This window comes from Sorex fumeus, unplaced genomic scaffold, assembly GCF_029834395.1.
Source record: "Sorex fumeus unplaced genomic scaffold, SorFum_2.1 ptg000122l, whole genome shotgun sequence".
Lineage (NCBI taxonomy): Eukaryota > Metazoa > Chordata > Mammalia > Eulipotyphla > Soricidae > Sorex > Sorex fumeus.
In genome coordinates this window covers 21690156-21758373 of record NW_026606179.1, presented here as the reverse complement: position 1 = coordinate 21758373, position 68218 = coordinate 21690156, and the positions used below count along the sequence as shown (strand labels likewise).

At 53.1% G+C, this 68218-nt stretch overlaps 5 protein-coding genes across 8 annotated transcripts; 3 read left to right on the top strand and 2 right to left on the bottom strand.

Moving 5' to 3' along the window:
• Positions 1–11906: 11906 nt before the first annotated feature.
• On the bottom strand, positions 11907–14665 carry LOC130043665 (protein FAM187B-like). Its single transcript, XM_056136097.1, has 2 exons — positions 13956–14665; positions 11907–12288 (listed from the first exon to the last, which is right to left on the bottom strand). Exons 1-2 carry the CDS (start codon positions 14663–14665, stop codon positions 11907–11909), a joined length of 1092 nt encoding a protein of 363 aa, XP_055992072.1.
• Positions 14666–25836: 11171 nt separating this feature from the next.
• LOC130043664 (protein FAM187B-like) lies at positions 25837–26553 on the bottom strand. The gene has a single exon (XM_056136096.1). It carries the CDS (start codon positions 26551–26553, stop codon positions 25837–25839), a length of 717 nt encoding a protein of 238 aa, XP_055992071.1.
• An 8851-nt stretch (positions 26554–35404) lies between these two features.
• On the top strand, positions 35405–50621 carry LSR (lipolysis stimulated lipoprotein receptor). The gene is made up of 9 exons (XM_056136485.1): positions 35405–35782; positions 37146–37490; positions 44332–44451; positions 46750–46896; positions 48950–49102; positions 49205–49261; positions 49352–49483; positions 49731–50365; positions 50465–50621. The coding sequence occupies exons 1-9, from the start codon at positions 35674–35676 to the stop codon at positions 50498–50500; spliced, it is 1734 nt and encodes a 577-aa protein (XP_055992460.1). The 5' UTR covers positions 35405–35673; the 3' UTR covers positions 50501–50621.
• A 1170-nt stretch (positions 50622–51791) lies between these two features.
• Positions 51792–60316, top strand: USF2 (upstream transcription factor 2, c-fos interacting). Of its 4 annotated transcripts, none has more exons than XM_056136534.1 (10): positions 51792–51868; positions 52129–52175; positions 52280–52398; positions 52532–52651; positions 53110–53260; positions 53384–53471; positions 53671–53729; positions 59213–59307; positions 59419–59547; positions 59652–60316. In XM_056136534.1, exons 1-10 carry the CDS (start codon positions 51807–51809, stop codon positions 59739–59741), a joined length of 960 nt encoding a protein of 319 aa, XP_055992509.1. In that variant the 5' UTR covers positions 51792–51806; the 3' UTR covers positions 59742–60316. The 4 variants fall into 4 exon arrangements, with proteins under 4 accessions (XP_055992509.1, XP_055992508.1, XP_055992507.1 ...); XM_056136533.1 differs by having other exon boundaries at positions 53381–53471; XM_056136532.1 differs by having other exon boundaries at positions 52532–52732.
• A 2189-nt stretch (positions 60317–62505) lies between these two features.
• HAMP (hepcidin antimicrobial peptide) lies at positions 62506–63748 on the top strand. The gene is made up of 3 exons (XM_056136568.1): positions 62506–62639; positions 63402–63467; positions 63549–63748. The coding sequence occupies exons 1-3, from the start codon at positions 62553–62555 to the stop codon at positions 63648–63650; spliced, it is 255 nt and encodes an 84-aa protein (XP_055992543.1). The 5' UTR covers positions 62506–62552; the 3' UTR covers positions 63651–63748.
• Positions 63749–68218: the final 4470 nt, after the last annotated feature.

The following is a 68218-nucleotide window of genomic DNA, read 5'->3' as shown; positions in this document are numbered from 1 at the left end:
ATTCTTGCTCTGAGCATGGGCCTCAAGAGATCTTGCTGCAGCTTCTACTCACTTTCTTGGACCCTCACCACCACCTTGTGGACAAGCTGGAGTTGGCCTGATGCAGAATGAGTGACCATGTGGAGAGGGGTGAGTGGTCCAGCCTATTAGACAGCCAACTCCCAACATAAGAGAGACCTCAGCCAAGATCAGCAGAGCCATGACAAGCCCATTTCTGATGAGCAAAGCAGGACTGATTCCAGTTGAGAGTAGAACTGTGCAGCTGCCTTGTAAATTTGCAGGCAATAATAAATATTTGCTATCTTAACTCTCTGAGTTGGAGATATTTTGTTTTGCAGCTAGTGCTGATACAATAACTTGTTTGTTGGTTTGCTTTTGAACCCCACCTGGCTATACTCAGGGTTTACTCCTGGTTCTATACCTAGGGACCACTCCTCGCCAGCTTGGGTACCATATGGGGTATCGGGCATCTAACCCAGGTCAGCCATGAACAAGGCAAATGCCCTATCCACTGTACTATCGCTCTGACTCCTACATTAACCTTTTAAGAGGCAAATGAGTTCACCTCTCCAGATCTCAGTTTCCTTCTATGAACAACATGAATTATTTGGGCTGGTGATGAGACTTGTGATCCAAAACTCTGGCAGAGGGGGACTGAATTAATGAAAAAAAAATTTTTTTATTAGTGAAACACCATGAGGTACAGTTATAGACTTACAAAATTTTGTGCTTGGATTTCAGTTATACAATGATCAAGTACCCATCCCTCCACCAGCGCCCATCCTCCACCAACACGGGTCCCAGCATCCCTCCCACCCCCATCCCCCGATCCCACCCTGCCTCTGTGGCAGGGCATTCCCTTTTGTTCTCTCTCTCTCCTTTTGGGTCCTGTGGTTTGCAAGAGAGGCATTGAGTGGCAATCATGTTTGGTCTATAGTCTACTTTCAGCATGCTTCTCCACCCTGGGATGATCCTCCCAACACCCTTTATTTGGTGTTCTCTTCTCTATCTGAGCTTCCTTTTCCCCTAGCACGTGTGGCTGGCCTCCAAGTCATGGAGCAAAATTCCTGGTACTAATCTTGGCCACTTCTGGGTGTTAGTCTTTTTGTTGCTTTATGTTCCCCAGATGAATGCAATCTTTCTGTCTATCCCGCTCATTCTGACTCATTTCGCTTAACATGATACTTTCCATGTAGTACCACTTGTATGTGAATTTCATGACTTCATCTTTTCTAACAGCTACATAGTACTCCACTGTGTAAATGTACCAAAGTTTCTTTAACCAGTCATCTGTTCTCGAGCACTCAGGTTTTTTCCAGATTCTGGCTATTGTAAAGAGTGCTGCAATGAACAAACAAGTGTAGATGTCACTTCAACTATACTTTTTTGCCTCTCTGGGATATATTCCCAGGAGTGGTATTGCTGGGTCAAATGGGAGATCAAATTCTAATTTTTTGAGAATTGTCCATACTGTTTTCCAAAAGGGTTGGACCAGTCAGCATTCCCACCAGCAGTGAAGGAGGGTCCCTTTCTCGCCACATCCGGGCCAGCATCGGTTGCTTTTGTTCTTTTGAATGTGGGTCAGTCTCTGTGGTGTGAAATGATATCTCATTGTTGTTTTGATCTGCATCTCCCTGATGATTAGTGATGTAGAGCATTTTCTCGTGTGCCTTTTAGTCATTTGGATTTCTTTCTTTCTTTTTTTTTTTTTTAATTTTTTTTAGTGAGACATCATGAGGTACAGTTGTAGACTTACAAATTTTTGTGCTTGGGTTTCAATTATACAATGATCAAATACCCATCCCTCCACCAGTGCCCATTTCCCACCACCACGGATTCGAGTATCCCTCCCACCCCCCCATCCCCTCCATCCCACCCTGCCTCTGTGGCAGGGCATTCCCTTTTGTTCTCTCTCTTATTGGGTGTTGTGGTTTGCAAAAGAGGCAATACTTCCTTTTCGGATTTCTTCTTTGTGAAAGTTTCTGTTCATTTCCTCGCCCCATTTTTTGATGGGATTGGGTGTTTTCTTCTTGTGGAGTTCAATCAGTACCTTTTATATCCTTGATATCAACCCCTTGTCGGATGTGTATTTGGCGAATATCCTTTCCCATTCTGTAGACTGTCTTTGTATTTTTGTCACTGTTTCTTTTGAGATGCAGAAGCTTCTTAGTTTAAGATAGTCCCATTTGTATATCTCTGTTTTCACTTGCTTGGCCAGTGGCGTGACATCTTTGAAGATACCATTAACTTCAATATCATGGAGGGTTTTGCCAACTTTGTCTTCAATGAACTTTATGGATTCCGGTCTGATGTTGAGGTCATAAATCCATTTTGATCTTACTTTTGTGCATGGCATTAGGCAGAGATCTGAGCCCACTTTTTTGCATGTAGTCGTCCAGTTTTGCCAGCACAATTTATTAAAGAGGCTTTCCCTGCTCCATTTCCCCTTTCTTGCCCCCTTATTGAAGATTAGATGATCATATGCTTGGGCGGAGATGTCAGTATATTCAACTCTGTTCCATTGGTCTGCAGCTCTGCCTTTGTTCCAGTACCATGCTGTTTTAATTATTACTGCTTTGTAGTAGAGCTTGAAGTTGGGGAGATTGATTCCTCCCATTTTCTTTTTCCCAAGAATTGCTTTAGCTATTCGTGGGGGCTTATTGTTCCATATAAATTTCAGGAGTGTTTGCTCCATTTCTTTGAAGAATGTCATAGAGAACCCTAAAACCTCTACCAAGAAACTCCTAGAAACAATAGACTTGTATAGTAAAGTTGCAGGCTATAAAATCAATACCCAAAAGTCCATGGCTTTCCTATATGCAAATAGTGAAAGAGAAGAAAGTGACATGAAGGAAACAATCCCGTTCACAATTGTGGCCCAGAAAATCAAGTACCTAGGAATCAGCTTAACTAAGAAAGTAAAGGACCTGTACAAAGAAAACTACAAAACTCTACTTCAGGAAATAAAAGAGGACACAAGGAAATGAAAAAATATCCCCTGCTCATGGATGGGGAGAATTAACATTGTCAAAATGGCAATACTTCCCAAAGCACTGTACAAATTCAATGCGATCCCTATAAGGATACCCATGACATTCTTCAATGAAAGCTTTTTTGTGGAAACTTTGGGTCCACACCTGGTGGTGCTCAGGGACTATTCCTGGTTCTGTGCTCAGTAGTAACCCCTGGTGGAGCTCAGTTCAGTACCAGGATTGAACTGGGGTTGGCCACATGCAAGTTGAGTGCCTTAACCTCTGTACCCTCTCTCCAGGGAACTGTTTTTAAGGAGATAGCTGAAAGATGTCCCTCTCACTTGGAATCTCCTTGCTTTGCCATGCCGCCTGTGACTTTTTCCAGTGTGGGTCTCTGTGGCCCACAGATCCTCCACACCTTTGCTTTTAATGCCATCAACAGACATTCCTTAGTGGAATGTTGGGAAGAGGTAACCTGAGGATTGGAAAATGTATTTAAATTGCAATTATAACTAATTTTGGACTATCCTGGGTTCTGATGCAGTCTATCATTTTCTTGCCATGTGATGCTGAGTGACCGAAAAAACCATTATGAACTTTTAATTTTGTCCCTGAAAATTAGGGATAATGGCACCTACCTTTTAGAAGTGTTGTTCATTTTTGTTTTCCTTCTATCAGAGAACACACCATTTGTTGGACTCTCACTCTATTTCAGCTCTCTCAGAAACTAGGGGTATAATGGGGAAACAACCAAAAAATATCACTGAATGTTAGTTCACTGGTGAATAAAAATATTAATCTAACATGAGAAAAAATGCCACACTGACTGGTGCTTTATTTTTAGGGGAGTGGGACTTGGGGGCTATTCCCAGTGATGCTCAGGGCTAACTTCTGGCTCTGTACTCAGGGGATACTCCTGACAATGTTTGCAGTGCTGCAGCTCACATCAGGGCTGGCCACACGCAAGGTAAGTGCCTTAACTCCCAAACTATGTCTCCAGCCCATGACTAGTGTTTTGGAAGAAAAGTGTGTCAGTCAGGATGGACTAAGTAGAACTGTGGTAACAAACATCCCATGAGTCTGATGACGTACAATGTTTATTTCGTGTTTATGTGCTGTGTCCATTGTGGGTAAACTGGCGGTCTAGGCTGTCCACACAGCCTCTGTCTTGAGTATTGTGGGTTCTTTGATGAGAAAAGAGGAATATAGAGCCCATTATCTGGCAATTACGCGCTCTAGCCTAAGTGGCTTACATTGCTTCTGCCCACATTTCAATATCCAGAGCTTGCTCCATGGCCCCCATGGCCCTAACCTAAGGTGGTCAGTAAGTGCCATCCCACATTGGAAGCCGAAGAACAGCAATGGCAAGCACTCTGGAGATGTGTACAGGATGGGCAGTTTCCACTGAGGGACGGTGATGGCCTGAGCCCTGAAAGTAGTCACTGAGAATGGGGGTGTTTGGGAAGGAAGGGTTTTCTACGTGGTGGCCACAGTACAGTAAACAGAGCGTAGAGAGGGACTGTCTTTCAAACAGCTAGTTTGTCTGGCACTGGGGATGAGAGAGACACGTGGTGTAAGGAGAGAGAAGTTTGCAGAGCTCATCAGCAAAAGCTTCAGTCACAGAAGGAAGCTGTCTGCTTCTAGAAGCAATGAACAATGAAAGCCAGTGTTTTAGGCAGACTAGGATCTTCTGGGTTTGTTTGAAAACTCGGGGGGAAGTATGATCAGGAAACCCCCAAGAATGCCAACCACTGCCCTCAGATGTGTTTTTAGGAACAGGGAGTCTGGGGGTGCTGTGATAGATCAGTGGTAGAGTGCCTGCCTTGCAAGCGTGAGGTGGAAAGTTATTCCTGGGACCGTCCGCAAGCACAGGGCATGGTCCTAGGATCCCTCAGTGCTGCAACAAGGAATCAGACCCTCTGCAATAGCTCAAACCATGTGTGCTAGCACCACAACTGTCATTGCAAAAGCAACAAGAGGGAAGGGAAGGGGAAAAAATATAGGTAGATATATAAAGAATGGGGACCCTCTTCAACACATAGCCTAATAAGGCTTTGGCAGATTGAGTTTTATTTTAACCAAAATGCAGGGAAATGCGTGCTATGGATCGTATCCTGAGAAATGATGAGTATATATGAGTTTCAGAAATTCACAAATAACAATTAAAATATTATTCTAAAGTCAGGAAATTAGTACTAGGAATAAATATTGCAGAGTTGTTTTTTGGGAGGAGGGGTTCAAGTACCTTCAGAAGAAACCTTTTAGAAATTCACACCAAGGTAGGCCAGAGAGATAGTGTGGCGGGTAGGGCACTTGACAGCTGGATGATCTGGATCCTATTTCTAGCTCCCCATATGATCCCCTGAGCTCAGGGCTCGGAGTAAAACCTGAGCTCTTCCAGATGTAGCCCAGCTAAGCCCCCCATCCCATTAAAAACAATTTGCACTAAAGTGACTGGTGGCAGTCTAATTTAACTTTGAGAGTAAAATGGAATCTTTTTCTATATTTTTTTCTCTAGCAGATCAAAAGAACTAAAAGCAAAGCAAATTGCAATTATTAACAACTGGATATATTATATATAACATATAGAACATAAAGTTTTGGAGCCACACCTGGATGTGCTCAGGGTTTATTCTTGGCTCTGTAATCAGAGAACAAACCTGAAAGTTCTTGGGGGACCAACAATTATATTTTTTAAAGCAATCCTGAGAAATTTAAAAAAAAAACAGGATACCCTAACAAAAATACTGTTGCACTGTAACACTGTCCTCCCATTGTTCATCGATTTGCTCGAGTGTGCACCAGTAACGTCTCCATTGTGAGACTGTTGTTACTGTTTTTGGCATATCGAATATGTCACAGGTAGCTTGCCAGGCTTTGCCATGTGGGCAAAATACTCTCGGTAGCTTGCTAGGCTCTCCGAGAGGGGCGGGGGAATCAAACCCGGGTTGGCTGCGTACAAGGCAAACGCCCTACCTGCTATGCTATCGCTCCGGCCCAACAAAAATACACTGATGGAAAATGAAACAACAGGAAAAGAGGCTCTAATCACATCCTATGATGTCATCAAGAAAATACAAATGAGGGCAATATCACAACACTACCATCAAAATGGCCAAAATCAGAAAACCCCCAAATGTTGGTGAGGATGTGGAACCCCAGGAACTCTCAGTCGCTAGGGGGGGGGATGCAAAATAATAATCACTTCAGAAGACAGTCTGCTGTTTTTTGTAAAAGTGTATTCTTATCATTAATTCAACAGATACTCCTTAGTTAATTGCCTAAATGAATGGAAAACTTAAATTCATCCCAGACCTATCTATGTACAGCCATCTATAGAGGCTTCATTCATAATTGTTAAAACTTGGAAACAATTAACAAATCCTTTTATAGATAAACAGATAGACTGAGGTCCATCCGGACACTGGGTTGTTATTCAGCATAAAAGGGTTATTCAGCACTCAAAGCACTAACGAGCCATGAAACCTTACATGCATGTTGCTTGGTGAAAGAAATCAACCCAAAAAAGGTAGCATGCCCTAGGATGTCTATATTATGACGTCCTGGAGAAGGCAAAACTAGGGAAACAGAGAAACCGAGAGTTGCCAAGGATTAAGAGAGATGAGCCGCAGGACACAGAGGACCTTTGTTGCAGTGAACTGTTCTGTAGGACCCTACAATGATGATACATTTGTCACAACCCAGAGAAGGCCCAACACAAGCCTTATTGTAAGCTATGGACTCTGGGCGGTGATGCAGAGAATGTTGGTTTATGAGTGTAACAAATCTTCACCTCTCTGTGTTGGTGGTGGTGGAGAAGTTGTGTCTAGGGCGAAGGAGGAGGTGGGGGAGGGGAACAGAACTCTCTGCACTTTCAATTACAATGTGAACATTAAAGTGCTCTTTAGAAGATGGTCTTTTAAAAATTTACAATACAGAAAGGAAAAGGGCAGAACAGGGCAGTTAAAATGGAATGTGGGGCATGCTTTGTCTTACAGTGTGCCTGGAAGTGTGGGTGGCCGAACAGGGGTCACCTTACCAGCTCTGTCTCGTCATAGATGAGAATGACAGTTGCTCCAGAGGATACACACCCTCACGTGGAAGGAATATTACCTTGTCAGAATCACCTCTTCAAACGCACATTAGATCACATCCCTCTACTGCCCCAAAGCTTTACATGGCTCCCAATAAAACCCAAAACCCTTACCCAGGCCTACAGGACTCTCCATGATCTGGCTCCTGGTTCTCTCCTCAGAGTTCGCTCTGCCCCAATCAGCTCCTTCCACCAATCAGACACCACCCCAGAGCCCTTAAAGATGTAGCCTGAGTTTACTTTGGTAGGCTGCATTGTGATGTAACACCCCCAAAAGATGTCTGCTCCGAACCCAGGGATCTGAGAGTGGAAAGGGTTTTACAGGTGTGATTAAGATCAGAAGAGAAGAGATTATTTGGGATTATTGTCTGCCTCCAGTGTCCAGGTCTCTTATAAGAGGGGAGTCAAAAGGTGTGTGTGTGAGAGAGAGAGAGAGAGAGAGATCAGAGAGAGAGAAATTTGAAAGTGCTTGGTCTTTGGTGATAGATTTGGAGACAGCAAGCACAAATGGATTCTCCAGAAATCTAATGCTAACATCTTGATTTTAGCCAAATAAGACTCACTTTACACTTCTGATTTTTCAAAATTGTTGGGTCATATACCTGTGTTATTTTATATCATCAGGTTTGTGGCAACTGGTTAGAGCAGTCACAGGAAATCGAGATGTCCTTCTCTGCTGCTGCTTCTTTTTGTTATTCAGGTCTCATCTGAAATGTCATCTTTGAGAAGCCAAGTCTGGATACTCCAGCTAATACATGTTTGTTGGATGAATAATTGAAAATGGAAATGTGCACTTGACCCCAATAAAGGCTGAAACAAAAGCTCATAAATTAATATTTGTGGGCCAAATTGGACCTGTGGACATGTTTTGCCTGGCATTGAGTTGAAAAACTTTTTGAATTTTTTAAGCCAACATTCATAAATTAGATAGCTCCCCTCCTACGTCTCAATTTCCAGTAACCCCTGATACTTTCAGAAGAAACAGGCCCGTGCTTGATTATACTGCAACAAAGTGTGTTATTATCAACTAGACCTTTATAATGTAGTCTCAAAGAACCATTTGATCTTATTGAACTCCTACATTGCAATTGTGACCCCATGACATTTCTCCTTGCTTCAGTTTTCCATGTGTCTTGAAGAGAACTTTCTGTTAGCAATTCTGGGGGAGTTTGCCAACAAGCAGTTAAACAGAAAGTGTAGGGAACAAGAAAATAGATCAAGTGGCAGAGCATGACCCTAGCATGTGAAAGGCTCTGACTTCTATCCACAGCTGTGTGTTCCATGGATCATTGCAGGAGTAGCTCTTATGGTCTGTTGATTATTAAAGGGCCCAAGGACCACATGGTTGGGCCCTAGCACTTAACTGGCAGGTCTGTATCATCAAGCCAATAACCTCTAAGGGTGGCTCCCGGGCCCTCTGAAGACCACTGGGTCTGGCACCTATTTATTAAAAAACTAATAAGCGTTATCAGTAATGAGATAATGATATATAAGTTACAAAGAATCAGAAGGATTTTTTTTTTCTTTTTGGGTCACACCCGGCAATGCTCAAGAATTACTCGTGGTTATACACTCAGGAATTACTCCTGGTGGTGCTCGGGGGACCATATGGGACGCTGGGAATTGAACCCGGGTTGGCCGCGTGCAAGGCAAACACCCCACCTGCTGTGCTATCGCTCCAGCCCCTGAAGGAAATTTTATACCTAAGCAGCATAGTAGCTAAAAGTAAAAGGCTCCCAGAATAGACAATAGCAGGATGGAGATAAAAGAGGAAGGAGCCAGTGAACTTGAAGACAGGTCAGTGGGCCATCGCCAACCTTTAACAACAGCAAAAACTAGAGGAAAATGAACCAACTCCCTGGGGCGCACAAGACATCCAAAAGTTTAGTGTTCATGGAGTCTCAGAGATGAGATATAGGGCTGAGAAGTATTTGAAGACGATTATCTCAGGAGAATGAGGTGGAGAAGAAGGCAAAGCATGCCTTAATGAATTGGTGGCAGCTGTGTACCCAGAAGCTGCCCCTGGAACCCTCAGGAACATGCAGAATGGATCTTATCTGGAATGTGTGTCATCCAGGGTGGGAGGCTTGGATGTCTACACACCCACTCCAATCCGTGATGCATAGTAATTGCTCCTGGGAGCACCAACTACCCAATTCTCAGCTGCTACTTGCCCGCCACTCTCTGATAGACCCGAGAACTGGGATATTCTGTACATTCAGAAACCAGGAATAGGACTGCTGAGGTGGGGGTCGTCTTCCAGGTGGGCTGGTAACAGAACAGTCAGATATGGTCACCATTTAACAAATTGCCACAGCCAATAGCTTCAAACAGCATTTATATAGGAACCCCATTCCTACGGCTGAGCAGAGAGCCCTCTGCTCAGCATCTTACAAGCATGAAGATGAGATGTGGGTCAGGCTGTGCTCTCATCTGGAGGCCAACTGCAGTCCAGTCCCTTGTGGGTCATCAGGAGGTTGGCAGAGCTCATTTGCTGATGACTGAGGTCCTGGGACCTTGAATTTTTGTAGTCTCTTGGAACCTAAAGTTTTCTTTCTCCCTGCCTAGCATGCTTCCCATACAAGGATGCTCACTTTATCAAGCCAGCAGCCCTTCTGGCTCTCATCTGATAGGGCCATCATATGGGTTGTGACTCAAAGGAGCATCCCAATTGATGGCCATCCCAATGTTGATAGAAGGCACAATATTTCATCAGTCAGAAACCAGTCTCAGGCCTGGTCTCACGGAAAGGGAGGGAGTCATGCAGAGGTGTGGATACAGGTGCCAGAGAGATGGTCCAGGGAGTGGAAGGCACTTGCCTTGCATGTGGGCAACTGGAATTGTTCCTCAGCACTATATTCAATCCCCCAAGTGCTGCTGGGAGCAACTCTGCAGCAGAGCCAGGAATAACTTCTGAGCACAGCTGGGTGACCCACGGCAGCTGCCCACACATCATCCTTCCTGGCTTTGGCTGTTGAACAAGGATGTTGAATTGGACCCCAAATCCACCTCTACCCTCCAAGATATCCCCCAAATCCTCCCTCCAAGAAATCCCCCCAAATCCTCCCCAAAGTTATGAATACTGGAAGGTAGTGATCTCTGGGGTCAGGTTCTGCCTACCACAGTGAGGTGGGTCCACCTGGATTGTGATGGTGTGACCTTAGGGTTCAGCACTTGGCCATGCTTGGCTCTGGCTACACTCCTTCCAGTCACTCCACCAGAGGACACTGGGGTTTCCTGGGGCACTGGGGTGTCCCAAGGTCTTTTCTTCACTCTCCATCACTAGCCCCTTCCTAAGTCGACTGAGTGACTGCCAGCAGGTTGGTTCAACCAGTGTCCATGCCCTTATTGCCACAAGGTTCCCCAAGGCCTTCTATCTCCCGGGTCACATTGCTTGTGACAGGTGTGAGTTCTGTCCATACCACAAATGTTTGCCATCATCCCCAACACATTCTTCTCTGCGTCTGCTTCCCAGTGGGCCCCCTGGTTCTATTCTGCAGGAATCTGCATCTCGGGCACCCCCTGAAGCCTCCTGTGTTGGGCAACAGTGTTCTAGAGAGTGGACCTCTGCCCTCCCCATCAGGGACCGAAGTTCTGATCTGGAAGCTACAGAGTTGTTCTGCGGTTACCTTGCGATGGCTTAGCAGGGCAATGACAATTACCAGGCATTAATATTTTATCTCACGCTTGCGCTGTGCTCCAGAGCACATAATTTCTGGGAACCACCAGGGGCTGGTGACTCCTGAGGGTCAGCAGGGCCAGCTCTGGAGCCCCATCCTGGTGGAGGCGACTGTCTCCCTGTCTCAGGATCTAAGAGGCCAGAGTCAGGAAGGATGATGTGTGTGGTGGCTACCCCGGGTCACCGCTCCGGCTGTCCTTCCTCCTTGGGAACTGTGGCCAAGCCATTCCCCATTGGGGCCTGCTGAGGTCAGAGCCAGTGAGGACAGGTGCCTGCTGATCAGAGGGCCTGGGTTAACCTGCCCCAGCCCCTGAGTCTCTGTCCTGGACTTTAGAAACGCACCCACAACTCACCCAAAATGGCACCCCTTTCTTGCTGTGAGCATCACAGGGCTCTTGCCAGGGGGTGAGGGTTTATCCCAGCACCCCTGCAAGGATGGGAGAGCGTCTCTTGCTTCATTCCTCACACACTGGAACAGAGACTGTCTGAGCTCACTGAGCCGAGTCTGAAACACAGATGAGGTCAGTGGCTGTCTGGTGCGCTCACACGCAGACCCCGCTATTTGAGCCCTTGGCCTTTCAGAGTGCATGGTGGATGGGGCCTGGACCAGCTGCTTCTGGGACTGGAGAGACAGTACTGGGGTCGGAGAGAGAGAGAGAGGACAGGGTTGGGAGAGGTAGTACAGCAGGTAGATCCCTTTGATTTGCACGTCTGACCTGGATACGATCCTGGGCACCCCATAAGGTCCCCTGAGCATGGCCAGGAGTGATCCCGAGCACAGAGTCAATAATACAGCCTGAATACCGTCAGCTGTGACCCAACGAACAGACAGACAGAATAGGAAACAAATAAGAGACGGACAGAGGGGCTGGAGCGAAAACACAGCGGGTAGGGCATTGGCCTTGCATATGACCGACCCGGGTTCGATTCCCAGCATCCCATATGGTGCCCTGAGCATCACCAGGAGTAATTCCTGAGTGCAAAGCCAGCAGTAACCCCTGTGCACTGCTGGGCGTGACCCAGAGAGAGAGAGAGAGAGAGAGAGAGAGAGAGAGAGAGAAAACAAGAGACGGACAGACTGGGTGCCAACAGACTGGGTGCCGTGGGAAGGAGCCAAGGTGAGGAAGGGGCGGGTGGGGGGTCCCGGGCACCCAGGCTGGCTTTATTTCACCACCACTACCCGGTCTACTTTACTGTTCCGGATAGGGCGGGACAGGGTCAACAGCACCCCCGTCAGGCCCAGCATGGTGCCCACCAGCAGCATCAGCTGCAGCCCCTTGAGCACTGAGCTGGCCTTCTCGATCTGGGCATTCGTGGCCTCCTGCCAGTGCCCAGCCCCCCGAGGCTGGGCTGTGTGCCCGGAGTCAGGCTGGGGGTTGTACTGGGCGATGAGCTCCTGCTGCACGAAGCACTTGTACACGGCCGACTGGAAGACCTGCAGCCGCTGGCCCCCGCTCGACATGTCCATGACGCTGCCGATGTCCTTGCCCAGGAACTGGTCCTGCCAGGTCAGCGGGCGGTTATTGACTTCCCAGACGAGGGGCCTGCAAGGGAGGGCAAAATTAGCTGCACGCCCCCACCTCTCCTGCCACCCTCCAAGGATGGGAGGATGCGAGGTGTGAGAGCTGGAGGCAGCAGGGTGGCCTTGTTAAGGCGTATGCTGAAAGCAGAGAGTGATGCCGAGAGAGACAGCAGCAGGGCAGGGCAAAGGCCTCATGTTGGAGCTGGCAACGGGTGTGACCCAGCTCCAAACTGAGCAGACCACCAGAGGGGGCCACCAGGAGCCAGGAAGAGGCAAGGAAGGAGGATCCCTGCTTGCTCGGAGCCATAGGGGGCAGCTATCGACACTTCCATCTTGGATTCTAGCTCCCTGAAGTGGAAGAGGATGAGTTCCTGTCACTTAAGCCACCCAGAGAGTGACAGCTTGTTCAGGCAGTCCCAAAGACACCAGTGATACAGACAGGGAAGCTGAGACTCAGAGAAGCCACAAGCCAGGCACATAGCTGGGTGGTACAGGGCTGGCAGCGACTGGAACCCAGGCATCCCTGGGAAGAGAGACTCTGCTTGGGTCCTGGGGGAGATTCTCGAGCTTTGGGGGTGCTGTCACTTGGTTCTGATCTTCATTTCCCTGCGTCCAGACCCCAGAGACTCCTCATCTGGCAAACATTGGAGAGTGGCTATCCGAGTCTTGAGGGGTTCTCTGCCTTTGAGAGTTGGGGGTTTAGTGAACAATTGCTATTTGAAGGGGGGGGGAAGAAATTGGGGGAGCCCAGACGAACCTGAGTAAGACAGGAAAAGCAGCCCTGGGATCAGCAAGGACCAAGCTGGCCAGATGGGGGCAGTGAGGTCCAACCCCTTCACTGCCAGAGACCCCAAAAGTTTGCCAGGGTTCTTCTGCCATCTGTACCCCATAGAGAGGAGGCGCTGACACTGGCATGAAGGGAAGCAGGTCACGGAGACCCCATGGCCAAGTGTGTGGACATTAAGGTCTGGAATTCCCCCTCCCCACTTCTTCTGGGAAAGGGCCCTTCTAAGTTGCCCATCCCCACGAGAGACCAGAGACCTCTTAAGACCTTTTTGGCGTTCCCAGCTCCTGACCCAAGGAGGATGGATAGCAGAGGAGGGTTCAGGCGGAGAGTTGTGAAGAGGAAGCCAAGGGGAGCAGGCCCATTTTCTCCTGATGGTGCAGGATTGATCAGGAGCCTCTGGGACCCCGCCCAGTCTCAACCACATACTCTGTCCAACCCCTACCCCCACCCCTACCCTGGGCTGTGGGCAGTGGTGAGATGACCATTGTGTCCACGCCTCAACCAGAGCAGGCCTCACCCCAAGTTTCTGCCCCTGTTCTCCACAGTGTGTGGGCTCCAGGGGACACTTTATTTGGGGGGGGGGGAAATGTAAGGGGTTTGGGTCCCACCCACAGATGCTCAGGGATTACTCCTGGCTCTGCACTCAGGAATCACTGCTGGTGATGCTAGGTGGACTATAATGGAATGCTGAGGATTGAACCTGGGTCGGCGACGTGCAAGGCAAATGCCCTCCCCACTGGACTGTTGCTCCAGCCCCTCTAGGCAATTCTTGCCAAAGCAATAGCAGCAGTGCTGAGAACTGCGGAGAGAGCCTAGGGGGTGACCTGCATAGAATCCTCTTTCCCTGCATGGATCAGTCGCCAAAGGCTTCCAGATTGGAATACCCGGTTAGGAGCTATCACCTGTAGATGGACCCCAGAGGGCAGGAAAGCCAGGCCGAATCCGTCTTCTCATCTAACTTGTAGTTATCGAAGACAACATTTGCTATCCTCATGTTTTTGCAGGCAACACTGCATGTTTCGATCTGCATCTCGGGTCGCATGCGGCTGGACCATATCTTGCTCTTCCCCACGTACAGCCAGCAGGGCACGGGGTCAGCTGGGAGCTCCTGGATGTAGCAGAAACCCAGGCGCTTCCGCTCCCCGGCCTCTCCGCAGTGGTTACAGTCCTGCCAGGGCTCCCACATGGTGAAGATCAGGACCTTGTTCTGCAGCTGCAGGGTCTGATTCTGCAGGGGCTTCTGGTTCAGGGATCTGTGGATCACGTTGACGCTGCCGACATCCTGGAAGTCAATCTCGTACTTAAACACCGCCTTCCTCTTCCCGTCCCGACAGTGGTAAAAGCCGGTTTGGGAAGCAGATGGATTTTGGATGAGAAGTTTGCCATCACTCATGACTTGCATGTTGGGAACCGCAGTGAAGTTGTCAGACCAGCTGGCTGCCTCTGGCAGGAAGTAGTAGGACCACCGAGGCTCCGAAAAATTGCAGGACAGGAAGACGTCGTTGCCTGAGAGGAGGGTTTTCTGGCACGGCCTGCCTTCAGGACAGCTGATGCCATAGTAGCCCAGTGCTGGCAGAGCAAGGTTGAGCAGCAGCCAGAGGATGGTCAGCATGGTGGGCTGAAAGTCCAAACAGTGGGCCAGCCACCACCCTGAACATTGTGAGGTCACCCATGAGACTCAGGCCTCAGTACAGCTCACTGTGTCTGGGTGAAGTCATTATCCCCTCTGGTTCTGTGGCCTGTTTAATGTCTCCTCCAAGCCCTCCACCCTGCTGGGGTAGGAGGAAAAGGACATTGTCCATTCAGAGGCCTCCCCACCACATCCGACCTGGCACAACAGTGTCCCATGAGAACCCCCAACCCATTTTTCCTGGACACACATATGTTTGGGCACTGCTCCTCTCTGGTCACCATTCAGGCCTCCCAATCCCCACCATCCTGCCCCACTCTCCTCTTTGGGCATAACATGTTTTTGTCAGATGGGGTCAGTTTTGTCTCTTTGTTTTGCATTACTCAAGGCTTACTCCTAGTTCTGTGCTCCGGGATCACTCCTGGCAGGGCTTGGAGAACCACAAGTACTAAGGATTGAACCCAGGTTGGTCATATGTAAGGCCGACACCTGACCCACTGTACTATTTCTTTTGTTTTTGATTTTTTTTTTTAGTCACACCTGGTGATGCACAGGGGTTACTCCTGGCTCTACACTCAGGAGTTACTCCTGATGTTGCTCAGGGGACCATATGGGATGCTGGGAATTGAACCCTGAGTGGGTTGGTTGCGTGCAAGGCAAATGCCCTACCCGCTGTGCTATCTCTCCAGTCCCCCTCACTGTACTATTTCTTTGACCCCAAATAGGGTCAGTTTTATGTGCATTTTTATTTTTTAAATTAATTAATTTGATTTGCTTTCGGGACTACACCAGCAGTGCTCAGAGGCTACTCCTGGCTCTGTAGTCAGGAATTACTCAATTTTTTTAATTAAAAAAATTTTTAGAGCATTACAAAGCCGTTCATTATTGAATTTCAATCATACAGTATTCCAACACTCATCCCTCCACCAGTGTACATTTCCCAGCACCAGTGTCCCCAGGTTCCCTCCCATTACTCCCTACACCCCACACCTTGCCTGCCTCTTTGGCAGGTGCTTTTCTTCTCTCTCTCCTCTCTGTATCTGTCTCTCTGTCTCTGTTTCTCTCTCTCTCTCTCTCTCTCTCTCTCTCTCTCTCTCTCTCTCTCTCCTTTTGGGCATTGTGATTTGCAATATGAATACTGAAAGGCTATCCAGAACATACCTTCCCTACTTTTAACCCTCAGATCTTGTCCAATGTGATCATTCCTAGCAATTATTGTCATACTGGTCTCTTCTCTATCTTACCTACCCTCAGCCCCACACATGCTTGTGGTTAGTTCCAACCACTGACCAGTCCTCCTAACTCCTCTTTACCCTGGCCATGGATATTAGTCTTCTGCTATATATTTATGCTTGCATATCACAAATGAATGCAGACATTCTATATCTTTCCTGTGTATTTTCTAAAGGCCGCGGTACTCTATCTCTCCTGCCACTTGCGTTCGGTTGGTCTCCACTTCCCCCACCCTGGGGAGGCCGACGGCGATGGGTAGGCAAAGGAAGGAAAGAGGGCCAGACTGGTCGGTATCAATTGCAGTTTATTCCAATCTCTTCTCCATTCTCCTCTGATTCCCCTCCTGTTTCTCTCTCTCTCTTTTTTTTTTTTTTTTTTTTTTTTTGCTTTTTGGGTCACACCCAGCGATGCTCAGGGGTTACTCCTGGCTCATGCACTCAGGAATTGCCCCTGGCGGTGCTCAGGGGACCATATGGGGTGCTGGGAATTGAACCTGTGTCGGTCATGTTGGCTGCGTGCAAGGCAAACGCCCTACCCGCTGTGCTATTGCTCCAGCCCCTCTCTCTCTCTCTCTTGAGCACCCTTCATTCTCCCTCATTCTCCTTCCGACTTCCCCCCACCCCCGCAGCCCACTCTTATAGCCTAGTTTATATAGAAATCATGTAGGGTGGGGATACAAAGGTGGGGTTAAACATCAACAAAGAGAGGTAAAACCATTCCTCCAGGAGATTAACTCAAGGATAAAACATCATATAAGGAGATTACTCCAGATTACACTCAAGGATGGGATCCCAACGAGGGTGTGTCGATTTCTTCTTTCCTCAGCTAGTAATCCACACTTAAATAGTTGTAGTAAATCACTTCTAATATTTCTAGCAATGTCATTCTGTACGAGCACAGTAAGAGATATAAACTTAAGGTTTGTTTTTTCCTGGGACATCTCACTATATATTCCAGACCACAGTCCTCAGGCCAGGTTAGTCTTCCTAACCCCAGCAGGGTCCTAATCTCGTCGTTACTTTTGGATCACACAGCATTTGTCTATGATCATGCTCTCAACTTATAGTAGAGTATTGTAGCGCTTTGGCCTGGCCCATTTTGATGCCAGGGTAGCTCACAACTTATCCTGGGTCCATTCAGTCCCTTGTCGGGACCCTACTTTTTGGGTGCTAGGAACTAAGGGCAACTGAGTCAAGAAAGCAGATGCCCAGGAGTAAATGTTATTGAAGTCAATTAACTCCCAAGTTACAAAGTATAATATTAACTGTCTTCCTGTATCCAACCAGAGAGGAAATTGCTTTAAGGTAAACTAAGTTCCCTGAAGCAAGGCTGAAAGGACAAACCCAATGTTATCCTACACTGTCCCTCTCCTTCTGACTCATTTCACTCAGCATGATACTCTCCATGTCCATCCATTTATAGGCAAACTTTATGACTTCATTTTTCCTGACAGCTGCATAGTATTCCATGGAGTAGATGTGTCATAGTTTCTTTTTCCATTTTTCTGTTCTTGGGCACTCAGTTTGTTTCCAGATTATGGCCGTGGTGAATAGTGATGCAAAGAACATAGGGGTGCAGATGGTGCTTCTGCAGTGTTTTTAGGCCCCCAGGATATATTCCCAGAAGGGTATTGCTGGGTCAAATGAGAACTTAATTTATAGTTTTTTGAGAAATGTCCATATTGTTTTCCAAAAAAGGCCGGACAAGTTGGGAAGGAATTACTCTTGGTGGTACTAGAGGTACCATATGGGATGCCCAGAATAGAATCTGAGTTGACTGCTTGCAAGGCAAGTGCCCTACCCACTGTATTATCCTCCAGCCCTATTATGTGCATTTTTATTGAAAGAAGATTTATTTAATTCATATTTTTGATTAATTTATGTTGAACTTGGGGGCAACAGCACTAGAACTCAAGCCTAAATACAGCTTACATGATATGCAAATTTCCCCCAGCCTTCTCTGACTAAGGAAAACTGGAAGAGAAGTTTCCCATCACTCAAGACTTGCATGTTGTAGCACTGAGACTAGGGGCCATTCTAAATCTAAAAATCATGATCCACAAAATCATTTCAGAGAGATAGTACATTGGTAAGCTCTAGCTTTGGACTTGGCTGACCTAGAGTTTGATCTCCAGCACCACATATGGAACCCAGGTCAGCCACATGAAAGGCAAATGCCCTACCCACTGTACTATAGCTATACCCCAAAATATACTTTTTATACATATTTGATCTAGACCCACAGTCTCTGACTCACAGCTTTCCAAAGTCTTGTATCTCCTAAGTGTTGGGCATCAGAAATATGTGTTTGTCATATTGCTAGATGACTTCAGGGGAAGCACCCAGGAAAGAGGGGACAAGAGGAAGTGAGCCTATGACTTAAAGGCTGAAACTTTAGTCACTCCTCCCTGAACTCCATGGTCAATAGCTAGTGAATTAACCACGCCTAAGAAATGAAACTTCTATAAAAGCTCAAAAGGAATGTCTTTGGAGAACTTCAGAGTGAGTGAACATATTAGATTTGGGGGTGATGGCAAGTCTATGGGGGACACTGAAGCTCTTTTTCTTTCCCTTATACCTGGTCTTAGGCACCTCTTCTAATTGCATGATTATAAATTATAACCTTGGTGATTGAGTAAAGTCAGTCTAGCAAAGAAAGCCAACATCCTCTTAGAAACTTCGAATATCTAGCCACTTGTTGAGAAGCACAGGGAACCACCACCTGGGCTTGTATCTGAAGTAGAGGGTGGAGACAGAGCCCTTTGCTGGCATAACTGGATGCTCCGAATAGAGTGTTAGGATTGAGCTGAATTTAGTTGCCTTCTCCAACCCCTTGATGGTATCTGATAATGGCTTGTAGGCGTGGGGAAGCCTCCACACAATGCACCCTTGCTGGAATTGCACCACAAGAATCCTGCATGTCTGTGAACACACAGCGGGTGTCAGCTGGATAGTGATAAGGGTTTACAGAATTGTTGAATAGTGGGATTGACTGCATTGATTGTTTAAAACAAAATAGAACAAGGAAACAAGATGAAAAAAAAGGAAAAGGTTGGTGTGTGGCTGTGAGCCAGGGAAGGGAAGATGGCCTTGTCTGAACCTTCTCTGGGAAAGGAAAGTCTCATAAAATGCCTGTATGAAGCAAGATAATCATGTGGTATCTGAAGTAAGAGTGTCCCTGAGAGGTTATATCCTACATAGCAACCTGGTTTGTCTATTTAAAGAGGTCAGAACACCCAAGGAGGGTAGGATGGAAGGAGAGAGGTAAGGGGAAGAGGTCTTTTTCCTCTAGATTTCCTTCCTGCTATCTACCTGACTCTATACATGACCCTTTCTTATATTCTCATATTTCTCAGTTCTACAATTTTTTTCCTCTCCACTGGGTCTTATAAAGTTCCTCTACCTGAGACACTTTTAATACCCCAGTTCTTTCCTTCCTCCTCTCTGACTCTCTCCCTAGGCCCAGGATTCCTCATATCCTGAGACTTTTTGTTTTGTTTTGGGGCCACATCCAACAATACTGGCTCTGCACTCAGAGGTCACTCCTGGCAGGGCTCAGGGAGCCATATGTGGTACCAGGGAATCGAACCTGAGTCAGTTGTGTGCAAGGCAAGTGCCCTACTCACTGTTACACTCTCTCCATCCCTACTAATCCTCAGTGTTGTTGTGTCTAACACATTGTTATCTTTTCTAGAAATTTTTAATTTTACAGTTTTATTTAACTCTAAAATTTTCATTTGATTATTCTTCTACATAAATTTAAAAACAACCTTGTTATTTGTAAGATATATTCATCATAGTTTTCTAAAAATCTGTCATGGTTATTTGAAGGGGATTATAGCAGTAAGCAGAAATCTCACCTATACAGTTTAAAGACTATCAGGAATCTCTCTCTGTCTCTGTGTGTGTGTGTGTGAGTGTGTGTGTGTGTGTGTGTGTGTGTGTGTGTAGCAAGACGGCTTTTATTGAAACTTACTTAAAAGATGTGAGGGAAGAAAAAGGAAGAAATGTATGTTTGAGAGAGAATACAGGCTTCTTCGGAGTGGAAATAGGCAAGTAAAGATATAGACAAGCAAGAGAGATAGTATAAAGGGAGAACACCCGCCGGCAGAGTAAGCTCATCAGGAAATCTAGACTTGTGTTAAACCTCTTTGATATTATATTATTTGCCAATTAAATATCTAAAAGCACCCTTGGAGGCCAATTAAAACACCACTTTAAGCTGGAGTTGGTCAGTTTGTAACTTTTTACCTAAATAAAATGAAGACTGAAAGGTGTTTATCACTGTATCCCCACATCCTGAGTGATTCCCTGGGTGCAGAGCCAGGAGTTAGCCCTGAGTATCATTGGGTGTGGCCTAAAAGGAAAAAAAAAGAGGGATAGTGACATGAAATATAGGTCAGTAGGGAAATACCTATTTTAAAGCATGCATAAGAAAATGATAGAGAAAATGAGTGAGGAGACATATGAGTCACAGTGACATTTCTAATACTCTTGGAACTGAAAACTTAAAAGAGAAGGAAAGATAAGATCGGCCGCAGAGACAGCATAGGAGTTAAAGCATTTGCTTTGCTTCATGCCATTGCACATGACCCCCTGAGCACTGCCAAGACAGGCCCTGAGAACCTCTGGATGTGGCCTCAGCCAGTCTCTGCCCATAAAAGGAGGGGCTGAGTGAAAGCTTAGAGGGTTGGGCACTTGCCTTGCAGGTGGTTGACCGGGACACTCTTTATGATCCCGAGCCCCACCCAGGAGTGATCCCTGACCGCAGAGTCAAGAGTAAGCCCTGAGCACTGCTGGGTGTGGCCCCCAAAACAAAATGAACAAAAAAAAAAAAAAGAAAGAAAGAAAAGGAAAGGAAAGGAGACACCAGAACATAAGCAATATTTAAGATATACCAAATTAAAAAAATTACCACAAATGAGACATCAAGTCACAAATTCAATATGGCCTTCAAACCCATACAAGATAAACAAAAAGAAAACTGCACATAGGCACTTTATAGGAAAACAAAGCTAAAAAAAAATCAAAGAAGAAATTCTAAAAATTATGAGACAAAAAAATGCTACCTTACTATCAAGCAATATTCTTTTTTTTTTCTTTTTGGGTCATACCTGGCAGTGCACAGGGGTTACTCCTGGCTCTGCACTCAGGAATTACTCCTGGCGGTGCTCAGGGGACCATATGGGATGCTGGGAATCAAACCTGGGTCAGCTGTGTGCAAGGCAAATGACCTACCCACTGTGCTATTTCTCAAGTCCCTAAAGCAACATTCTTAAAACTTTACACTGGCTTTTAGATAGAAATAATGGAATGGCATAGTGAAACTAAAAGAAATCGCTGCCAGTCTGTGATATTAGAACTCTATATACAATAAGAAAAAAATATCTTTCATGATTGATCCAGGCTGAGAACTCTGGGGTCTTCTCGGAAAGGGGGTGGACAGTTTCCCCTTTCTGCCTGAAGGCACAGCAGCCCACGGCCACACCTTACACCCTCCGGCCTAGAAACTGCCCAGCTCCACAGCTAAACCTCATCAAACTGTCAAGCCACCAAATTGTTCCAGATCTATAGCGCCTGAAAATTTCATTGTCAGCCCAGTAGGATCACAGCAAATCTATCTGGGAAGTGCACAGAAGCCCACCAAGCTCAGTGAGGCTGAACAACACAGAAGGCTCAGCTAGTACCAATCAACACAGAAGAACCTCAGACAATGACTTTGGTGGCATCATTGTGAGACAGACGCAAACTGATTCTTATTGATAAAAATTCTGACAATTCCATTTGTCTTTGTGCTGTAACAAACAAGATAAAGTAAATTTATTTGGGCCGGCAAAGTGGAGGACTGGGGTAGGTGGGGTATTGGGGACACTGGTAGAAGGAAGGGCATGCTGGTGGTGGGATTGGTATTGGAATATTTAAAGCCTGAAATAACTGTGCTATGAACAACTTAGCCATGTCAGCTACATGCAAGGCAAACGCCTTACCACAGCACAGCGGTAGGGCATTTGCCTTGTGCACAGCCAGCCCAGCCCAGCCCAGCCGGGTTCGATTCCTCCGCCCCTCTCGGAGAGCCTGGTAAGCTACCGAGAGTATTCAATATGCCAAACACAGTAACAAAAAGTCTCACAATGGAGACGTTACTGGGCCCGCTCGAGCAAATCGATGAACAACGGGAGGACAGTGACAGTGACAGTGACAATGAACAACTTGGTAAATCAAGTAATAATAATCAGGATAAATAAATAAATACATCAGAATAAACTGAACTAAAAGTAATACTCCAGAAAATTCTTCAGGCGAGCAGCAGCAAAACAACACTGAATTCAAATAAGGAAAGGCAGAAACAAAAAGCTCTAGAATAAATAGGTGAGCAAAACTAAGTTACTAGGGGCTGGAGCCCCTAGCAATAGCACAGCGGGTAGGGCATTTGCCTTGCACGCAGCCAACATGGGTTCGATTCCCAGCATCCCGGTCCCCTGAGCACCGCCAGGAGTAACCCCAGTGCATCCCCGGGTGTGACCCAAAAAGCAAAAAGACAAAACAAAAAAAAACTAAGTTACTACTGATCCCCCAAGCATTTTAAAATAATTTCTTGTGGAGTTAAAAAATGTGCAAAATAAAAATACCTGCTAACAAGAACACAACAGATGAATGGAGGATAAACAGAAATAAAAGACAGTAAGTCTCTGCACTCTAAGAAATGGTGTAGCACAAATTTATACTAGAGTTTAATGAGTGATAATTAGTATAAACTCTAAAGCAAATAATAAAAGAATGCATAGCTAATAAGTTGATGGAGAAATAGAATGCTAATAATATACTAATAACAAGTGTCCAAAGGCAAGACAAAGCAAAAGAAGTATAAAGCAAATAGATTTAAACCCCACTATTTCAGTAATTATGTTAATTTAAGTGAACTAAATAGCTCAATTAGAAGACAAATATTTTCAAGGCTGGTGAGATAGTGCATTAATTATGGCACTTGCTTTGCAAGTGGATGTTTGATCCCCAGCATCACATATGGATCACTGAGCACTTCCAGGAGTCATTGCTGAGCACAGAGCCAAAAGTAAGCCTTAAGCACAGCTGGGTTACAAAAGCATCAGTTTTTAAAAGCATTTCCAGAAATAAAAAATGATGAAATAATTCCAAACTTCTATGAGGTCTTATCATCTTGATTCTAAAACCTTATAATGGCATTAAAGCAAGAAAAATCTCAAGTTAAGCTCTTTCATGAGCATAGATATAAAATGTTAAGCACGATATTAGCAAATTTCCCCCAATGATAAATAGAAGAGGAAAAACATTAAATGACCTAGTTTTCCATGAAAGCAAGGTTTATATCAACGAATGTTAATTCACCATTGTTAATAAAATAAAGGGAAAAAGTCATATTATTTCTGTTGATGTAAAAAAAAGATCCAACTGTCATTCATGGCTAAACAATTTCAGCAAACTAATATAAAAAGGTTTCTATTTGGGGCTGGAGTGATAGTACAGCAGGGAAGGTATTTGCTTTGCATGTGGCTGACCGGGGTTTGACCTCAGCATCCCACATGGTCCCCCAAACACTTTTGCCAGGAGTAATTCCTGAGTGCAGAGTCAGGAGTAACTCCTGAGCATCACTGGGTATGGCCCTAAGAAAAAAAAAAGAAAGAAAATAAAAGAAGTTTTTATTTATCTAATGTTTCTATTAAAAATCTAAAATGGAATTATACTTAGCATTGTCCTCCCGTTGTTCATTGATTTTGCTCTAGTGGGTACCAGTAACGTCTCACAACAAATTGTGAGACTTCTTGTTACTGTTTTTGGCATATTGAATACGCCACAGGTAGCTTGCCAGGCTTTGCTGTGCGAGTGAGATACTCTCGGTAGTAGTATTGCCGGACTCTTTGAGAGGGGCAGAGGAATCGAACCTGGGTCGGCTGCATGCAAGGCAAATGCCCTACCCGCTGTGCTATCGCTCCAGCCCAGTGAAGGGGGTAATAAAAAAAAAAGTAAAAAAATTTAAAATCAGTACATAGGTACCAAGGTACAGCGGGGAGGGCATTTGCCTTGCACTCAGCCAACCCAGGTTCAATCCCCAGCATTCCATAGTTTCCCCTGAGCACCGCCAGGAGTGATTCCTGAGTGCAGAGCCAGGATGTTGCAGGGTGTGACGCAAAAAGAAAATAAAATTCAATTTCATATCTTTCTACGTGCGCCTCACAAAAAAAGGAGACACTTGAAAGTTCTAGTAACAGTTCCATTGTTTTACCTCTATCAGAATGTAAGTATTCAGGCCAGAACAATACAGCAGGACAGCGTTCAGGGCTTGCCTTGCTTCACCTGTACATAGCTGACCTGGGGTTGATCCGTGGATTCCCCTATGAAGGCTTAAGGTCCCCTGAGTCTCACCAGAAATGATCCCTGAGTTCAGAGCAGGAAGAAGCTCTGAGCACTGCCAGGGAAAGCCCCCAAAACAGGAGGAGAAAAGCAAGTATTCAGGTTTTATATCCTGTAATGACATCAACTTTGGCGTGGGCTGTGATGGCATCTTGGGTAACACAATGACAGAGATCATGCCCAAGTTCAGCAATGGCTCAGCAATGGGAGATGGATTCCTTATTTTTTAATTTTTATTTTTTTTCTTTTAGGGCCACACTCGGCGATTCTCATGACTTACTCCTGGCAGTACTCGGGTACCCTAATGGACAATGGGTATTAAACCCCAGTCGTCCAGCTATTCTTAATAGTTGTATACAAATGTCTTCCTCCAGCATTTTACTGGAAGTAAATAGCAAAATAATTAGATAAAAATTGTATAATATAAATATATTTATTTTTGGAGTTACATCCAGCACACTGCTCAGGGCTTACTCCTGTCTCTGCACTCAAGGGATCATGTGGTGTACATGGATAAAACCTGGGCCATCTGCCTGCAAGGCAAGTGCCCTACCTACTGTACTATTTCTCTAGCCCACCCATCTATGAACCAACAACTAGAAGGTAAAATTTAAGACATAGTATGTGATAGCACAGAAAAAGTAAAGCACAGCAGAATAAATATGATAAAAAAGTGAAACCTCTAAATTAAAAATGTCAAATTACTAGGAGAAGTTAAATAAATTCTAATTATTGAAATTGTTTTGTTTGTTTTTGCTTTTTGGGTCACACCCGGTGGTGCTCGGGAGTTACTCCTGGCTCTGAACTCAGGAATTACTCCTGGCGGTGCTCAGGCGACCATATGGAATGCCGGGGGTGGGGCCTGGGTTGGCCACATGCAAAGCAAATGCCCTACCCATTGTGCTATCACTCCAGCCCTGGAAGTCGTAATAATATTTATTAGGGTGTAAGACTAAATGTCTTTGATTCTACCCAAATTTATCTTTCAACTCAATAAAGTCTCAAATTTTTAATTTAAAAAAAATCTTTTAGATACTAGGCAATTCCAAAAATTTTACATGAAGAGCCAAGAATAATGAAACTGTATTAAAGAATAAAGCAGGAAAATAATAACTACTAGATATTATGGCTTATTGCAAAGGTATAATAAAATACTGAGATATTTGGTGGAATAGACAAGCAAATTGTATGGATCAGAGTCCAGTGAAGAGCAGAAACCATCCCAGTTCACGTTGGCATGACCACAGTCTAGAGAATCTAGGTTTTCGATTTGGTCTCCCCCTCATCAACACCAGGAGCCTGCATAGGGAGGAACAAAGTCTTTGCTGGTTATTATTCTGTTCCCAGCATTCCCTGCCCAAGAAGAAGCATCAGAGAAAACTTGCTGAGGCCAGTTGAGAGACTCACCATGAAGATATATGGCAAAGAGACAGAATTGCCTTCCACAGGAAGGTAACCCTAAGGCTCAGGTGAGCACAAGAAATAGGGCTGGGTGGGGGGAGGTTCAAAGAAAGAGCTGTTGCCCAGTTTCCGTCACCTGTAAATGGAGGCCAAGGGGCAGGTGAGCCACAAGTTGCTGGTCAACTTGCCCGGCTGGTAGATGTCAAAATTGAAGAACGGCTGGTTGGCTTCCTTCACATGGCTGCAGAGTGCAGTGCAGGAATCCACCTGCAGCTCGGGTCGCATGCGGCTGTACTGCACCTTTTCACCCCTCATGTAGAGCCCGCAGGGCATGGGTTTTTCCTGGGGCTCTTCGATGTAGCAGTACCCCAGACGTTTGCGCTCCCCGGGCTCTCCACAGCGGTTACAGTCCTGCCAGGCTCCCCAGTGAGTGAAGATGACGATGTCGCCACCCAGGTGCAGGGTCTCGTTCTCTAGGGGCTTCTGGTCTAGGCCTTGGTGTGTGATGTGCAGGATGCTCACGTCCTGGAAATCAATCTCATATTCCACCACGAGGGCACTGTTGTTATCTTGGCAGTGGTAGAGGCCTGTCTGGGTGGGCTGAGGGTTGTTTAACTGGAGGCTGCCCCCGGGCAATTTCTTGACGTTTGAGATTGCGGAGAATAGGATGGGCTCTTCCTCCAGATGAGAAGAGAAGTACCACAGGGCCTTAGAATGATCACACTGCAGGACAACGTCATTGCCCGAGAGCAGGGCCCGCTGACAGAAACCCTTATAGGGACAAGTGATTACAATCTGTGTCCAGAGAGTGGGGACGAAAGAGCTGAGCAGCCACAGGGTGACCAGCATGGTAACCGAAAGCTACTGAGGAAGGCTTGGAACTACCAGGGCATTGTGAAGTCAGCTCCAGAACACAGGCTGACTGGGGCTGGGTGGTGGAATGAACCTTGGGAGGTTCAAGAAATTTCTGGGACGATGATTCAGTTCATGGCAACCAAGAGCTTGGAGTAGATAGTTGAGTCAAAAACTCAGATGTCCACAGGGCTTGGGTATAAAATAAAATTCGTGGCCCTAAATCAGAACATGTGAACCACAAAGTCCAATCACTTGCCACCTCCCCACCTAAGATGCAGGGATAGAATGGAAACAATGACTTCCTGTCACTTAGAAAGAGGAAGAAGAGAGAGCACACCAGTCACACCAATGACTGATCTATACTATTTCTAAGAGATGCAATGATGGAATGGAACCAATTTCATTGAGTGATGGAATGGAACCAGTGGCTTCCTGTCCACTAGAAAGAGGAAGAAGAAGGAACACACTGGTCACACCAATGACTGATCTATTTCTAAGATCCAGTGGGGAAACGCTGCTAGGGCCTCCTTGCTCATAGAGGTGGGGCAAAATGAGTCCCACCTAGGCTCCTCCTAGGAAGTGGGTTTCCCAAACCTTGTTCTCTGTAGCTCATTTCTCCTCTTGAGCAAGACGCCACATTTCCTATCCTCAGGCTGTATCTGAGAAGGCATTGCAAGATGTGCCCTCCTTGACACAAGAACAGTTTTTCAACTGATTTCTGTCTCCCAAAATTTGGAACTTAAGGATTTTTCTAAGTCTTTGACCAACTCTGTGAAAAGTAACTAAAGACAGTCTATTCAAGATGCCCTCTCTGGCCCTCTCTGTGTCTCTCTTGCTCCTTATCTGTCTCTCTGTCTGTTTCTGTCTCCCCACTTTCTCTGTCATTGTCCATGGTCCATGTTAAGGTCCATGCGGCATCCACAGAGAGCCATGATTTTCTTTTTTACTTAGCCATTCTATCCACCTGTGAGTGTCTGTAGGATTTTGATAGCATCTTAATTTATTCAGTCTGTTAACTATGGTCAGTAACGCATTCATTAGTGTTTTTTTTCTTTTCCCCCCACTTTATTTAAGCACCATGATTTATAAAGTTATTCATGATGATTTGATACAGGTGTTCAATATCCCTACACCAATCCCACTACCACTGCCCCCTTCTATCCACCATTGTCTCCATTTTCCCAACCAATCCTCAAGCCTGCCCCTTTAGCAGGCCCACAATCATGAATCACGAATCACGACCATCCTGTTATTCGTTGATTGCCTCGAGCAGGCCCCAGTAACGTCTCCTTCATCCTAGCCCTGAGATTATATTCAAGGCTCTTTAGGAGAATGAGACCCATCATTGTTACTGGTGTTTGACATATTGGGTACGCCACGGGGAGTTTGTCAGACTCTGCCGTGTGGGCAGGTTACATTCGGTAGCCTGCCAGTTTGTCCAAAAACTGGAGAGATAGCACAGCGGGTAGGGCATTTGCCTTGCACGCGGCCGACCCGGGTTCGGATCCCAGCATCCCATATGGTTCCCCGAGCACCGCCAGTAGTAACCCCTGTGCATTGCCAGCTATGACCCAAAACAGCAGGCCCACAATAATTTATTTTATATTACTTGTTACCTCTAAATACAATGATCAAAAAATAAAATACATCAGTAAAAGAAAATTTGTTAAATTGTTGAATCTCAGGGTTGGAGCGATAGCACAATGAGTAGGGCATTTGCCTTGCAGCGACTGACCCGGGTTCGATCCCCGGCATCCCATATGGTCCCCTGAGCACTGCCAGGAGCAATTCCTGAGTGCAAAACCAGGAGTAACCCCTGAGCATTTCTGGGTGTGACCCAAAAAGGAAAAAAAATTGTTGAATCTCACCATTGACATAAAATTATTGTCTGAGGGTTTACTAAGCTCTTGCTGAAAATTAAGCCTTCTATGTTAATGTTTTTGTTAGTTGAGCTTCATTGGCTTCTATATTTCATTTAATCTGGTGTGCTGTTAGTATTGTAGAGTTTGGAGTTTGAATGTGAATGTGGTTGTTAGGACTTCCAGAAGTATGGGGAGGTGGACCCCCATTTCTTTTTAATTCCTCTATTGGTTTCAGCTTTCTTCCCCTGCATTGTGATGACAAGGCCATAGCTCCACACAAGCTCATTTGTTGTGCTCACCAGAGGGTGCACATTTCCATTTTCTGTGGCCGAGTGCTCCAGAAAATCCAGAATATTTAACTGGGCAGTGAGTTTACACTGTGGCAGCAATGGGGTGGGGGTGTGGCTGCCCGGGCTTCTGGAAGGATGAGGAGCTGTGGGGGAGGGGTCATCCATCCCAACTCACAGAAGGCACAGATTTTTTTCAGCCAAAAACCAACCAACCAACCAAACAAACAAACCCAAGGAAAGTGCCCTATCAGCTCTGCTGTCTCTCTGGACCCTAAACAATCTTCTTTCTGTATAAATTTAAAATTGCTCCTAAATTTTTCATCATATTGTAAAACAGTGGTAAATCAATAAAACGTTGTTTACCAGAAAATAAAAGGACAGAACACATGAAAACAAGGAAACGATTTCCAAATGGAGCTTAGATAGTCAAGCTTGGTTGGCTAGCATTATGGCTCATGTACAGATAACCCGCCAAGCCCTGAAAGAAAAGGCAGTCTCCATGATAGGCTTCACCAATTCGAATATGTTCTCCAGAGCTGGGAAGTACAACCTTCTTTTGACTGTAGGAGTTATTGGAGACCCACGTGAAATCAGGACTTTGTATCCAGAAGAAAGAGAATACTGACTTGTTTGCAACCAGCTGTGTCTGCTACGCCACCCCCTGACTGGTTGTATCAGGAGATGGGGGTGCAGGGCCCTGTGTAAGGAGACTAGAACTGTCCATCACAAACTTGGGTGGTTGTAAAGCTTTCATAAGATTTTCTTGGCACAGTGTGGGTTTGGAATAACACAGAGGTTAGGAGAGTGGAAATGAGGCCAAGCTGAGTCAGTTCCAGATTCTGGAAGCATCTCTTGATCCAACTTCTTTTTTTTGGGTGGGGGGTGTCTTTTTTATGGGGAGAGGAGCAGTGCCTGATCCATATTTTTCTGAATTTTATTTTATTTTTAAATTTTATTTTATTTTTACAAAGTAGTTCACAATATTTGATTACATTTAATATTTGAACCACCACCATTACACCTTCCCACCACTGTATTTGGAATGTTTCCATTCCGAAACCAACCCCTGCCCCGAAGCAGACCTGAAATAATTTATTTTGTATTGTTTGTTAAGAATAATCCACTGAAAATGATCCCAAAAGGGTTTTTTAGAGGAAAGCATGTGAAGATTGTATTAATTCACCCAGGAGCCAGTAAGCCCTTGTATAAGAGATTACTAACATGTTGTTAAAGGTTGAGTCTTGTGTGCTAATGTATATGTATTTGTAAAAAAAAATTTCCCCCTAAGATTGGTTGCCTTCTGCTTTAAACCCCATCAAACGTGGTGTGCTACTCTTAGAATATTAGTGGAGGGAGGTATGAGAGGTCTCACGGCCCCGAATGCCAGGAATAGGTTCACTTATGGGTGAGGCTTGACCCAAGTATGTGGAGAGCAGCCGTGAGCGTGGTGGCTTATTTTATATTTTACTTTATTTAAACACCAGGTTTTTACAAAGTTGTTCATAATACAGTTGTTATGGGCATTTGATATTCCAACACCAAATCCCACCAGCAGAGTGTCCGTCCCTCCACCATTGTCCCTGTTTTCCCAACTCCGCCCCCTGCCGCCGCCTGCCCTTGTAGTAGGCACACAATAATTTGTTTTATATTACTTGTTACAACCAAATGGCTAAAGGAATTATCAAAAAATATTTTAGTAGGGGCTGGAGTGATAGCACAGCGGGTAGGGCGTTTGCCTTGCATGCGGCCGACCCGGGTTCGATTCCCAGCATCCCATATGGTCCCCCGAGCACCGCCAGGGGTAATTCCTGAGTGCATGAGCCAGGAGTAACCCCTGTGCATCGCTGGTGTGACCCAAAAAGCCAAAAAAATATATTTTAGTAAAAGAAAATCTGTGAAAATTGTTAAATTGTTAAGTCTTTATCTGAAGATTTACTAAGCTGTTTGTCGTTAGTTGAGACTTGTGTAACTTTTATTTATTATTATTATTATTATTATTATTATTATTATTATTTTGCTTTTTGGGTCACACCCGGCGATGTACAGGGGTTACTCCTGGCTCATGCACTCAGGAATTACTCCTGGCAGTGCTTGGGGGGCCATATGGGATGCTGGGAATTGAACCCGGGTCGGCCCCGTGCAAGGCAAATGCCCTACCCGCTGTGCTATTGCTCCAGCCCCTTGTGTAACTTTTAAAATTTTGCTTTGTTGGTACTTGTGGGAATCTCTCCGGCTGCAGGATACCAGGGCTGCACCTAGTTGTGCTCAGGAGGCCCTGTGGAACCCGGGATTGAACCTGACAGCTTGTACATGCCAGGCACGCGCGCTGGCTTTTGAGTTATCCTCCAGCTCCTGAGTCACCTTTTACCAGTTTAATCTGGGCCTAATAACTTCCCTTCCTGTGCCTGACACACTCATTTAATCTCTAAATAATAAGCACTCACCTTGGAGAGGAACATCCTGGCAAAATCCCTGCACTCTTGGACCTTCTTTACAATTGGGTATTAGTTACTGGGAAAATTAGGTTACTCTGTATAAACAAAAGTATTCTGGGATCTCTGTGACTTAATATTTATTGCTTGTTTCTTTTGCTCACAATACTAAGTCTAATGTGGGTTAGTAGGATGCTCCATTCTATAAAATCCATTCAAATTCCATGGCTGCCTGAGGACACACCATTCAATGACCTCATTCAATTACCCTTGTATCCTAATGGATTGTAGAGATAGGAATAATTAGATTTTTGTGATATAGTATGGTGGGGAGGGGAAACTGTACGTCATGAATATAACTAATACCACCACCCAGACACCTGCACCACCCATTCGTATGGGTAATCCTGTACTTTGATCTGGGAGTCTACATTACTTCTTTTTGTTGACCATCAACCTGAAGGGCTGGGAAAGGCAGTGGAACACATTGAATACGTTTGTGGAATATTTTTATCAAATTCAGAACCATTAAGCATTCAAGGACACTATAAAAAAGATGAAAATAAAATTCACAGAATGGGAGAAAATATATGTGCTCAGATATCTGACAAGGCAGTGATACTCAGATTATATGGAAAAACAAAAACAAAATAAAAAATCCAAACCAGGGGCTGGAGCGATAGCACAGCAGGTAGGGCGTTTGCCTTGCACACAGCCAACATGGCCGACCTAGGTTCGATTCCCAGCATCCCATATGGTCCCCCGAGCACCGCCAGGAGTTATTCCTGAGTGCATGAGCCAGGAGTAACCCCTGAACATCGCCGGGTGTGACCCAAAAAGCAAAAAAAAAAAAAAAAATCCAAACCACCCAATTAGAAATAGGTGAATGTTCGAAATGACAGTTCTCTGAAGAAGATATGTCAATGGCCATTTGCTCGAGCGGGCCCAGTAACGTCTCCATTGGAGACTTTGTTGTTACTGTGTCTGGCATATCGAATACTCTCGGTAGCTTGCCGGGCCCTCCGAGAGGGGCGGAGGAATCGAACTCGGGTCGGCCATGTTGGCCGCTTGTAAGGCGAACGCCCTACCCGCTGTGCTATCGCTCCAGCCCTTAATGGCCATTGACGCTCGAGCAAATCGTCAATGGCCATTAAGGATGTAAAAAGAAAAGCACATCATTCTTCGCTGGGGAAATGCAAAGGAAAAACATGATGGAATGCCACAGCATACCAACTCAGATGGCCGGTATCAACAAAGGGGGCAGTGGAGGCGGAGCGATAACACAGTGCGGAGGGCATTTGCCTTGCATGCTGCAGTGTTTGATTCCCAGTATCCCATATGGTCCCCCAAGTATTGCCAGGAGTAATTCCTGAGTGCAGAGCCAGGAGTAATCCCTGAGTATTGCCAAGTGTGGTACTGTTGGTAAGGCTGTGGAGTGATCGGAATCACCATGCATAGCTGGAGGGAATGTGAAAGGCACAATGATGGGAAAAGTTTATCCATTTTAAAAACAGAGTTCCAGGGCCAGGGAGGTGACTCCGTGGTGGACTGCAGGCCGTGCATTCGGAAGGCCTTGAGTTTGATCCTCTGAGATAAATATATAAACGAAATTTAATTAGTTCCCACATAACCTGATACTTCCACTCTTAGGTAAAGGTAAAGGCCCTCCCGTTGATCGTTGATTTGCTTGAGCAGGCCCAGTAACGTCTCCATTGGAGACTTTGTTGTTACTGTGTTTGGCATATCAAATACTCTCGGTAGCTTGCCGGTAGCTTGCCGGGCTCTCCGAGAGGGGCGGAGGAATCGAATTTGGGTCGGCCATGTTGGCCGCTTGTAAGGCGAACGCCCTACCGCTGTGCTATCGCTCTAGCCCACTCTTAGGTATAACATCCAAATGAGAAGAATGGTGGTATCCATACATCAATATTCACAGCAGCATTATTCACCATCTCCCAAAAGTTGAAGCAACCCAAGTATTCAATGACGTAAGTGTTCAGTGACAGAAGTGACTACACAGAATGTGTATATACACACAAAAGCTATTATAAAAAGGAAAAGATGTGTTTATTGTGATCTCTACTGTGAGGTGGATAGGCATTGAAAACACTGAGTAAGTTTGCAGCAGAATCAGTGCGCAGTGAGTTCACTTTGACAGCGAGTTAAAGAAGGGTAGAATAGGGATTACCAGGTGCTGGGGGCAGGTAGGATAGGGGTGGTTTCTTGTTTTGTGTGTTTTTTTAACCACACCCAGCGATGCTCAGGGGTTACTCCTGGCTCTGCACTCAGGAATCATTCCTGGTAGTGCTTGGGGACCATATGGGATGCTAGAGATCAAACCCAGGTTGGCTGCATGCAAGCCAAGCGCCCTACCTACGGTCCTATTGCTCCAGTCCTTGGGATTTTGTTTTGTTTGTACTAAGTTCACACTGGGGATGATGTAAAAGTTTAATTATAAACAGAGGCAATGAGCCCACAACACCATAAATATAACTAATATCATCAAATTGTACACTTACACAAGATTAAATGTTATGGTATGTACATTTTACCATCATAAAAAAGTGTATACTTTTGGCTTTTGAGCCACACCCAGAGGTGCTCAGGGCTTGCAACTCACTGTGCACTTAGGAGCGTGTCAGCCACATACAAAGTAAGCACCTCAATCTCTGTACAGTCTCCCACCTTTCTCTAGATATGCATGTATATATATACATATATATACATGTACACATGTATATATATATATGGATTAATTTGGGGGCCGCACCAGCTGTGTTTAGGGATTTCTCCTTTGTGCTTAGAGAGCACTCCTGGAAAGTGTTCAGGAGACCTCATGTGGTATCTGGGATCTTTACCAGTGTCAGAGATGTACAAGTGCTCCTGCTCACACAAATATTTAAGGGGGAGCAGGATTTAAAAATTGATATTGTAAAAAAGGCCAGGGAGGATGTCACTCAAAGTTCTGAAGGAGATGGAGTAGCTTAGAGCATGAGCGGGAAAGGGAGAAGGGGCTTGAAGGGTTAGTGGAGGGTGCTCACTTCTGCCATGCCTAGGTCAGTGTAGCTGACCTTGAGCAAACCAGAAGACTGGGAGGTGGCGAGGACTGAGAGCAACCAGGTCACGGCAAACATCCTGAGTTTCCTCTGGGAAAGTCAACACGGTTTGGAGCAGTCTGTGATTAACCAGGCACACCTGCACCATCCACTAATCAATTGTACCAAGAGCGCAATGGGGGCACTGTGACCTCAGGGCACTTGCTGTGACTTGCCAACGCTCGGTCCCCCATCTCTACACTTTAAGAGTTGTCCATCACACACTTTGGTTGTTGTAAAGCTTTCACAAGATTATCTTGGCACAGTCTGGGTTTGGAATACCACCGAGATAATTGCAAACGACATTTCCGCATCGTTTGCGACCTCCTTCCTAGAAGTCTCCGACAAAGTTGCTGGGTAGCAGTGCCGCTCGGCGCCACGCGAGGGCAGCAGAGCCGCACGAGAAGGTCCGCGTCCAGCTGGTCCCGCCCTGGAGCGCAGGTGGCTGCGGCCCGGAGAATCTTAACGCTGAAAACGGGTCCCGGACTCCGCGCCTTCCTCCGGCCTCTTTAAGAAGCGGTTCCCCGAGACCTGACCTGCGGCCAGGGGAGCCCGGGAGGCCAAAGCACGAGCTGGGAGCCAGGGCGCGGGGCTGGAAGCGGCGGGCGGCGAGGTGCCCAAGTGCCCTGGGAACTTTTCCCGGGCTTTCCCTTCGGGCGGGCCTCCCGGTCTAAATCACCCAAGTGGGAGGTCCAAGAGGCCGGCAGGGCCTCCACCCACCCGGGCGTGAGCAACCCGGAGTGCCCAGGAGAAGTCGGACGCTCCAGGCACCGCGTCTCCTTGTCCAGAACTGGCTCTGGCCCCTCCCCGCAGGGTGTACCCAGGCCGGTCCATCGGCCGGCTGCGGAGAGGGGTGTGGGCAGGAGGGAACAGGTGAGCGGCGGGCGCCACCCCCGCAACAGGTGATTCATCCCAGCCGAGTCTCAGTGGCGTCCCCGTGAGTCATACTCCGCTCGGCGGGGCCCGGGCGGGAGGAGCCCGGTCGGGATCCCCCCCTAGGGCCGCGGGCGCCCTCCCAGCGGCTGGTCACTTGGTTCCGGCCCTCAGGGGGCCGGGGTGCACCTGGGTCAGCCCACTTCCGGGGAGGGCGGAGAAGGCGTCCCTCCCGCCGCCCACCCCTCTAGCCCGGCCCTCCGATCTCACCCCTTGCACCTGGGCAGATCCATTCCCCGGGGCGCACGGGGGGGCGAGTCTCGGAGAAACCCCGCGCGCCCTGCGAGTTTCTCCCCGCCGGCTGGAAGCACGTTCCCCCCGGCCGTGTGGGTGCCGCTTTTTCAAACTTCAGAACCAGCGCCGGCCGGGCCGGGATCGGGAGTGAGAAACGCCAAGCGGGAAGGGGAGGAGCGCGCACCCCTCAGGGCCTTGGCGCGCGCCGCGCCCCCGACCCTCCCGGTACCTGGGAGGGGACGCGCGCGCCGGACGCTCCCAGACGGCCTCGATGGCGCTGGCGGCCGGCGCGCTCGGCGGGATCCCAGACTCCAGCCCCGGCACCCGGGCTCGGGGCGCGCTCGTCTTCGTGGGGCTCTTACTCTGCACCTGGTGCACAGGTACGGGGGCTGGGGCGCCTGATCCGCAAGGTGCGGGGCGGGGAGGGGGGGCTCTGTAGAAGGAGGATGGATAAGATGCGCCCAGGCCCCCGAGTGGACAGCAAGCAGGGCTTGGAGGGGACGCGCGGGAGGCCGGGACTCCCGACCCGGGGACGGGGGTTTCGGCCACTGCGTCCGAGGGGGCCGGCCGGGTGGGTGGTGGGGCGCGCCCTCCCAGCACACACCGCCACCCCATCCTCTTGTTCTGCGGTAGGAGGAAGTGGGACTCCAGGGACCGCCAACTCGGGAGCGGCAGGGGAGCGGGGCCCTTTGTGCTGTCGCGGCCAGGGGCCGCCCGGTCGCTGGGAGAGGCAGCAGCGCGGCCTCGGGCGTACCCCCAAACTTTCGGAGTCTTGGGGTGAAGAGGGGAGGATGCCCGAGGGGCTGGATCGGACGCTTTCTAGAAAGGAGAGCTGAAGCAACGGCGCCCAGACCTCGGGTGGCTGCGCGGTTGAGGTGTGCCCACTCCGCGCCGTGCCTGGCGGGCCCGGGATTAGGTGTCCGGCGAGGGACTGAGCAAGGGGGCGGAGGGGGGCGCTGGTGGAGGTGGGGGGAGGGTGGACTTGTGGACTCGGTTCGAAACCATCTTCCGCTGGCAGCTTTCCCCCGATCCAATGTTTGTTTGTGTGGGGGTGGGAGGACTTTCTCCTCGCGGAGCACTTGCGGTGCGTTTGGGTGAGGGGGTGGGGGGGGATAGGTGGGAGGGTGAGTGGGAGGGAGAGATGGTTCGAGTTACTCCGGGAGCGAATCAGCAGCTCCGGCTAACTCCAAGATTGGCCCCCAGATTTGCAGAGGGGCTGGGAAGGCGTTTCTCCAGCGCCAGGGCGTCACCTTGTCCTTTGTCGTGGCTGGTTGGGCTTCCTTGCCCGGAGGGAGAGAGAGAGGTCCTTTTGGGGAAGGGGGCCCGCAGGGAGAGAGAGAGAGGGAGAGGTCCTTTTGGGGAAGGGGGCCCGCAGGGAGAGAGAGAGAGGGAGAGGTCCTTTTGGGGAAGGGGGCCCCGCAGGGAGAGAGAGAGGGAGAGAGAGGTCCTTTGGGGGAAGGGGGCCCGGAGAGTTCAGAGGCATGCTGGCCAGGGGAGCGGTTTGGACAGGGTTTTCTCAGGAATCTGGCCTCGTGACCTGCTGCCTGGCACCACAGCCTCCCTGGGTTCAGAAACTGTCTTGATTCATTCTCCAGCCCCCTCCCGGTCGTCACGGGATTAGGAAAAGCGTGTATCCGGCTGTAAAACCAGGGACCCCGCAGCTTCTGGGAAGCCCCATCCCCCTCCCCCCCCCACCCCCCCCAGCACTCAGTCATCCCTTCATTCCTGTCTTCTGGCCCGCAGGCCCTGCCAGAGCCATCCAGGTGACGGTGTCTGACCCCTACCACGTGGTGATCCTGTTCCAACCTGTGACCCTGCCCTGCACCTACCAGCTGACCACGACCCCCACAGCACCCATTGTGATCTGGAAGTATAAGTCTTTCTGCCGAGACCGCATCGCCGATGCCTTCTCGCCCGCCAGCGTGGACAACCAGCTCAATGCCCAGCTGTCGGCCAACAACCCGGGCTACAACCCCTATGTGGAGTGCCAAGACAGCGTGCGCACGGTCCGGGTGGTGGCCACCAAGCAGGGCAACGCCGTGACCCTGGGCGAGTACTACCAGGGCCGTAGGATCACCATCACAGGAAGTACGTGTGAGGGGCCGGGCCGGTACACCCCCTTCCCCCCTCCCCCCATGGTGCTGGCTCCCCCATGCTTGATGGAGTTCCTGTCTGGAAGCTTGGGCCAATGGCCGAGAGCACTGAGGAAGGACAGCCCCCTCCCATCTGTCCATCTCTTTTCCTTTAGTTCATGAGGATTTCAAGAGCAGTTTTGCTTGTATGGGCTGTCCCAGGCCCTAGGAATCCCACAGTACACTCAGAGCGGGTCACTCCTCTCTCTGTGCAGTTCCCATCCCAGTGAGGGCCGGGGGAAGGTGATAAGTACAGCACTATCAAGTGCTTCAAGATAGATGCCACTCTTTACTGGAGAGGGGGAGGAGGGAGAAGATTCATAACTAGCAGACAAAAGAAACAATTTGTCTAAGTAACAACTTTGCTGGGCCTTCAAGTCCCAGGCTTTAAATCAGTTTACCTGGCTCCACCCAGCAGACTATACAGTTACAGTAGGTTCTATTGTAGCTCCTTCACAGAGGCCCAGAGTGGTAAAGTAACTGGAACAGGGTCACACAGCTGGTGGCAGAGCTGGGCATCCAAGAAAGCCCCTTGTAGTCTCTGAGCTAGCCAAATCATGGCTCATCCAGGTGTGTGGGCGAAGGCCCCCAGAGATGCTGATGGTGTTTTGAGTTGCTTCAGCCCTTTCTTTTGGGGGGGGGTGGTATCACACCCAGCCATGCTCGGTGGTTATTCCTGGCTCTGCACTCAGGAATCACTCCTGGCAGTGCTCAGGGGACCATATGGGATGATGGGAATTGAACCGGGGTCGGCTGCATGCAAGGCAAACGCCCTACCTGCTGTGCTATTGCTCTAGCCCCTTCGGCTCTTTTCTTTCTTTTTTCTGCTTTTTGGGTCACACCTGGTGATGCACAGGGGTTACTCCTGGCTTTGCACTCAGGAATTACTCCTGGTGGTGCTCGGGGGACCATATGGGATGCTGGGAATCGAACCCGGGTCAGCTGCGTGAAAGGCAAACGCCCTGCCTGCTGTGCTATCTCTCCAGCCCCATTCAGCCCTTTCTTAAGGTCCCTCAGAGCCACATTTTATCCTGGTAACCACTGAGGCACCGAGAAGTGGCTTAGCTCAGCTAGAAATAGAGGGTGGACCATCCTGAGGGCCGTGGTCCTGTGTCATCACGCCAGCCATTCATTCATTCCTTTATCCACTCTGTCGATGGGTGTCCACTGCAGGCTGGGGAGGGTGGTGGGCAGGACAGGTGAGACCCTGACTCTCAAAAAAGTGGGCCTAGGGCTGGAGGGATAGGACTGTGGGGAGGGCATTTGCCTTGAACGCACCTGACTCGGTTTTGACCCTCGGCATCCCATATGGTCCCCGGAGCACCATCAGGAATTAATTCCTGAATGCAGAAGCCAGCACTAACTTTTTTTTTTATTGCCTAAATTCCTTGCTTTATTCATTTTTTTCCCCTTAAATTTTTATTAGTGAAACACCATGAGGTACAATTGTGCTTGGGTTTCAGTTATACAATGATCGAATACCCATCCCTCCACCAGTGCCCATTCTCCACCACCACTGATCCCAGTATCCCTCCCACCCCCCATCCCCTACCCCCTAGTATCCCAGTATCCCCCCACCCCACCCTACCTCTGTGGCAGAGCATTCCCTTTTGTTATCTCTCTCCTTTTGAGCAGCACTAACTCTTGAGCATCTCCAGGTGTGATCCAAAATGCCCCCCCCCAAAAAAAACCCAAAACAAAACATGGGTCTAGATATGGGTCTAGTGGAGAGAGTCAGGTCTGAAGAGAACTGAAGAAAGCTGAGAGTGGAGAGTTCCAGAGAGGGCAGGGAGCTCCAGAGGAAGTGGACAGGGGGCCCCTTAAGCTTCTGCCACCGGGCATGGGGGAGAATTGGGACCCGGGGAAGGTTGGGGGAAGGGAGGAGTGGTGGTCAGCAGTGGGCAAGGGAGGAAGGCGGCCTCTGCTGATGGATTGCGTTTCCTATTAGAGCTTTTCCTTGGGCAGGGTCGCCCCTCGTAGACCCTGGGGGGGCCAGGCCACGTGGCTCATCCTTCGCTCCCTCTGTCGAGATGAGAGAGGCAGGTTTCCTGGGAGCCAGCCTGTCAGTCCTGTTAGGGAGGGACCAGCCTGCTTGCCCAGAGTTGGGACAGGTGCCTCTGCCTGGAGATTGGTGCCGTCGTAGCCCACCGAGGTGGCTTCTTGGGGCTTCGGCCTGCTCTGCCACCCTCCCTTCTCACCCAGCTTGTTCTTCCCCCTCTCCTTCCCCAGGGGCCCAGCCAGGACAGCCTCCCTGCGGAGGCTGCCCTTGAAGGCTGGCAGGCGTCCTATCTGCGGAGTCCAAGCCCTGCCTGACCCTGGGGCGCCTGTCCTGTCTTGGGGCCTGCGTCTTGCAAATGGCCTTGACCTGGGCAGCTGTGCCAGGCAGTGATCTGGGAAACCTCCATTGTGTGTGTGGCCTATCAGGAAACCTGTTGTCCACAGGCACTTCCTGAGGCTTAGTTTCGAAGACGAGAAAAGTGTGTGGTGGAGCCCCGCGGTGCAGGGTGGGCCCTGCGCCCCCTCCCGGGCTTCCTGCGTGGATTACTGTTAGGATTCGGGATCTGAGAGGCCACACAGAACAATGAGCCATGTAGTATAAAGCTTTATTCGGCACAAGTCAAGCAAGCATTTGAGTTCAGAAAAGCTGAGAAGGCTGAGAAAATGGACTGGTCAGGGCTGTCCCCTCAAGTAGGAGAGCGTCCCCTCCCCTTGTTCCCAGGGCCTTTTTACACCCTAAGAATGCTTTCCTGATCATCTCATACCACTCTCTGGTGACTTTTTCCTTAATTGGTTCTGTGGTTATCTCCACTGACTTCAGGCAGGGGAAATTCTGTTTTTTTTGGGCAGATCCCCATTAAGTGGGTGAGGGATAGTTCTGCCTTTTCGGCTGATTCCTGTTGATGAGTGTCTGGTACCAGTGATGGTTTGGCATAGTGTTGCGGGTGCAACTGAGGCTCAGTAAGAGAGCTGCTCTTTTCCGAAGTGGCTGTGCTGTTGCTAAGCAAGGCTGACTATTGCAGGAGGGGAGTGGGTCTCCACGGTCACAGCGGGGAGCTGGGGGGGGGCTGTTTCTACCCCCTCAGTGCTTGAAGACCTCCTCTGGGGAAGGCAGATAAGGAGCCAGAGGCCTGGAGAGGTGGCAGCCCCCTGCTGTCCCGCACCACCCACCCCCCTCTACCCACCCCCCCCACCCCGCCCCTGCGGTGTCGGTCCTGAGGCAGGGACAGGGCGCGCCGGGCAGGAAGGAGGTGGACCCAGGCCTCTGAACTGATCAAAAGAAGCGGAAAGTCCTATTTTTCAATGGGTTTTGAAAACATCACACCAGTCAAACAACAAAACGCAGGGAGCTCAAATCCGGCCTGTGGGGGCCCAGATTCAGCTCCTGGCCAGTTGGTCTTTCCCTGACTGGGCGTCTGCTGTCCCCTTAGCCACTGGCAGACGTTAGTGCTCTGGTTACGGGGCGGCCGTGCAGAAGTGACAGGGCCGGGAAGCGCCTGAGCCAGGGGGTTGCCTTTGCTGATCCCCCAAATTCTCTGCGTCTCCCAGGGAGCCGGATGTGTCTGATGAGTAACAGTGGATCACGGGCATCTGAGGAATGACCAGAGGTCAAACACTAATTATAGACTCAGGTCAAAATGTGGAATTTAGTTTCGCCCTGGTTTTCACTCTGGCTTATTATAGTCAATTTGCATGAGTTATGTCTAGAGGAAAAAAGATAGAAAAGAAGATACAGGTGGGAAAACTTTGAGGCGAGAGGATGTTAGAGAGGTGGGGTTTATTTTGTATTTTTTTTTTTTTTATTGAGGAGGAGGGGGTAGCTCCAGGTGGTTTTCAGGAGGTCCTGGACCCCACCTGTGATTTTCAGCCTACTGGTTTGGAGTATTGGGTGCAGGGTGCTTGGAATCACCCAGGGGATCACCTGGGTCACCCCTCCAGGGTCATTCTTGGTGTGGGGATGGTGATGGGGGGGGCCGTCCCATACCCAGAATTGCTCAGGGACAGAGCTCACATTGCTCATGTGGTGCTGGGAGTTAAGTCCAGATCAGGGGCCTGGCCAGCTCTGCTCTCTTGCCAGCCCTGTCAGAATGTTTTTAGATTAAAGGGATTCAGTTGAGGGACTCAGCGTGTCACCGGAACTCAGAAACAGACCAGCAATGTGACTCTGCCCCCAGTTCCTTCACAACTCCTCTGGAGCAGGCAGATTTGAGACCTTCCAGATCTCAGAACTTTACTGCCACCACCTCCCACCAGGCACTGGGACCCTCTTCCTCTGCGGAAGATTCACTTTCCGCCACATGTGGCAGACTCATTTATTTTTTTTTTTAGCTTCACTTTTTTTGTTTTGTGGCTTCAGCTGGCCATGTTCAGGAGTTACTGCTGGCTCTGCACTCAGGGATCACTCCTGATCATGCTCAGGGGGCCATATGGGATGCCAGGGATTGAACCTGGGCCAGCTACATGCAAGGCAAACATCCTACCTATCACTCTTGCCCCCTAGCGTCACCTTTTTGACCTCAAAGGGCAGGGATTTCTCCTGAGATCCTGTAAGAGCTTGTTTCTGTAGTTAGATGGAAAAAGGTTGAAAAGATATTTTATTTTATTTCTTTGCTTTTTGGGCCACACCCAGCGATGCTCAGGGATTACTCCTGGCTTTGCACTCAGGAATCACTCTTGGTGGTGCTCGGGGGACCATATGGGATGCTGGGAATCAAACCCGGGTCAGCCGCATGCAAGGCAAATGTCTTACTGGCTGTGCTATTGCTCGAGCCCCTGAAAAGATATTTTAAATGACAGGATCAGACCCATTATAGTTACTCTAAATAATGTACTTTAAAAATTAAGCCAAACCAAGCATTTTGCCATAACAACGAAAAGCGTGACATAGCTTCCTGTTTCAGCAAATCTCCTTTAAAGTCTGTTTGGGGGGCTGGAGTGATAGCACAGTGGGTAGGGCGTTTGCCTTGCACGCGGCCAACCCAGGTTCGATTCCCAGCATCCCATATGGTCCCGAGTACCGCCAGGGATAATTCCTGAGTGCAGAGCCAGGAGTGACCCCTGTGCATCACCGGGTGTGACCCAAAAAGCAAAATAAATAAATAAATAAATAAAGTCTGTTGGGTAGAAGCAGCCGGATTATCAGAATTATCAGAGCGGCCACAGCATCTGCTCTCTTGGATGGCTTAGGGTCTTGTTGCCTCCAGAACATTCCTCAGTACCCTGGTGAGAGATGGCGTGAAAGAGGCAAGTGTCCCCTGTGTGGAAGGAGAGCAGCCGACCTCGGGGATCCCTGTACTCCAGGGTTCCCAGACCAGCATGGTGGAACTGTGGCCACAGAGCAAACCTGGTGCTTTGGCCTGGACCCCAGGACACGGGCAGTCACGATGAGTTGATGTAGAGGGACTGTCTCTAGCATAGCTCAGTGCCCAGATGCTGAGCAGACAGTGGAAGCAATGGAGCAGGAAGGCTGGCCGAAGTGGGGTTTTCAAGGGGCCCTGAACCCCTCGCTAACTGAATAGGGGGATCCAGCACGTGACGTCTGGGAGACCCCAGAGCCAGGTGTGGGCCCAGAACATTAAGGAACAAGTGAGAGGCCTGTGTGTGTTCCAGTGGTGAGTGAGGAGGCTGGCAGGGCCAGGGGCCCAAGGCAGGGGCAAGCTGTTTGGCATCTGGGTGGAAAGAACATGAGGTCTGATTCTTGAAGAAGGGTCCTTCCTTCCTTCAGTCATGGATGCCAGTTGCCCATGGGCAGGGACTGCAGATGGGGCCAGCCTTCTGCAGTCCTGGGGAACAGAGAGCGTAGCCGGTCTCTAGATAAGAGTCTGGGCTATGCCCTCCGACCCAACTCTACCTGCCATCCTTCCTGGGCAGTAAGGCTGCTTTCGAGTGGGTCCTCACCCTTCTGTGCAATTTGATGAATGGCTTAAGGGATTTAACTAATTAGGGCCCCAGGAGCTGAGGAAACCGGATGTGCTGAAAGACTTTCATTACTGGGTAATTAGCCGGCTCCTGGCCCCAGGCTGCCGCAGACAGGCGCGTCCCCAAGCCCAGGGCCTGACCTGGAATGTGGGGGCTGGCGGTGGGCACCTGGTCCCAGGCGCTCGCGCACCCACTGCTGGTTTCTCAGACCTGGGTGGCTCCTGGTTGCCGGCATCTGACCTATTTATCTGTCTGCTCACCCGGGTCCGGGCCCCGCCTCTTCAGGAGCCTCTGCCCTTCTGGCCCTGGGAGTTCACTGTTGCTGGTCCAGATGGGCCGGAGCGAGCCTCTGCCTCCCAGGTGCCGGTTCCGGGGCAAGCCTCCCGGCTCACTAGGCTGGAAAGATCACAGAAACCACCTTGCTGCTGAGACACGCTTGTTCAGACGGGTCTTTTTTCCAAAGTGGGTGACGCCGTCCTCCTTCTCAATGCTGGAATGAGGGGTGGGCAGGGGCCTTGGGTGCAGCTGTATGTGCCCTTTCTGTTTGTTTGGTTGGGAAAGGAAGATTTTGGGGACCGGAGCACAGTGAGAAGGAAGTGGTAGGCTGAATCAGTTTGGGGGCTTCTGATTTAGCCTGAGGTTGTGGCCAGCCAAAGACCACTGGCTCCCGGCGCTCCTGTTTTCAACCTCTGCACACCTGTCCGAAACCGGAGCTTCCCGGGGAGGTGTGGCCGGGGTCAGCTGTGGACACCCCCACTTGCAGACCCCACCCCTGTTCCCGTACTTGCCGTCCCAGTGGCCGGAGGCTCAGCCTGCTGGGCTCAGGGCCTCCCCGCCATCCCCTGCGCCATGGTGTCCTCCCTTTTGTCCTCCTGACACAGATGCTGACCTGACTTTTGACCAGACTGCTTGGGGAGACAGCGGTGTGTACTACTGCTCCGTGGTCTCGGCCCAGGACCTCCAGGGCAACAATGAGGCCTATGCGGAGCTCATCGTCCTGGGTGAGTGGCCAGGCCCTGCGGGCCTGGGAAGGGAAATGGCTGCGTTTCGGCCTCTGTGCCTGCCCTCTGCCCTCTGCCCTCCGGCTCTCTGGGCTCTGCTACCTGCTCTGCTTCCTGCTCAGCACCGCCAGTCACTCGGGCTCACCTGTCCCCAGCACCCCAGGCAGGGGCCCTGCTGCCTTAGGGCACTCCAGCTCAGCCAGGCGTGAGAATTGGGTTCTCTCTCTCTCTCTCCCTTCCTTGACTCTTCATTGTTTGGTGAAAACCCAATGCATCAGGCAGTGAGAGGGGTGGATGGTGTGTGTGTGTCGAAGAGCGGAGGCTGGACCCAGTGCCGGCCACCTCCCCTGGGCCACCACCCATCCATGAGTCCCTCGAACAGGACTTTCCCCGTTCCCCCCGCTGGGACCGACCTGCTGGCCCTCACGGAGGCTGCTTCCCTCATTGAGGCCCTTCGCTGCCCGGACCAGGCAGGGGTGTCTGCCGGCAACCCTGCGCCGTATAGGACGGCACATATAGTCCTGGGTGTCGTGCGCTATATGTGAGCTGTTGCTGGCTGTCCCCGCTGCCACTGCACGTGGGGTGTGAGGAGACGATGCATGTGTGATGCGCACACATGAGGGCCAGGCCCCCAGGCGCCGAGGTGATGGTGGTGCATGTGGTGTGCAGGCCGTGTGCACTGTGACCCCGCGGCTGCCGTAGTTTGATGTTCTGTCTGCATCAGCAGTTCTCAGGTTCTGGGCTCAGGACCTGCTTTCCCCCATACAAATCTCAGCTGTGGTAGAAGATTCGCTGCCTTCCACCCAGAAGTGCTTCCCGGCTGAACAGACATCGGGAAACTGGTGAAACACAAACCATTTTGGCCTCGTGGACCCGCCCACACTTTGAGAACTGCTGGCTTGGGTGCTAGACTAGCCTTGGGTAGGGGTAGCCGGTGCACGAGCTCTGGATAGGGGGTGGTGTAGAGTTGGGCGTGGGGGGTGTCTCCAGACATACATGTAGGGCACAGAGGGAGGGTACTGGCTGGGCCATAGGGTCAGGGCACAGACGCCCCAGGGAACCCTTGTGCGTCACAGAACCAGCACCATGCTGTGAATTTTAGAGGCTGGTAGGGCCTTTCCATTCCCAGGCCTCAGCCTCTCTGTGACCAAACCAAAAAAAAAAAAAAAAAAAGACATCTTATGATGGCTTAGTATAAACTATAAAGACAACTGTTGTTGGGGGCTGGGGAAATAGAACAGCGGCTTGCCTTGCAGGCAGCCAACATGGCTCAATCTCCAGCATCTCCTATGGTCCCCTGAATCCACCAGGAGTGATCCCTGAGCACAGAGTCAGGAGTGAGCCCAGAGCAGCACTGGGTGTGCCCCCACCCACCCAAACAGACAACTCAAGTTGTCATCATATTTCGTATGAGAGCCCTTTCCTTTGGGATTTCAAAGGGAATTGGAAACAGTTCTGCCCCCTGATGCTGCCTCTGAGGCTGCCCTGCCTCCTGGCCTAGACCGGCCTTGTTGGGGGCAGGGGAGGCCGCAGGACTGGCTCACGGTGTCAGTGATGGGAGCACCCCCCACTGAGGCCGGACCTTCAGAACCTCTGGGATGTGGATGGAATTCTGAGCAGCAGTCTCCCCTACGGCAGGAGAGTGGGTGGAACTGAGTGGTGGGAACCTTCTAGAAAAGAGCACCCTTTGGTGGGCCGGAGCAGGGGCGGGAGTTGCCACTGACCCTCCTGCTCAGGCACACTCTCCCCCTGACCCACCAGGCTGGCCCTTGTCAGCATAATCTGTCTCTCTTTTGTCCCTCCAGGCAGGACCTCGGGGGTAGCCGAGCTCTTACCTGGTTTTCAGGCGGGGCCCTTGGAAGGTACCGGGGTGGAGTCCCCCCGACACCATTTACCACTTGTCTAAGTATTATTCTCCCCTGCCCTACAACCGCTTGCCGTGGATTCCACTAACCCCCCACACCCTGCCCATGACGTGCTGTCACCTGCCCCAGGCTTTGGGGTGGCGGGGCAGCCTGGGGTGTAGGCAGGGGCTCCCGTGACTGGTGCTGCGGTGCTTTTCGGGGGTGGGGGTCAGGGTTCTGGGCAGCCCCGTCTCTGCTCGAGGCCACTGTGGCGGGTCTCTCCCACTCTGCCTTAGAGGAGCTGGGGGTGTTTCTTTCCTGTGCGGGCGCGCCCCTGTAGGCCTGTCCCGGAGAGTTGGTCGGGCCTGGGCTGTAGCAGCTAAGAGGCTGGATCCCTGCACGCCCCGCGGCACCCCCGGCGGCCTTTTCAGGGCCTGCTCCCGTGTCTCTGCAGATTGGCTCTTCGTGGTCATGGTCTCCCTGGCCGTCTTCCTCGTCTTCCTCCTCCTGAGCATCTGCTGGTGCCAGTGCTGCCCCCACACCTGCTGCTGCTACGTCAGGTGCCCCTGCTGCCCCGAGAAGTGCTGCTGCCCCAAGGCCCGTAAGTGTCCCCGGCCTTAGCCTGGCTTCCCTGGAGAGGCCCCAGGCGGGTGGGGGGAGGGGCAGATCAGCTGAGGTGAAGGTGGACCGACCCATCGGTGGCTGGGGGAGAAAGTAGGGCCCTGGGTATGCCTTCATCGGGGAGGACTGATCCCCTTTGGTTTGTCGAGCTTCCACTGATGGCCAGTTTTCCTTCTCGAAGTCTCATCTACACGTGAGATGGAGGGAAAAATCTTCAGATCACCCAAAACAGCATTCAGGGCCTGGAGAGAGGCCTGTGGGGAGGGCGCTTGCCCTCAGCTGTGCACACAGCTCACCCGAGTTCCATCCCCAGCAGCCCATCTGAGTCCCACCAGGTGTGATCCCTGAGCACTGAGCCTGGAATGAGTTCTGAGTATCAGAGTCTGATACCAAAACCAAAAAAAAAAGAAAAAGTAGCACAGTGGGTAGGGCATTTACCTTGCACGTGGCCCACCCGGGTTTCATTCTTCCTTCCCTCTCGGAGAGCCTGGCAAGCTACCAAGAGTAACCCGCCCATACGGCAGAGACTAGCAAGCTCCCCGCGGCGTATTCGATATGCCAAAAACAGTAACAAGTAGCTCCACAGTGGAGACGTTACTGGTGCCCGCTTGAGCAAATCGATGAACAGTGCTACTCAGCAGAAGGCGGAGCTCCCTTTCAAATTACCACTGCATGCGACAGCGGGAAGGAAGGACACACTGCTTTCCCGTGGACAGGGCCAAGGACACAGCGCAATTCCCCAGCCCACCTCCTGGTGGGTGCCAGGCCTGAAGGGACCATAGGCAGCAGAACAGAACTAGCAGTGTGGGAGACACTCCTCTTCCTGCTGTCCCCTCCGGGTCCTCCCGGAATGCCTGGCATCCTGGCCCCTGTGTCCGCCACACTGTCTCCCAGCAGCTTGGCTGGCAGCGGAGCCTGGCAGGGGGCTCCTGGGAAGCCCCAGGAGATGCCACTCTTCCCACCTCAGACCCCTTCTCTGCACAACAGGGATGTGGCAGAGCCCATCCTGGCTGTGTCCAGGGGACCTGGGTGTCCTGCCCTTGGGGCAGGGTTGTCCTCCATAAAACACTCTCGGCCTGCTGGCCCTTGACCCGCTGCTGCCCAAGTCAGACGTGACTGCGAGCCAGAGCCAGCTCAGAGCCCTGCCACCTGCACCACACCCCGCATAGGCGTGTTTGCCGAGGGTGTCAGGAGGACTCGGGAGACTGCCCAGGGCTCAGCCCCTGGGCATGAATGCCGCGTCCCTGAATGCAGACCCCTGTCCTATCTGTACCCCACCCCGAAACTGCTCACTTCCACACTTGCTGTGCTGGCGAGGGACAGACAAATGGGGGATTATCTGAGCGAGAGGGACTCCCTGGGGATGCCTAGGCACTGAGCTTCTAGAGCTTTCTTAGCCCATCTCCTTCCTCCCTGCCTCTGTTCCTACCCACATCCCAGGAAGGAAGCAACCTGCTCTTGGCTGCTGTTGCCTCCAGGCTTGCCTGGGGAGGAAGCAGCATGGAGCTGCCCTTGAACTGGGTGGGGCAGGGCTGGGCAAGGCAGGGGTGCGGCTGGGACTGGCACTGGGAACTGCCAGATAGTGGCTGCTTGGCATGTGAAGCCCCAAGGCCCCCACTCCTGCTTCACACTGATCTCCAGTGCATCTGGGTCTGGAAAGACCCCACGGGGCCAGTCAGGAGGAACGGGGTCCCCCTTCCTCAGTAACGCTCCCCTTCTGAGCGCCCGGCTGCCCCCGGCAGTAGGGATTCTGGCGCTGGGACCCTGGCAGGGGGTTCCCCAAAAGGGGTCCCATTGGCCTTCTGGAGGAGCACAGGCTCAAGGACTGCGTGTGAAACCTTGTCCGGTGTCGGACATGCATCACCCACACGGGACATACTGACTACAGATCGGACCTCGGACTGCAGTGGGACTCCGTGAAGCTGATGTAACCCCTAGTGCAGAAAACAAATGCCTCGGCAGCCCCACAGCCGCGGCTGGGAGGGCCCAGACCCTCTATCCTGGGAGCCACATGTGCGTCGTTTCCTCCCCAGTCTATGATGCCGCCAAAGAAGCCACTTCAGGCCTCGCGAGCAACTACGCCTCCAGTGCCTACGCCCTCTCCCCTGCCAAGTCACCACCCCCGCCGGTCATGATGACCATGGAACCATACAGGTACCCCAGAGACTTCGACCGCAACAGCTCAGGTGAGGCCTGGGGGAGCTGGGAGCTTCAGGGCTGGCGGGGGCCAGGTGCGGGGTACTGCCCCCGGCGGTAGCCGCTGACCACCATCTCCCCTCTACCCCCAGTTGGCCACAGCTCCCAGGTGCCCCTGCTTCGTGACACAGACAGCAGCGCGAACTCCGGTGAGCACCAGCTATAGACGGGCCTGTAAGAGGAGGGGACCCGGTCGGTCTCTATCCTTCCAAGCTGATTGCCCGTGTCCTGTTCCCTAGAAATCCGCAGCGGCTATAGGATTCAGGCCAGCCAGCATGATGACTCCATGCGGGTCCTGTACTATATGGAGAAGGAACTGGCCAACTTCGACCCTTCGCGACCTGGCCCTCCCAATGGCCGAATAGAGCGAGGTGAGTTGAAGCCCTGGGGTTCTCCTTGTCCCCTCAATACCAGATATCTGCTGCAAATTCAGGTCCAGGTGGCCCACCCCCCTGTCCCTCTCCTGGCCAGCAAAGAGGGTCAGGACCTGCATATTAACACTCGTGGAGAAGTCTAGGGCCCCTGGGAACACGGGAGCCAAGTGGTGGCATCCTGGACCCTGGAACTCCCTGCCAGGCAGTCAGTGATGCCCTTCAACCCCCCCCCATTTCTCTGCAGCCATGAGTGAAGTCACCTCCCTCCACGAAGACGACTGGAGGTCCCGGCCTTCCAGGGGCCCTGCCCTCACCCCAATCCTGGATGAGGAATGGGGCCGGCACTCCCCGCGGCGGAGGGAGCCGGAGCCCCTCATGGAGCGGCCCGGGAGGGACTGGGAGGGGCCCAGGCGCCCCCGGGCCCACTCTGTGGATGCTCTGGACGACTTTGGCAGGCCAGGCTCTGCGGAGTCCGGTCGGTCTCCCCCGAGCAGTGCCGGGAGGAGAGGCCGGGCCTATGCACCCCCCAGAAGCCGCAGCCGCGATGACCTGTACGACCGGGATGACGACAGGGACTTTGCACGCTCTCGGGATCCGCACTATGACTTCAAGCCTCGAGACCGCCCTTACGCTGAGCTTCGATCCCACTACCACCGCTCCCGCGACCCCCGGGACGACAGCTCCAGGTCCCGGGACCCCCCCTATGATGGGCGCCTAGTGGAAGAGGCCTTGAGGAAAAAGGGGCCAGCCGCTGAGAAGCGGCGGAGGCCATACAGGGAGGAGGAAGAGGAGGAGGAGGAGGACTACTACCCTCCTCCAGCACCGCCCCCCTACTCAGAGACCGACTCCCAGGCATCCCGGGAGCGGAGGCTCAAGAAGGTGAGTTGTCCACATGCCCCAGCCCAAGAGCCCGCGCAGAGACCCTCGTGGCGCCCCCCTACCACCACCTACTGACACCCTTGTATTTTCCTCCCACAGAATCTGGCCCTGAGTCGGGAAAGTTTAGTCGTCTGATGTCACATTTTGTATGTAGCTTTTATACAGTTCTTTTTTTTTTTTAATTTGAGGGAAATGATGATGATGACCTCCCTGCCCCCCCCCCGATCTTCCCCAAATTAATAAAATTTGTAACCACTAGCCCCAAGTCTGAAGCATTTGTTTTGCCGCGCGAAGTGGGAGGCGTGCTCTGTGTGTGCGTGTGCAAGGCTGTGCGCGCGCATGTTGTGTGTCTGTGCATGCGTCCACCAGGCTCCGCGACTGAGGAAGAGCGCGCGGAGGGGGAGGGAGAGGGAGCGGGTGCTGGCTGGCCGACCTCCTCCTCCTCTTCCTCCCCACCCCCCCGCCCGGGCCGCGCGACGTGCCCCGCGCTGGCCCCGCCCGGGTCTGCGTGCGCGCCGCGGCCCCGCCCAGGTGTGCGCATGCGCCCCGGGGCCTCCGCCCGGGCTCGCGGCCGTCGGGGGCGCGCGCGGCCCCGCTCCCGCCCCGCCCCGCCCCCACGACCTACTTTCTAGTCTCCGAAGCCCCGAGGCCGGGCCCGGGCGCGGGCGAGCGCAACCCCCCGCCTCCGGGGCCGCCGGCGTTCCATCCGGGCCCGCGTTCCAGGCGCGCGGGCCGCCCAGCGCCCGGCCGAGGCGCCGCCGTCGGGCCCAGCCGGCGCGCGCGCGCCCCCGCGCCGCCCTCCCCCTCCCCCTCCCCGCCGCGCGCGCGCGCGTCCCCGGGCCCGCGCTCCCGCCGCCGCCGCCGCCGCCGCCGCCGCGCGCGCGCAGCTCAAGTAAAGAAGGAAAAAAAAAAAGAGGGGGGGGGGGAATAGAAAGCGGCGGCGGCGGCGGCTGCAGCAGCGATCGGCCGCCGGACGGGGCCGGGCCGGGCGGAGGGCGCGCGCGGCGGGCCGGGGCCCCCAGAGGCGGCGGCTCTCCTGGGCGGGCCGTGTTCGAAAAAAAAAAAGTCGCGGCGGCGGCGGCGGCGGCGGCGGCTCGGGCAGCAGGCCCCGGGGCCGCGTGCAGCGGGCGGGGGGCGAGAGCGCCGCGGCCCGGAGCCCCGAGCCCGGGCCCGAGCCGGGCGGGCGCAGCGGCGGAGGCGGCGGCGGGCGCAGGAGCAGCAGCGGCGGCGGCGGCGGCGGCGGCGGCATCTCCTCCTCACATGACCCCACTGTTTGTCCCCGTGATCAGCGCGAGCGGCTCCCGTGTCTCCTCCGTCCCCTCCTGCCGCGCGGCGTGAGCGCCGGGCTCGGGGGCCCCCCCGGCCGCCCGCCCCCTCCCCTCCCTCCCCCTCCCCTCCCCTCCCCCCGGGCCCCGCGCCCCCCCCCGCCCCCGCCCCCCCCATGGACATGCTGGACCCGGGTCTGGATCCCGCTGCCTCGGCCACCGCTGCTGCCGCTGCCAGGTAAGCGCGCCCGGCCCCGCCGAGCCCCCCGCGCGCCCCGGCCGCGGCCCCCCGGCCGCCCGGGGCCTCCGGGCCGGGCCGCCATGATCCCGAGCGGCCGCGGGGCCCGGCTCAAAATGGAGGCCGCGGGGGAAGGGGGGGCCCGGCCCCGGGACGCGGGACCCCCGGCGGACCCCGCGCGCCCCCACCCCTGCAGCCGGACAAAGGGGCGGGGGGCGCCGGCCGCCCTGACCCGCGCTGCCCCTCCTCCCGCCCCGCAGTCACGACAAGGGACCCGAGGCCGAGGAGGGCGTCGAGCTGCAGGAAGGTGGGTGCTCGCGGGGGGCCCCCTGCCGGGGGGTGCACGGGGCCGGGGGGCGCCGCGTCCCGCGCCGCCGCCGCCGCTGACCCCCTCCCCCCCACCCCGCGCAGGCGGGGACGGCCCAGGCGCGGAGGAGCAGACGGCGGTGGCCATCGCCAGCGTCCAGCAGGCGGCGTTCGGCGACCACAACATCCAGTACCAGTTCCGCACAGAGAATAATGGAGGACAGGTGAGGCCCGGGCCCCCGCTGCCCACTTGCGGGCTGGACCGCGCGCGCGGGGAGGGGCTGGGAGCGCCCCCCCCCCCCCACGCCCCGCGAGCCCCGCGCCCCGCGCCCAGCGCCGCTCTGCTGCCCCCTGCAGGTGACATACCGCGTAGTCCAGGTGACCGACGGTCAGCTGGACGGCCAGGGCGACACGGCAGGCGCGGTCAGCGTCGTGTCCACGGCTGCCTTCGCCGGGGGGCAGCAGGCTGTGACCCAGGTGGGTGTGGATGGGGCGGCCCAGCGCCCCGGCCCCGCTGCCGCCTCTGTGCCCCCAGGCCCCGCAGCACCCTTCCCACTGGTAGGTGCCCAGCACGCCCCCGGGGAATGGAGAGGGGGACACTGACCGTGTTTCCCCCGGGAGGGGGCAGGTGGAGTACAGATGCTGCCTTCAGGCCCTGGGCGGGCCAGTCCCTGTTTTGCATAGTAAGACCCAGGACTACAGCCTTGTTGTTATTCCTCCCCTCCGTTGTAAAATAGGAGTGATGGGAAGGGAAGGCTTGAAGAGGTAAAAAGGGTTGGGCCCCGAAGTGACAAGTGGAGAGTGACAAGTAGAGGGCTGTCTGAGACCCCAGACCCAGGGACACGTCCAGAGGGCCCCCTCCCCACAGCAGTAGTGGGTGGGCTTGGGAATGATGGTGACTCAGGACCCACCCTGCACTGCATTCTCCTTCCCAGGCTGTCATACAGAACCCCTTCAGCAATGGTGGCAGCCCAGCGGCCGAGGCGGTCAGTGGGGAGGCGCGGTTCGCCTATTTCCCAGCGTCCAGTGTGGGGGACACCACGGCCGTGTCTGTGCAGACCACAGACCAGAGCCTGCAGGCCGGAGGTAAAGGGAGGAGGGGGCCGGGGTGGAGCAGGCCTGGCAGGGAGGGAAGACTACCCACTCCCCCCTACCTTCTACCCCCGTTTGGACACTAACCCCCACACTCCTACTCCGGCTTCTCAGCAGGCCAGTTCTATGTCATGATGACGCCTCAAGATGTGCTTCAGACAGGAACGCAGAGAACGATTGCGCCCCGGACTCACCCCTACTCCCCGTAGGTGCAGGAGACCTGGTCCCAGGTGCCGGGGTGGGGGTGGGGGTAAGGGGGTTGTCTGAAAGGAGGGCCAGGCGGCTGAGCCCACAGGAGAAGGTGCCAGTTCCTTCGTCCCCCTGTGGGTCTGTCTGGCAAGGACAGTTGTTTGCACCGGTGGCGGCTGGGCTGACATGTGCCCACGTTTTCTCTCCTCTCCTAGGAAAATAGATGGAACCAGAACGCCCAGGGATGAGAGGAGGAGAGCGCAACACAATGAAGGTAGGTTGAGGCAGGCAGCCTGGGCGGGCTGTGGGTGCGAGAGGCGCACGTGTGCTGGTCTGCCAGCTGTGGTGTAAGGGGCGCGTTGTCAGGAAGGAGGGCCTGCACTCCCTAGCAGTGCTCCGGGCAGCCAGCCAGGCTGGACCAGCCAGTGCTCAAGAATGTGATGCTGCCCTGGCCAGCAGCACCTGGAACCCCAGTCCCACACTTGGTGTGGTGCTGGGGGGGTTATTGGGCAACACCCCAGAGATGCTGGGGGAGAAGAGCATGTGGTGCTGGGAATCGAGTGTGAATCCTTCGGGATGCAGGATTTGTACCCAGACCCTGGCTGGCTCTTCTGCGTGATCGGGAGGGTCTGGCCTGTGTGTCTGCATTTCCTCCTCCTCTTGAGAAGCTGGGTTGGGCTGGCTCCCTTACCCAGGGGTTGCTGCCCTCCTTCCCGGCTAACCCACCCGGGGATGCTCCCAGGAGCGAGGCCAGGGATGGATGGGGCACAGTGGCAGTGGGCTGGGCTCCGAACCTGCCATACCCTGCCCTTAGAAACTTCAGGTTCCATCTTGAGCTCGCGTGGCCCTCCACATTGACCCCTGGCCCTTTACCTTCCCGCCCCAAATCAGCCACTGTGGCGCGTGGGCAGCACATGGTCCCAGGGGACACCCAGGGATCCACGGAAGGCATTTAGAAAGTGTTTCCAGAAGGTTGCCTGGCAGCAGGCGTCTAGGGTCTGATCTAGCACGTCCAGGAGTTTCAGAGAGTTGGCATGATGACCTCACGGGGCGGTCATCATGCTGCTGGAACAAGGGCAGACCTATGGGAAGGCTTGTCAGGCTGGGGAGCACACACTGGGGTGGGGGGGAGCATGGGCTGGAAGGGAGCATTGGCAGGGGAGCACGTACCGGAGAGAGTACTGGCAGGGGAGCATGGGCTGGAGCAGAGCACCAGCCGGGGAGCATGCACTGGAGGGGACCACTGACTGGCAGGGGAGCACATGCTGGACAGGAACACTGGCAGGGGAACACCAGCGGGAAGCAGGCCCTGGAGGGGAGCATCGCAGCAGGGGCACACTGACAGGAACACATGTTGGAGGGGAGGGCAGGGCAGGGTCTGGGTGTAAGAGGGGAGCCCTGTGGGAGGCCCGAGGGGTTCAGGAGGGCCCAGGAAGTGACTGGACCCTGGGTTTGGGGGAGGAGGGGGCGCCCAGGAGCCACGCAAGCAGGAGTGGGCCTGCGCAGTGCCCTCTCGTGGCCGCCTCCAGACCTCTGTCAGCAGCATGCTCCCGTCTCAACATGACAGGGACCCTCAGTCCCACCCCGAGCCCTTGTTCTGGTGCACAAGACCCAAGGTCACAGAGGTACCACGTGACAAGTGCGAGTCCCACAACTAAATTGCTGGCCTCAATGCAGGGACCCCGGGACAGAGGGAGGCCCAGTAGGGCCACCAGAAGGGTTGAGTGGGCGCAGAGGCCCTGGCCTGAGGCCAAGCCGGCGGGCATGTGTTGAGGGGACGGGTCCAGGAGGACCTTGGGGGAGTGGCGGGAGGGTTGGGGGGAGTGTCCTGGCCAGGCCCAGGTTGTGCAGTGCTCCCTGGTTCTCCAGCCAGGAGGGTCTACATGTAGAGGGGCATATCTGGAGGGCAAGGGGGAGGGCCCCGAGGCACCAGGACAGGATGTGTGGGACCTCCAGGAGAAGAGGTCAGGGTTTCAGAATGAGGTCAGGTTGTAGAAAGGGGTGGGCCTGGCATCAGGGTGGCACGATGTGGACACCTGGGTCAGTGCCCGCCCAGCCCTGGCCATGCAGCCGCTGCTTCCCTTTCATCCCATGCACTGGGCACCGGTGGCCCTGACACATGGGGGCGTGTGGTTGCCCCCGGTGAGAGACCCTCCAGCCGCTTCACCCTGCTCTGTCCCCTCCTCCCTCCTTCTCCCCCCTCCTGTCCCAGCCTTACTGTGGGTCCGCCTCGTGTCCTGCGGAGGGCAGTCTTCCTCACAGCCCCGTCCTCCCCTTCTGCCTTCCTGTGCCTCTGCCCACCCTCTGCCCATCCTCCCCTGTGCCCTCAACACTCTAGCTAATTCCGCTCCCAAAACCGCCCCAGGTGAGGTCACGCGGGGCAACCACATTGCCAAATTCACTGGCCGCTTTTCCTGTGCGTGCTCTGGGCACCCTGTGCTGCCCATGTGCCTGGTCTCGGGAACATGCCATCCCCCTGACCCCCATCCCCCCCGCCCCCGCCCCCCCACCCCCCACCCGAACTCTGCTTTGAGCAGGATCTGGATGGCGGGTGGGAAGGGAGCACAGGAGGGTTCCCCAGGCCACCCTCTGGGGACCCGCAGGGGCCAACGGCTTTGGCTATTGGGTTTAAGGACTGGCCTCTTTCACTGGGCTCAGAAGAAGGGTCCCCTACATCACCCAATGGGGGGCTCTGCCCTGTCCCTGAGGGGAGGGCCTGCTGAATAAGCGCCCTCCCTGCTCTGCGGCCCCTGCATTTCCCTCCAGGACAGCCTGTGAGCCCCTTCCCCAGCCCAGACCTCTTTCTAGAGTGTCCAGAGGCTTCCCTGCTGCAGGCCTCCAAGAAGCTGACTGGGGGGCTGGACCCCCCCCCCCCACCTCTGCCGGTCCCATCCTCTTCTGGACCCAGGGCCCGTGTCCCCACCACTGAGGGACAGCCCAGCTGCCTGCAGGGGCAGGGATGCTGGATGGATCAGAAAGTCTGGCCACCTGAAGGGTGCCCCACAGCCAGCCTGGGGGTGCTGGGTCAGGAGTGGGGTTTGCTGTTGCCAGAATCCCTGGGAGAGTAGCAGCCCAGATCCATACATGGAACCTAGACCGTAGGAGCCAGATGGAATCGCCGTCTCCACTGGTCCCCCACTTCATGTCTGTTCACTCTGCCTTTTGGCTTGCTTCAGGTGGAATTTGCGGGGGGTTCCCCCCCCCAATGTTCTGGCCCTTTTTTCTCCCCTTAGGCAAGAAGAGAGTTTCACTCGGACGCTGCCTTTTCCTTAGCTGCGCCCCGTTTGGATATATGATCTCATGGCATTGGGATCAAAATATTTTCCAATTATTTTCCTTGTGATTTCTTCACTGACTCATGGGTTATTTAGAAGTACGTTGCCTAATTTCCAAATATTTGTCGGGCCATTTGGTATCTTTTCGTGAACGGTCGTCGTACCGGCTAGCGACCGGAGAGCTTGCGCATCATTTCCATTCTCAGGTCTTTAGGGAGACAAAGGCCTGGGCTGGGGTCTCTCCTGGGAGGGGTGCCACACACACTTGGGGTGACGGGTCTCTGCCCGTGCTGGAGGCGTCACCGCCTCCGCCGCCCTGAGGCCGCCAGACTGGCCACCACGTGGTCTTTGCTCCTCGTCTTCCAGAACCCGGATGCTTGTGTCTCTGACTAGATTTGTGATTTTGTTTATTTCTCCCTTCAGTCCTGGCAGCTCTGGCTTCCAAACTGTGTTGCAAATGGTCTGGGGCTTGGGGGGGGCGGGGGACGGGGAGGGAGTCCCTTGCATTTCAGATGTTCCAGAACTGTCTTCCCAGACCAGCTTACTGCAGGGTGCTGCTTAGCAGAAGTCTCCAGACTTGTCCCTAGAGAGGAGGTGGGCCGGGTCTTCAGAGACCTTCCTGTCCTCCCACTTCCTCATACCCACCCCCCACCCCCATCATCTGAACACCTCTATGCCTGATTGCTCTCCCTTCAGACACCAACCAGAATGCCCCCTCTCTTTGGGAGAGAACTTCCCTGACCCAGCTCGCCCCCAGCTCCCTGTAGACATGTGTTTTCCAGCTGGCGGCCCCCAGCCCCTCCAGGTCCAGGATAACCACCCAGTGTCGGTGTGGCCGACGGTTGGCAGCCTTGGAGTGGAGCAGGAGAAACTGCACAAACAGAGCTTCTCTGCCAGTTGGCCATCTCTGTCCTTCGGGGTGCGGTTCCCAGGTGACCCCGCACCCCCAGCAGAGATGGGATCACCGGGTGTGGCACTGAGGACAAGCACCCCCGCCCTCCCCCCCCCCCCCCAGAACACATATACTTTGCCCCCTGGTGGTGGCAGCGAAGAGTGCATGTGACATGAGCCTGGCCCAGCTGTAGCCTTAGCCCTGGACAGTGAGCTGGGCAGTGCAGGGCACCAGGCCTGGACTGCACGCGGGGCTCTGCGGCTGCTTGTGCCCCCACAGTTCACAGGGACTCGGGCCTGGGCGTCAGGCAGGCTCCACGTTGCACACCCTTGTTAGCGTGGTGTTGAGTTGGGGGCGCAGGGGTTGGAGAGTGTGTAGAAGGAAGTGGTGCAAGTGTGGGTGCCGGAAGGTGCCGGAGGGCTGATGAAGCCGCGTGCAGGGAGCAGGTGGTGGGGCTTGCTGCGGCGGGAACAGCCGAGGCCAGGGGCAGTGCTGGGTCCTGAGGGAGGGGGTGGGGAGGCAGGAGCTGCTTCTGGCTGGCCCCTGCCCGCTCACCCAGCGCCAGCTCCCAAGTCCCCTCATGGCCCAGGCCGCCTCCCAGACACATACCACCTGTGTTTTCCCTCCGCTCTCCCGGGTGGTGGGGGGGGGGGGGGCGGCAGGGCGCTTGGGACAGTCGGGGGAGCAGCTGGGCTTCTCGGGGCTGGTTTGCTCAGCGAGGCGGGAAGTGTCCAGCTTTCACTTCATTTGCCCTCGTCACGGAGCCCTTGGCCCCCAGGTGTGGTGTGGCCCCATGAGAAGTCAAGGGGAAGAAGGCTGGTGTCCGCCGGGTCTGGGGGAGCCGCCGCCAAGTGAGGGCCTGGTGGTGTGAGTCAGAAACCCCAAGTCGCGCCTCTTAACTGAAGGCGCGTGGAGGTGTCCATGGCTGCAGCTGCTGGCCAGACCTCTTCCCCCAGGAAGGGTCAGTCCACACATGTAGCACCTCCTGGTGGGCCTGGGTGTTCTTGGTTTTTTTGTTTTGTTTTGTTTTTAAATCAGAAGTTGTTCAAAATTAGTTCCATTCAGTATTCCAACACCAACTCATCACCGTTGCACCTTCCCCCACCATGATTTCCAATTTTCCCAGCGACGTCTTGGGGAGATTTTAAGCAGGAGTGAGACATGGTCAGAGTGAGTTTAACGGTGGAGAATGGTCCTGGGTCTCAAGTGCCGGGGATACCAGATGTAGGGGCTCAGTGGAGCAGAGTGGCACCCAGGGTCTCTGAAGGGCACTGGGCATCCTCATGACCACCTCCCACCCCCCAGGAGCCACGGCTCCTGTTTTCAGGTGATGCCACCTGTTGCTGACACTTGGCTCAGATTGTGACAGGCCCAGAGGACCCCGCTGTCCCCGGCGGTCGTTTCTGCCCGCGGGAGTGTGTGGTTTTCTCGGGTCGTTCATGTTTGCCAGCAGAGAAGTGCTGTGCCCAGGGCTGGGGCCTGGCACCCCGCACTGGTGAATGCCACGGCCTTGGTGGGGCCACCGTGGCAGGAAGGGTGGGAGATGCAGCCACGGCTCTTGTAAACTCCCCACCCCCCACCCCCCTGCAGTGGAGCGACGGCGGAGGGACAAGATCAACAACTGGATTGTCCAACTTTCAAAAATCATTCCAGACTGTAATGCAGACAATAGCAAGACGGGAGCGGTGAGTGCCCTGCCATCCCCACGCCCTACCCCGCCCCGCAGCTCAGTGTCCCCGAGCCCCCGCAGCAGGCCTGGGGCTGAGGTTCCCCCCCCCTCGCCCGCCCCCGTGCAGAGTAAAGGAGGGATCCTGTCCAAAGCCTGCGACTACATCCGGGAGCTGCGCCAGACCAACCAGCGCATGCAGGAGACCTTCAAGGAGGCCGAGCGGCTGCAGATGGACAACGAGCTCCTCAGGCAACAGGTGCGTCCTGGGCTGGGAGCCGGCTGGGGTCCCGGGAGCCCCCCTCCGCCCCTGCCCAAAGCAGGAGCCAGCCTCTGGCTGCCTGTCTCTCTTGTCCCCGCCAGATTGAGGAGCTGAAGAACGAGAACGCCGTGCTCCGCGCCCAGCTGCAGCAGCACAACCTGGAGCTGGTGGGCGAGAGCGCCCGGCAGTGACGGCCGCCCCCGCGCCCCCCGCCTGCCGCCCCCAGCCCCCACCCACCCCAACCCACCCTACCCCCAGCCCTTAGCACAGCGAGGGGCAGATGCCCCTCCCCCAGCTGCGTTTTTTTATAGTAGATTTTTAACAAAAAACACGGGGAGACATAATGCATTTCTGTGGATACGCGCCCACTGTTCTCTGCAACTTGGAAGCGATCTCCTGCCCTTCCCCGTCTGTCTGTCTGTCTGTCTGTCTCCTGCCCCCCCCCACCCCACCCCAACAAGGTCTCGCCCTGGAGGCTGAGGGCGGAGCGAGGAGGCCCCTACAGCCAGCAGCAGGACTGAGACAAAACGGGGTGCTCACGGGAAGGAGAGGGAGGCTGGGGGTGCCCGGTGCCTGGCCCTAAGCAGGGAGGCCATGCCCCGCCCCACCCTCTCTGTTTCTGGATCCCTGCTCCCACCTGGGTGTGTGTGTTTTAATTTTCTTTATGGAAAAAATGGACAAAAAAAAAAGAGAAAGAGAGAGAGAGAGAGAGAGAGAGAGAGAGGTATTTAACTGCAATAAACTGGCCCTGTGTGGCCCCGCCTTGTCCCTGTGTCTGTCCATCTCGGGGAGGTGGGTGGTCTCGGGGATACCTGGGGGCAGCACTGCTGGGCCCCTGCCCCCCTGTCCCATCTGCCCATGCCCAAGGCCTGGGCTAGTGGCAGGGATGGGGGGGTGAAGGGATAAGGTTCCTCTGGGAGGCCTCAGGTGTGCGGCCGTGGGTGGGGGTTGGGGCACCGGGATCAAGGCCATGTCCCGTGTTTTGGGAGGAGAGGCTGGGGTCTCCCATGTCACCGGCTCTTACAAACAGGCCTGGCTCTGGGCCCTGCCCTTCAGGCCCAAAGCCCTCCCCTCGGCCCCAGCCAATGGTGGGGCCTGGCCTTGAGCCCCCCACCCCCAGGGAAGGCAGATGGCCAGAAAGCCAGGGTTGGCCCGGCAGCCTGTCGCCATGCACCGCGGCTCCGGCGCCTGTGCCGTGACCCCTGACCCTGGTGGCGGATGACGCAACCTGGCCTGAGCCGAGATGCAGCGATGCCGATGCTGGCGGTACTGGGGGATGCTGCTGTCTGTGGGGGCTGGGTGGCACACAGCCCTCACCTCCTTCCCCCCACCCCATCTCTGCTCTAAGGATCCAAGCCTATAGGGTCCCTTTTCTGAATTCTTCCCCAACACCTGCCGTAAAGGCCTCTGAGGGGCTCAGCCTGAAATGCCTTTCTCAGCTGTTACCCCAAGGGACTCAGGCCTGCCCGCTCTCCCAGCCAGCCCCCAGACCAGCTCAGAGCCTGTCCCCGCTGCCTCTTCCACGGTTACCCCCAGTAGACTCAGAGCCTGTCCCCTCTCCCGGCCAGCCCCCAAACCAGCTCAGAGCCTGGAGCCTGCCCCTCTCCCAGCCAGCCCCCAATAGGGTGAGTTTAGTAGACATCAGTGTGGAGGTGGTAGTAGGGGTCAACAAACCAGCCTCCTTCTAAGGTCCCCCAGCTTTGGTTTAGAATATGCCTTGGCAGAGTGTAGGAGGGCAGGATGTGTTAGTGACAGGGCCCCAGCCCCCAGGTCCTGGCTGGTGTTCAGCTCCAGCTAGCCCTATAGTAAGCCCAAGAAGAGATGGCCAAAGCCCTGTGTCCAGTCAAGGCCGTGCTGGTTACACCAGGTACCTCCCCTCTGTTTCCCCCCTGCACTGGTATTGAGAGGTGCAGGATTGACCTCATCACTTGTTGCAGTGTAGGGGTGACCATGGCTCTAGCACCCACGGGGACAGTCGTCCCAGGGAGCATAATGTGCCCTCTGCTTCCTGGAGCTGCCAGTTGGAAAAGCCAGTGAGTGGCCAGCCTCCCACCACACTGCACCCCGGTGTTGTGGGGGAGGCCATGTAGCCTAGTGATGAGCAGAACCTGCTCAAGGTCAGATCCTGGCATTGTCTAGGTCCCCAATCCTGCCTCCTCCCCAGCCCCCCGTCTGTTGAGGTCTGGTCACAGGAGGGCATGTTGGGGCAGGGTGGGGGGTGGTCGGCGGGGGGCGGGGGTGAAAGCACAGCAGGGGCCCCTGAATACAAAGCCCAGAGGGGCAGGTGGGCAGGTGGTCACCTCAAGGGGGGGGGGGCCGTCATGAGCTAGTATCTGCGGGGTGGACATATGGGCTTTGGTCAGAGGCTGGGACCACCTCTTAAGTTCTGTATCCTGCAACCCCCTCAACCCCAAAAAAGCTGCAGATCTTGCTGACAAGCTGTCGGGGGTCCCCTCTCCCTGCCAGCGCCTGTGTGTGTGTGTGTGTGTGTGTCTGTGTGTGTGTGTCTGTGTGTCTGTGTATGTGTGTCTATGTCTGTGTATGTGTGTGTGTGTGTCTGTGTGTGTCTGTGTGTGTGTCTGTGTCTGTGTGTGAGTGTGTGTGAAGGGAACCCCAACTGTGACAGGCATGCAGGGGGTCCCCGAGACCCTGGGCTTCAGTCAGAGCCTCTGAGGGAAAACACTCGGGTGCCAACTCCTGCGGCCAAAGAGCTTTGGCGTGAGGTCAGCGGGTGAAGGCGGATCAGGGAAAGTCCCCCAGGTGGCAGCCCCACCCCCTGGACACACCTCTGCTGGTTGCTGTGACACAACCCTGTTCCCTGCTGCCGCTCTGTTCCCGCTTATCTCGCCCGCCTTTTTGGCGCCACCAACTTCTTGGAAATGAGTTACGACCAAGGGGAGGGGGCCCAGCACCCCCTCCGCCCCCAGCAGGCCCCATAAAAGCCGCCAAAAACGGAGCCCAAGACATCAGGATTCCACCTGCCAGCCAGACGCACAGACACGATGGTCCGAAACGCACAAGCCCAGGCCATCTGCCTCCTGTTACTCCTCCTGACCAGCCTGGCCAGCACCTCCACACTCCGACAACAGGTGAGACCCGCTTCTGGGGACTCAGACCCTGCGCAGAACCCTCGGGGCCCCTTAGCACTGGGCAGGGGACGGGTAGCTGCTTAAAGAATAGATGAGGCCCCGAAGGGGCAGGCACTAGGGGTTCCTCAACAGATTCCATGCTCGCCGTGTCCTGCGCCTTGGGGACCCGGCATGAACCAGGTGAGCGAGTCTTCTGCTCTGGGGCAGTTCACATCCACGATGAACAAGTCAAATATAAATCAAAAGTCAGGACAGGTGACTGTTATTCAGGATTCTAGAGAGGGTCGTAGAATGGTTGCCGGCTATGTGTGTGTGCGTTTCGGGGGGAGGTCCTCCAGTTTGGGGGTCAGGACTGGCAGGAGAGTTTTGTGAAAAGACACTATCAAAGGAGTTTGACCTTGGAGGAGAGAAGGACAGTGCATTCCTCTGGAGTGTTTAGGGTTTTAGTGAGTGCCGGGGGTCCCTGGGGATGAGATGGACGGGCCGGGCTCGTGAGGAATGTGAGCACAGATTCCCTCCAGTCCCAGCGCTGCCCCTGGGAAAAATCTGTGTCTCCCTAAGTACTGTGGAGGCCGGCTTGGGACAGCCTGGGACCAGTGAAGAAGTTGCTGGGGTGGGGGAGTGGGTGGAGGGCGGTTCAGCTGGGAGGTGTCTGTGGGCAGGAGAACTGCCTGTGTGAAGGTGAGAAACGGCCAGAGTAAGGGGGGGGAGTGGTCAGTGGGTGGAGAGCCCTGCTGCTCACTCTGCTGCTTTGCCTGGCAGGCAAGTCAGCACACAGAATTGCAGAGGCCGAGTACCGTGGCAGCCACAAGCCAGACAGACAAGAAGGTAAGTCCTCCGAGAGCCCCTGGGAGCCCTGCCCAGTCCTCCCATGCCGGCCACTCACTCCTGCTCCCTTTCTTCCCCCAGCCGGTGGAGCGGAGACTCTGGAAGCGGGACGCCCACTTTCCCATCTGCATGTTCTGCTGCAACTGCTGCGGCAAAACCTGTGGGTTCTGCTGCAGGTCTTAGGGACCAGCACCCTCCATGCCCCAGTGTACCTCGTTTCAGTCCACTGCTCTCCAGCTCCATGAATGTCTCCAAATAAAATGTCTGTCTGTCTTTTCCAACCAGTGTCTGCTTCTCCTGTGTGTCATGAGCACCAGAACTCTGTGTGTGTGTGTGTGTGTGTGTGTGTGTGTGTGTGTGTGTGTGCGGGCGGGGGGGGCGGGGTGGTAGTAGAGGAGGGCCACAGGGCACACACATGACAAGGCAGAGAGGAGGGTGCATGAGGACTTGGTCAAGGAAATATCTCTTCTTCCTCCTGGTCACCCCACTTTGAAAGACCGAGATGATTTGTTGCGTCAAGGGCTGAAGGCTATGTGAGTTGCCTTCCCTTGAAGTCTTCTGAAAATTGGGCTCCCAGGCTCAATGGCCTGGAAGGTTCCTAAAGTGAGACTCTTCCCCGGGACCCCACTTAGTTAGAAACTGCTTGGTTGAGTTCGTTCCATTTGGTCTTGATTCCTCTGGAGTGGAGTTTTCCCGAAATCCCTCTGCATCCTGATTGTTATGGTGTCCTGACCCTGCATCACCTAGGCCAAGACTTCTGCTCTGGGTTGCTCTGGGGTTCAATTATAACACATGAAGCAACTGTAGACATCAGTAAGCCACTTAAGCAAAAGCTCTTCGGAATCCTGGGTAATTTTGCAGAGTAGAAAGGGGGTCTTGAGACCAACACTGGTGTTTCAGGAGCTCCCCGAGGGAGTGTCTGGATACAGGGAAGTTTTGGCGATGTATTCGTGCAGGGAGAACAACCATAGAGCCTGAGGTCACTGGGAGAGTCCTTCTCGCCTCCACCAGGGGTTTGTGCCCTCCCTTTCTGGGTAGCCCCTCAACTTGCCTGATAGAGGGCTGGAGAGATACTACAGCAGGTAGGGTGCTTGCCTTGCACGTGGCCAACCTAGATTCAATCCCAGGCGCCTCATGTGGTCCCCTGAACCCCTCCAGGAGCAGAGCCAGGTATGGTCCCAACACCACCTCCCCACCCCCAACCAAAACCAACAAAAACTTACCAGACAGAAACAGGTACAAGATGCATTTCACTGTGTTCTTTGCTAGAAGGTTCCCAAGCAGTACTCAGAGCCTCAGGAGCCAGTCCTGTCTCAAGTCCACTGGACTGGACTATTCAAAGCTAGGATAGGGAGATGCAGTGTTGTTCTGGTTCAGTGATGCTGGTCCCCACTGCAATATCAGCAGTGTTCAGTTTAGGGGTGGTGAGTGGGTGGAGTCGCAATGTCCTGACTCCAACTCAGATCATTGTGTCTATACACCCTGACCACTGAACCATCTTCCTGGCCCCTTCACTGTCTTAACCCACAAGGAAACATCAGCACTAGTCCATGAAGTATCTTGATCAATGGGCCTCCATGTTGCCATTCAACAGGGAAGGGACAGGGCTTGGGTCCCAGAGATGGCCACTGTGCCAAATGCAACTAGAATTTCTTTTCTTTTTGGGGGGTGGTGTTTGAGCCACACCTGGCAATGTTCAGTGGTTACTCCTGGCTCTTCACTTAAGGATCATGCTCAGGATACCATATGGGATGCTGGGGATTAAACTTGGGTCTGCCATATCCAAAGTAGGTTCCTTATACTATAACTCCAGCCCAAGTTTCTTTTCAAGAGAAGAAAAGTTCTGATTTTTATGTGAAATCCCCTGCTTTTTCAAAATCCTGGCAGTCAATGAAAGGAATTTGATATTTTAAATCAACATTCTGTGTGCCAAACAAAACATAAGCAGAGGCCAGATCAATGCATCCTACACCCCTTTCCCTTCTAAACACGAGGATCCCCTGCCCAGAGAGGTGCTCTGGAGATCCCAGCAGCAGAGAGAGGAAGGGGAAGGGGCCTGGGCCTGCCGCTGGCTTTGGGATCCAAGCCATCTTGTCCAGATGTGGAAGCCCACCCCAGAACCACGCAGGGGGGCAGCTTCTCAGCACTCAGCTTCCAGGAGGTTGTGTTGCCCTGGGCCTGTGGGGACTAAGTTAAATGTGAAACAGCTTTGGAAACAGTAAAATGCCCCCTCGGGGTTAAGGATTTGTATTAAGGGATAGGGGAGGTCTCTGGGGTCCACCCCTAAAGCTGGGTGGCGGGAAGCCTAGAACTGCTAATGAGTACATTTCAGCGCACCCGGGGCTTGTCTGCCCTCTGACAAGACCTTTGGCTCAGTCTAGAGGCCTCTCTCCAGAGCCTGCAGAGCTGTGAGAGGGCCTGGGGGAGAGGGGCTTTAGGGTACCCACTTGGCGGGTGTGGGCTGGGCCAGCTGGCTCAGGTGAGGAAGCTGCTGCTGAGTTGGGGACCACACTTAGAGACCCCTTGGTGGTAAGCTGCCTGTTGAGCCAGGGCCAGCAGATATCTCCTGGTTGGACCCCTCAGCCACTGCGTTGAAGAGAGGTGTTGGCATTTTGTACTTACTTATTTTTATTTTCTGGGTTGGGAGACACTACTGGTGATGCTCAGGGCTTACTCCTGGCTCTGAGCTCAGGTATCACTCCCAGCAGTGCTTGGAGGACCATATGGGATGCCAGGAATTGAATCCTGGTTCGCCATGATTAAGGCAAGCACTCTAAACGGTTGCTCCGACCTCAGGTGTTGAAACCATGTGAATTAGAAACCATAAACCACAGAATCTAAATAAAAATTAAATGATTTAACTAAATTTAATTTTTTCTTTTTCTTTTCTTGTTTTTTAATATAAAGAAGGGATCCATAGTTTGATTCTGCCCCCAAAGGAGTTTTGCTTGTTGTTTGTTTTGTTTGGCCACCTGGAGTGGTACTCAGGGCCCACAGCTGTCTCTATGCTCAGGGGCTATGCCTGGCGGTGCTGGGAGACCATCAGCAGAGCTGGGATTTGAACCAGAGTCTCAACCACAGCTGCATGGGAGGCAGGAGCCTTAACCTCTGCGCTACCTCTTCAGCTGATGAGTTGTGCTTGGTCTGCCTAATGCTTTTAATGAAGTGGGGTGAATCGCCAACATATCAAGATATTCCACATGAGGACTGGAACTTCTTCTGAGAGGGACTGCAATGAGAGATGAGCCCTTTCTCCTCACCCACTCCGTCTTTGAAGGGAGAACCACATTCAGATGAGGCGACTGGGCTGGCACTTGCCCACTGCGACCAACATCATTTCTAAAAGGGGCTCTTTGGGTGCAGTCACAGAAGAGGCAGGGAACCATGAAGACAGCTGGCTCTAGGCTCAGGGTCAAGGCCTGCACCCATCCTGACCCCCCAGACTCACCCTGCCTCCCTCACTCACAGGACAACAAGGGGCCCGGTTTGGTTCTTGGGGTTCAGGGGTCCCTTCTGATGGTGCCAGGGATCCAGCTCTGAGCTCCCATGCACAAGCATATGCCCCATCCATCAGAGCCATCTCCGTACCCCCAGACTATCTGTGAGGCCCCATGTGTGGGGTTACGGGGAGCCGTTGCTGAGCTGACATTCTTGCCTCGTGCCCTGATTTTGATCCAGGTCTGAGCATCCCACTCCCCAACCCCTTAGACAGACTTCGTTCCTAGTCGTGACCCTGAGATTTTGTATTTCAGGGATCATGCCTTTGAGGGCATGGGGCGGGGGAGCACTGTGCATCTGTCCCCCAAGCCCAGCCTCTAGCACACCCCCAGCCAAGACACGATCCCGGACACTGCAGAAGTACCTTGCCCAAGCGGGCGGGCATCAACGGAGAAGACAGCTACTGGAGCACCCCAAGATATCAGTGTCCACACACTCCCCTCAGTCCCCTCACCCCTCCCGCCCAGGTCCAGGCACCAGGCGTCCAAGCCCCACCCAGCTCTCAATGCGTCTTTGTCCCTGGCTGGGAAAGGCACGGGCAGTGGCTGACATCATGAAGACCAGGAAAGGGGTGGCACTACTCTCCCGCTCCCACACACTCCGCTCCTCACTGGGGGTCCCACCCAGGGATTCCCTGCTCACTCTTGCCCCACTCATTTGCCCGGGATCGCCCTCCCCCATGCAGGAGGCCCAAGTGATTGAAATAGCTTCAGGTCAAAACCCCATACTGACCCCCCCCCATAGAAAGGTTATGACTGATGGGCGGAGCCAAGGTGACGGCAAGGGGGGGGGGGGTGTCACTGCGGAGTGGACGCTCTGAGGAGGCACCCAGCTGATTACACACAGGCTCGCCTGTTGGAGAGTGATCAGACAGACAGACAGACGGCGGGCTCTGTGAGGGTGGGGAGGCAGCTCCTGAGACGCAGGTCGGCAAAGGTGCAGGATCCCAAGGGGGAGAGGGCTGAGAGGACCCAGACATTTGGGGGCAAGAGGGCAGGGCAGCTTCTGAGGATGTGCAGAAGGGCTAGGAGGCAGCAGGGTTAGGGACAGCAGACTAGGAGGCTTCCTGGAAGAAGGCGCATGTGCAGAGATACTGGGAGGGTGTCTGGGCCACCCCCTTTGCCCCTCTGCCTCCCTGTTGAAGAATGCTGGGCAAGGGTGAGGGGTGTGCGGGAAGGAGCAGGCAAAGCCAGGAGGTCAAGTTCTTCTCATTGCTCCAAGCATTTCTGAGGGCGAGGAGGGCTCAGGAAACA

Excerpts from the sequence above, each read along its gene's own strand:
- LOC130043665 (XM_056136097.1), bottom strand. The coding sequence starts at position 14,665 with ATGCTGACCATCCTCTGGCTGCTGCTCAACCTTGCTCTGCCAGCACTG. Across the intron at positions 12,289-13,955 it reads CCTCTGGGGTCCATCTACAG|GCCCCTCGTCTGGGAAGTCA; the intron begins GTGATAGCTCCT and ends CCTCCCTTGCAG.
- LOC130043664 (XM_056136096.1), bottom strand. The coding sequence starts at position 26,553 with ATGCTGGTCACCCTGTGGCTGCTCAGCTCTTTCGTCCCCACTCTCTGG.
- LSR (XM_056136485.1), top strand. The coding sequence starts at position 35,674 with ATGGCGCTGGCGGCCGGCGCGCTCGGCGGGATCCCAGACTCCAGCCCC. Across the intron at positions 37,491-44,331 it reads TAGGATCACCATCACAGGAA|ATGCTGACCTGACTTTTGAC; the intron begins GTACGTGTGAGG and ends CTCCTGACACAG. Across the intron at positions 49,103-49,204 it reads CTTCGACCGCAACAGCTCAG|TTGGCCACAGCTCCCAGGTG; the intron begins GTGAGGCCTGGG and ends CTCTACCCCCAG.
- USF2 (XM_056136531.1), top strand. The coding sequence starts at position 51,807 with ATGGACATGCTGGACCCGGGTCTGGATCCCGCTGCCTCGGCCACCGCT. Across the intron at positions 51,869-52,128 it reads ACCGCTGCTGCCGCTGCCAG|TCACGACAAGGGACCCGAGG; the intron begins GTAAGCGCGCCC and ends CCCGCCCCGCAG. Across the intron at positions 52,176-52,279 it reads GGGCGTCGAGCTGCAGGAAG|GCGGGGACGGCCCAGGCGCG; the intron begins GTGGGTGCTCGC and ends CACCCCGCGCAG.
- HAMP (XM_056136568.1), top strand. The coding sequence starts at position 62,553 with ATGGTCCGAAACGCACAAGCCCAGGCCATCTGCCTCCTGTTACTCCTC. Across the intron at positions 62,640-63,401 it reads CCTCCACACTCCGACAACAG|GCAAGTCAGCACACAGAATT; the intron begins GTGAGACCCGCT and ends TTTGCCTGGCAG. Across the intron at positions 63,468-63,548 it reads CAAGCCAGACAGACAAGAAG|CCGGTGGAGCGGAGACTCTG; the intron begins GTAAGTCCTCCG and ends TTCTTCCCCCAG.